General features: G+C 38.5%; 4 protein-coding genes across 4 annotated transcripts; all 4 read right to left on the reverse strand.

Annotated features, from left to right (window-relative positions):
* Positions 1-472: 472 nt before the first annotated feature.
* Positions 473-4,264, reverse strand: LOC128380682 (phospholipase A2-like). Its single transcript, XM_053340550.1, has 4 exons — positions 4,216-4,264; positions 3,990-4,119; positions 3,257-3,390; positions 473-615 (listed from the first exon to the last, which is right to left on the reverse strand). Exons 1-4 carry the CDS (start codon positions 4,262-4,264, stop codon positions 473-475), a joined length of 456 nt encoding a protein of 151 aa, XP_053196525.1.
* Positions 4,265-7,406: 3,142 nt separating this feature from the next.
* On the reverse strand, positions 7,407-8,354 carry LOC128380415 (phospholipase A2-like). Its single transcript, XM_053340228.1, has 4 exons — positions 8,306-8,354; positions 8,046-8,193; positions 7,807-7,940; positions 7,407-7,525 (listed from the first exon to the last, which is right to left on the reverse strand). Exons 1-4 carry the CDS (start codon positions 8,352-8,354, stop codon positions 7,407-7,409), a joined length of 450 nt encoding a protein of 149 aa, XP_053196203.1.
* Positions 8,355-10,950: 2,596 nt separating this feature from the next.
* prkab1a (protein kinase, AMP-activated, beta 1 non-catalytic subunit, a) lies at positions 10,951-17,662 on the reverse strand. The gene is made up of 8 exons (XM_053339708.1): positions 17,595-17,662; positions 15,616-15,798; positions 15,336-15,505; positions 14,910-15,003; positions 14,655-14,769; positions 14,193-14,326; positions 13,803-13,871; positions 10,951-12,847 (listed from the first exon to the last, which is right to left on the reverse strand). The coding sequence occupies exons 2-8, from the start codon at positions 15,763-15,765 to the stop codon at positions 12,770-12,772; spliced, it is 810 nt and encodes a 269-aa protein (XP_053195683.1). The 5' UTR covers positions 15,766-15,798; positions 17,595-17,662; the 3' UTR covers positions 10,951-12,769.
* Positions 17,663-24,593: 6,931 nt separating this feature from the next.
* Positions 24,594-39,075, reverse strand: phf24 (PHD finger protein 24). The gene is made up of 7 exons (XM_053340340.1): positions 38,650-39,075; positions 36,946-37,131; positions 31,752-31,830; positions 31,183-31,385; positions 30,725-30,891; positions 25,872-25,946; positions 24,594-24,690 (listed from the first exon to the last, which is right to left on the reverse strand). Exons 1-7 carry the CDS (start codon positions 39,073-39,075, stop codon positions 24,594-24,596), a joined length of 1,233 nt encoding a protein of 410 aa, XP_053196315.1.
* Between the last annotated feature and the right edge of the window lie 33,014 nt (positions 39,076-72,089).

Raw genomic sequence — 72,089 nt, forward strand, 5'->3', positions numbered from 1 at the left:
AGAAAAGAAATTAAACAAAATCTGAACTCTTTTCTTTTTTTATGAAATGCATTTTTATAACACAGTATATTTACATACAGGAACTTTGTCAGACAGTATTTCCCAAAGGCTGACTGACACAAAATATTAAATAGCAGAGCATATATTCTTCTGTATAAATTTCATACTACACCCAAATCAGTACAGGCATGGTGTAAGCAGCATGATTCAATGTCACAAACAAGGAAAGAAAAAAGTAGACTATAATGCCCTCTGCTGGTCTCTTCAATAAATTATCATTAACAGGCAGCTTTTGAGGTAAAATGAGGCATGCAGAACGTCTTCACAATTAACAAAACAAGAGAGATTAAGCACATAGAAGGAATTAAAGATACAGGCCATCAAAATTACAGCACAAATAATTCACTGTCCAATACAGAATCATACTGTATTTGACTGTATGGATGTTTCATGCTGAGACATAAACTGTTCATTAAGTGTAGTTTGCAGAGGTATTGGTAAAGCATCGGTCGCTGGGCAGGTGCTCATGTTCAGGGTACCAATGTGATCTGGCAAAACACTCAGCGGCCTTCCTGTCACACTCACAGATGAACATTTCACATTCTGTGTTTTTGGCTGAGAAAGAAAAAGAAGAAAACATTAACTACACTGTGATTACAATTAGGCCAGTAACCATTCTTACAAATGAAACATAATTTTACTGTAAAAATTAATTACATTTTTACCTCACTGGGGTACATGAGTTTGAGACCTCTAAGTAGTACCATTAATGCAATGTGTATGAGTCCTACTATACGGTCTAGAGGACATTCTGGGCTTTCTAGAGATGGGTGAAGAGTAACAAATTGTTTCCTCAATATGAGTCTTAACCTTCTTACTTACTCAGTTTAGAAACATACAGTTTAAAAACATACAGTAATTCTAACCATTTTAAAACACAACTTTTACTCAATGCCCTTTGTGGTGGATTACCTTACTTCCAATTTTATCCCGTTTCCATACTTCCAGGTCCTCTTTCCCTGCAACCTTCACCCTAACCTTAACCATACCACCAGGAGCTGCTATGACCTCAGTGGAGTTCTAAAGGGGACACCCTGGAGGTCCCCAGAGCCCCACAGGGCCCCAGTGGAGGCCTTCAAGACCCTGGTAGGATGTCCTGGGACACCCGAGAACCCTCAAGACCCCTGTTGGGTACCCTGGCATTCCCTAGAACCCCCTCAGGACCCTACTAGAGGCCGCCAAAACCCAGGCAGATGCACTGGGACCCAGAAACGTCCAGTTTTCCAGTCCTGGAAACCACCAGAATCCTCTAATACTGCAGTGGAGGCCTCTAGGCACACTCTGAAAGAGCACTTTACCCTGTAATTCTAACCCTGACCCTTTTTCTGGACCCGGAATTTAGAGGGCTCTCAGAGACAGGAGGTTTTCTTAGTGTATCTTTCTTTTTTTTTTTCTTGAAAGATTTATTTTATTATATTATATTATTTTATTTTCAAAGTAGGTGGCAGAGAGGCCAACAGGAAACAGGAAGAGAGAGATAGGGGAAGGACCTGCAGCAAACGTCCACTACTGGAATCGTACAAGGGATGCTGCCATTATGTGGCATGAGCGGTAACCACTCTGCTACCAAGGTGCTCCGAGGTCCATACCAATAGGTTGTCCACCTAATTAAACAAGATTGTGGATCGGACTCCGCCCTACTGTTAATGTTGGCAACCATGGCGCAGTTGTCTGTTCTCACCAACACGATGGAGAACTAAGAACACCTCCTGAAGGTTGATGTGTTGGTTTTCACTTGAAGTCCACACACCACCTATCACTCTCCCCAGGTAGATGCCCCTCCACTCCGTCGGGGGCACATCTGTGAACACCACTATGTACGGAGTAAAAGGTAAAAGCAAGATTGCCCATGAGGGACCGATATCGAAAGGACTGAGCAGACGGTGTGATCACAGAAACTGCCAGCTGCCACATCACAATATTTGATATTGACTCAATGTGTTCGTCTTCTCTGTAGTTCCCATTGAAATAACCAGAGGTTAGTGAAACAGACATGATGTCTCCTCTCCTCAGTTTGTGTGCAGGACTAGGGAATTAAGGAGGACATAATGCCACTGGCTGCACCATCATTACCCCCAGAGATGAGCTGCAAATGGCAGTCCCATGCACAATAGCGGTGAGAACATGATGAGACGGTGTTGACACTAAGGAGTCATGAAGTGTCCTCTCTCCGGCCACTATGTGGACAATACATTTTAATCCTCAGTGAGGAGATAATGCTGCTAGCCACATTGCTGTTAGCTGTAGGTAAGAGCTGTGCTAGTTGGTGCAATAGATAACAGCACTACACAGATCTTCCAAGAGACATATCTTCCAAGGGGAGCGGATCGGGATAGTCTGTTTACATGTGGCCCTGCACTTTCAAGAAAAAAAAAAAACAGTGTCACGACTGGTAAATTTTCTTGAACGTTTCGACTGACTGCCAAATGCCAAGAAGATAAGGCGAAACAAAGGCTGGTTAAGCCAGATGAGCTGGATGGGCCATGACAAGCCTTGACACAAAAACACATACGCGACCATAACCTTCAGGAAATGACTGGATACTGAATTCAGAGCTGTATTTGAAGGTCAGTAATGTTGCAGACACAGACTAGAGGATGACATAATCATCTACCGGTAAAGCCACTGGAGCTGTCTAAGCTGAGGTGTCCGTGCCAGTGCACTGGGCTCATCATCAAATGGAGTGAGACGTCACCCAGCCCAAATAATCCCACCATTGCTTATACTGAAAAGGAGAAAATCGTCAGCAAATGCAGGTGGACGCATCATGCCACTCTCTGCATGCGTTGTCCCAACTGAGGAGAAGCAGAAGAGCTGTATGGTGGCAACAACGATGAGGTCAGGGCGCAACAGGCAAGAACAAGTTTGCTGGAATGGTGATTTAATCTATGGAAAGGTCGGATTAATAAAAAACATTCGCTGTCGCTAAAGTGAGACAGATGTGAGAAGCATCGAAGCTCTGCCTTGTACACTGTGTGAGACACGTTACTAGTAGGCATGTCCTGATTAGCCAGCTACATCTTAGCAAGTTTCAGTTGCCGATTGTGTGTGTGTGGAGGAAATGATCACAGATAGAATCAAGTAGATGGCAAAGCCTGTGTGAGATAGAACAAAAGTATACAAAAAAGGTACCCCTGCAAAATTTAAAAGGACAAGAACAAATTCATTAGACTAAGTGGTGTTATGCTGAACTCACTGCTACAGGTGACCTTTTTCTTCTCCTTGTCACAGCTGAAGGTATAGTACTCGGTGTAAGGGTTGTCAAAGATGGGCCAGCAGTCAGGGTGCTGCATAGCATCATCATAACAATAGTCATGCACCTGGCAGCACCTGCAGGTAAAAAAGTTAAAGATCATAACATTTGAAACAGACTGAATGCATCTTTGTTTTATTGGGGGGGGTTTAAATGTCATCTGTGAATCAGGGTTTTTCAGTTTGCTTTTTTATTTCAGTTTAGTGATTTAGTAGTTTCAGTTTAGTTTTTATTTAGTGTTAGTCTTAGTCTTAGTTTTTCAGTTATTAAGAGAAAGCCTTGACTTGTAGAAGCTGAAAAGGATGAAAGAATGTGTGACACCAAATATGGTTTATCAAGTCCTTTTTAATTTCATTCTTTAACCACGAAGATGAACTTTCTAATTTGTGGGATTTTTCCCTTTTAATTGCATCCGACAAATGTTCTCATCAGTCCTCATCACTATACATATATATACGGGAAAACAAAACTGAATTTATTTGCAATTCAGTTTAGTTTTAGTTAGTTTTACATTGTCCATTGTAGTTTTTATTTAGTTTTCGATTTTTTTATTGTAGTTTTTATTTTAATTTTACTTTAGGTTAAGTTTACTAAATCATTTTTTCATAGTTTTAGTTTTAGTCTTAGTTTTCGTTAACTATAATAACCCTCCTGTGAATGAAGCAGAGTCATCTACCTGTCCAGTTGATCCACAGGTGTGCCCGAGCCTCCCTTTCCACAGTAACAGCCGTAGTCAGTGTAGTCAAGAAGAGGCCAGCTATTAGGCATCACACACAGGATAACCCTCCAAAACTGAAATGGATAGGCTGAAACACAACAAGCAGGCAAAATGAGATGACTACATTGCTAAAGGATGGATCTATTCACAACTATCAGGTGCATAAATTAGCAGTTTTACTCACCAACAGACACCCCCACGGCCAAGAGAAAGAGAGTATGTAGGGTGTTCATGCTGTTAATGAAAAGGTGAGTCACAGGTTTCTTCTCAGGTTCTCTTTATACATCAAGTGTGGAATCTCTGGATCTGCCCTGCTTCTCTCAGCTGTTCATGTGAAACAGGGCCACACCTCCCACAAGATTACTGTTGCTCAGCCTTGGTGTTAAGAAGCCATATATGGAGACACTAAATGCATCAGTACAGTCACAGTGTTTATTCATTGCATAGGTCTTAATCATGTAATCATCAAAAAAGGTAGATTTTTGTCCAAGATCTCACAAACATTTTAAAGAACTTTAATAAAAATATGGTGGTAAATTTGATTATAGATCAGATTAGATACGCTTTTTGTGGCAATCTGGTCAGAAGTATGTACCTGCCTATGGTTGTTTTTCATGTTTGAGCTAGGACCCTTTGTTCCAATTAAGGGAAATCTTACTATTACATAATTTTTATCATTTGACTATCTTCATTAACACGTACTTAAGATAGAGTAAGGGCTTTTATGGATGTTCTGAAATCTCCAGCGTTGGGATGGACTGAAGCCCACCAGCTCACCCACACCAACCTGATTTTTCAAATATTTTCTATATCCTTTCTTCTCTCCGCAGAAGTAAAATGTAATCAATTCACACATGCCCATTTACAAATGCAGCTTAAGGTGAACACAGCTATAATGAATATATATATATATACACACATATGTATGTATATGTATATATTCACTCATATTACTTTTTTTGACTCTGCACACCAGACAATAAGTCAACAAACTATTAGATGGTCTGCACACACAAGTTTTGCAATGTAAGGGCTTCTCTAGACACGCCCCTATCTGCTGTGAAAAGTTGAAGAACAGGATAGTGGTTTTACTTCCAGTACTGCGGTTGGTATGGCAAATATCAGGTAACCATGACTGATCCTGCATGTATTTTAGATACTGTGTGCGCCTGACTTCATAAGCAAGGGTGGAGTCAACTGTGGGAGCCACATGAGAGTCTCTCTTGATCCATTTCTTCTTAGTCACCTCTCTGTTAGACTTGTTTTATTTGTTTATTTTATTTTCAGGCCAGGGCCCTCCCGGGAACATCACCTTTGTGAATTGTTACATCTGTGTGACATCACCTGGAATGTTGTGTGTGAATGCTGTACACATGTACTGTACAAGATTCACATGCCTCATCCTCTAAATCACTTATTAGACCCAACAGTGTTGAGCTAATGTTAGGTGTTAGATCAGACAGAATTCTGTTTTTTGTTTGTTTTTCCCTGATGTCTCTCAAATTGCATTTTGTCATGTACAATAGGTGGTGTAAATTATGTTGTGGGAGTTGCACATGACAGATATCATAACCACAGTGACATTTCTGGTCATACACAGGAAGTATTAGCTCAGAGAAAGACTTTAGTCAGTGGTCAATATATATATGTTCTTCTTTCTCAAATTTGCAATTTGCTTTATTTGATCTTTGAGCTAACAGCAGCTACAGCTGCTGGTGCTTAACGCTGCTGCGTCATGTTGTCCTTACAATAGCCTCAAGACTGATCTAGCAAGCTGAAGCCACAGCTGCAATCTCAGACATTTAGCTACTGGGTGGTGTTGGTGGCTGAAACTAAGTCAATAGGCTCCAGTGACTGGATTAGTTTATTATGCTGTAAATAATCTCACAACCATCTGGTGCCTTGAGAGTTGTGGGTAATAAGAGAAAACGATTTTCAAGAAAGGAGTGATAGTAATAACCAGTGTAATCAGCAATACAATAGTAGGTGACTGTAAGAGAGGGGATGGTAGGGCTGAATTGCAGCACAAATCACCACAGCTAGAATTGCAGGAGAACAGCAGGCAACAGAGACCAGCAAGTGCAAAGGCTGAACTCATCGTTGGGGACAGAAGGCTGAGGTGTTTACTAGGTCCAAGACGAGTCGGCAACAGAAAGTCAAACCAATGGTGAATGCTGGAGAGTGTTGCATCAAGAGAAGAACAATCCAGCAATGAGTGAGTGAGCAGGAAAAGCTTGGCTAGATGACAGATAAATTGTAGCTGAGAGTCCAGGTGAGAGAGGTAAGTTGACAAGATGGGAGTGGCTGGCAGGCAGAGTGGAAGAGAGGTGTGGTTAGGAAGACAGTGGACTGTGACTATGACAACAGATAAGTGACTTAAGACTCACTGTTGTTTTGTGGCCAGCTAATGCTGTTGTTGCTTAAAGAGGCAGAATACATGTATGGTTTTACGTAACCTTTTCCACTTGCACAAAAGCCAGCAACCGACTTAGATTCCATCTATACATGAAGAAATAGGTAGTAAATTAATTAAGAGTGAACTATCATTGTGTAAGTGTGCATCACAGTTTCAGTGTTATGATGTTATGATACAAATAAATATATATATATATATTTATATATATAATGCTAACATTGCTATTATTAATTACTAATTAGTCTTAGAACATTACAGGTCATTCATAAGGTCACACTATTTTTGGTCCATGTTAAGTAAATATGAGTCAGTGGGAGTGAATATTGAAAGTTTCTTTCACATCAACATCAGGTCTGATTTTATAGTGTAAAACACTATAATCCCCATTCATACCTAATAGAAACAAAAAAGAAATGAAAGAAAATGCCAAATATGTTTTCTTTTTTTTCTAAGAAATGTATTTTTATAACATATATTACATACAGTACAATCACATACAGGACATTTGACAGACTATATCTTAAAGGCTGACAGAAGAAAATAAATAAATAGCAGAAAATATACTACACTATATATTTCATCACCTTTTACACCCAAATCAGAACAGAGGGTGGTGTAAACATAGGCAGCATGACTGAACACTACAAACACCACAAATTAGACCATTATGCCCTCTGTTGGTAACTTGAGTTAAGTTCCATGAATAAATGATCACTGGGCAGGATCTGGGGTAAAATGAGAGAGGCAGATCTAATTGTATTTAATGTCTGGATTTCATCACAATTAACAAAACCACAAGAGATTTTGAGCAAATGGAGGGAATGAAGGATACAGGTCACCAAAATTACAGCACAAGCAATTTACTGTCCCATACAAAGATCATACTGTATGTGACTGAATGGATGTTTCATGCTGAGATGAGACATACATTTTTCATTTGATACAGTTTACAGAGGTTTTTAATGGCATTGGTCGCTGGGCAGGTGCTCATGGTCAGGGTTCCAGTGTGATCTGGCAAAACACTCAGCGGCCTTCCTGTCACACTCACAGATGAACATCTCACATTCTGTGTTGTCGTCTGAATAAGAAAAAGAAGAAAGCATTAATTACACTCTGACTACCATAAGGCCAGTAACCATGCCTGTAAATGAAACATAATGTTTGTCATAAATATTGGCATTAATCTGCTCTGAAAAGTCAGTTCATTTTGAGTTATAATTTACCCCTTCTACGCTTATTGTACAATAACAAAAAAAACAAAAAAAGTATATAGTGATGGAAAATAAAAAAGGTATTCCTGTAGATTTTATGAAAACAAGAACAAAGTAATCAGACCAAGTGATCTTATGCTGTACTCACTGCCACAGGTGACCTTCTTGTTCGCCTCGTCACAGCTGTAGTCATAGAACTCGGTGTAAGGATTGTCAATGATGGGCCAGCAGTCATCGTGCTGCATAGCATCGCTGTAACACTGGTCATGCACTTGGCAGCACCTGCAGGTAAAAAACATTTGAAACGGACTGCATACGTCTGTATTTGGTTGGGTTTTTTTGTTGTTGTTTTTTAATGTCATCTGCGTATGAAACAGAGTGAATTACCTGTCCAGATCATCCACAGCTGTGCCAGAGCCTCCCTTTCCACAGTAACAGCCATAGTCAGCGTAGTCAAAAACAGGCCAGCTATCAGGCATCACACAGAGGATCATATTCCTGAACTGGTTGAGTGCCTTGTAATCGATTGACTGGGCTGAAGCACAACAAACAGAAGACATAATCATAATTGTGTTTACACTGTGCTAGATGATGGATCTAGTCACAACCACCTTGTGCATAGCTTTAAAGTCTCTAGTTGTACTCACCAGCAGAGAGCCCGATAGCCAAGAGGCAGAGAGTCTGAAGGGTATTCATCCTTTTAATCAACAGGTCAGTCACAGAGTACTGCTTGAACTGAGATCCTCTCTTTATATATCAATTGGGATCTGCCCTGTCAGCTGTTCATACGACACAGGGTTACGCCCCTCACGATGCCCAGACTCGGAGATTCAAACACATATGAACATGTGCACAAGAAGGTAGAAGCTCTCACGCTCGGTGAACTTTGAACTATTATGTTCTGTTTAGACTACCATTGCTCAGCCTTGGCAGCGAGGATCCATGTAAGTTACACTAGATCATTTATTAAATACATTTGAAATATATCATCAACTTCAAACATGTAACCATCAAAAAGGTTGTTTTCAGTCTAAGATCTCACAAACTTGTATGAAGATTTTAATCAGAACAATAAGGGGTGACAGAGAGCCAATTAGTGAGAATGAAAGAAGAAAAAAGAACATGAGGTAAGTGAGGAAAGGGAAATTGAATAATTAAAAGAAAATAGTAAATATTTACAAATACACTCAATAGTAGTAGTAGTACAATTACATGAAGTTAAGTGTATTCATCAAATAATACTCTAGGCTAAGATATTAGCCTTTTAATCATAAGAAAATTAACAAAGTCATTTTTGACACAGTGTTTATATAGTCAGGAACAACACATATGTTAATCTAGTTTACCCCCAGCTGGTGTCACGTCTGGAAAAGAAAAACACAGCAAACCGAATCTGTTGGAATTAAACTTTACCAGAAAAGGGAATATTGACTTAACAACTGCTTGAAAACATGTTGCTGTGAAAACACAACAAGCAGACAGCCTAAAACTTAAGTTCCAACAGACTGTGCATTATGTCATGTCTGTTAAAAAACAAACAAACAAAAAAAAGAGACAGAATATCAAAAGTTGACTTTTTTGGTGTGATTCAGTCAAAGTGTAGCTGCTGGGTTAGGAAATTGGAGCCCACTGTTTGAGTCTGCAAGTAGAATAATGTGCGTACCATAAACAAGTTGTGGAAGAACTTAAATGCATTACACAGAAACCTGACTGCACCTCATCAGATTTGGTATGAACTAGTACAGAGACTTTTTCACACATCAGCACTACTCTCTTGTGATATTCCCAACTCAAGAGTTTAGGCTCTTGTAACAGTCTATTATGTTCATGGCTTTTGATGAACTCAGGTGCTTAACAACATTGTTCATATATAACATTCTCTGTAATTAAAAAAATAAATGTAGTGGAATAAGCAGCCTTGTTGGGCATATGTGCTCTCTTTGTGTTTTCTAATCTTTTGTCTCCTTCTCAGCTCTTATAAACAAATTCACATTTACACTCGACACCTTTACAAGCAATATGGCCTAAGAATGGGTTCATGGGTCAGAAAAAGTTGAGAAACCCTGGATTTATTAACACTGTAACTGTGAATGACACATCATGATGTCCATGAATGTCTCACTGGTGTGGTCACAAGTGTAGCAACACTGCCCTGTATAATGGGGAGATTTACCGGTCATCAAGTTTCATTTGATGTCATCTGTTGCACACCAAACAGCAATTTATGAATTGCACCATTATTTTGTAATGGTTGTGAAGACGTGTTAATAAAGTCACTCAGACAGAAGCAGTATCTATAAGTGCAAACATTTTATATTTTTATCCATTGTGCAATATAATCAGGGAGGTGTCTGAGCAGTCCCAAATGTATTCTGCAGCTTGAAAATGACCCCAAACACACAGTCATAGTCTTAAAGAACCATCTTCAGCAACAAGAAGAACAAGGACACACAGAGACCTGCTCTTGAAGTCATCAAGTCAGTCTGGGAATACATGATTACACTGCAACAGTAGGTTCTTCAAGACGCACCGAACAACCTACCTACTGAGTACTTGGAACAACTGTGTGAAAGTGTACCAAGTTCTGTTCCCAGCACTTTATATGTGCTTTATATAGTTAAATAATAAATAAGAACTATTAATGGCATTACCTCTGAACACGTCCATGTATATTTGCATAGTACTGTTCATTTACAGTATCATTTGATTTAGTTATTGGACATACTGCATGTAAATTAGTCCTAAGACAAACTTGCAATGTTGTACAACACAGAATGGTCTCAATTTGTGTGGACTTGTTGTAACTTGTTATGTAATCACCTCATGTCCAAAAGAGAGAGACCAGAAATAACTTGCCAATTGACAGTTTCCACCATATGTATAAGGACATGGAAACTCCCAGACACAGGCAACAGTTTGGTGATAGGAGGAGAACTCAGTTGTTGGGAGCAAAGTGCTCAGTGGCAAGTAAACATTAGTTGTGGAGGAGAATGGTTAAGTTATTGTCAGCACATTTGTGAATTCATAAGTGATCCACACTTGTGTTGATTTTTTTTCCCTAGATACAATATTGGTTGAGAAATGACTTAAAATCCTTATGTATAAAAAAAAAAGAAAAAAAGTCTGTATACTCACAGGCTCAGGAATGTTGGTGTGGGATCCAACAATACATAAAGAAACACTTTTTTTTTTTTTTTATCATCACTGCACTCGAGTCAGTCATTTACTGACTTAACATGCAGCGCTGTTATTAAAAAGGAGTACAATCAAAAATGAAACAAACAGCACCCAAATTTGTAATTTGATCTTTAATAGAAACGTCTCACACTGGAAACATACACACTGGTGTCGTACAAAGGGTCAACAACATTTTTAATGATACTGCAATTTATTTGAATATGTTGCATCTTAACGTCAATAAATCATTAACATGTCTGATTTGAGAAGGCAGCAAGACATGCTCAAGCTGCAGGTTCTCCACAAACAAATGAGACCTCTACTGATGAGGGGATTGTCAGCTTCTACTGGCCTACAGCATACCAGAAAAATAATGGTCTAGTCTAATTTGTTTTATGGCAATTATACATCTGCGTCAGGATATGACAATGATGTAAATAGATGCTGCACGTGATACCTTGAACTTAAAACACAGTCGAGTGTTTCAGAGATCATGAAATACACAGACCATTAGAAGTACAGACTGAACCAGTCATTATCGTGTGCTGGTCCTTTCATCCATTTTGATGTGTTGGCCACATGACTTCCTTTTCTTCCCCTTGTTCAGGACATGCATTACATATCATCAACGTTTTGTTTCCTATGCCTTTTATCTATCAAGCATGAGCTGATCTGAAACTTCATAGAAAATAATAATCCTAAAAATTAGCAAATGCTGTCATATGGTCACAGTCTGCAGGGAACAACAATATCAGGTGTTTTTAGAATGTATTCACACTGTATGGGAAAAGGAAAATTATTATGCCAGTTGTGGATCTGAGTGATTAGATATTAATATTAGATTTTTTTAAAAGTTGCACAATATTCCACTGATACATTGTCATGCTGTGTTAAGTGTACAGAATTCACTCCATACACCTTCTGCATTAAAAATAAATGTTTATCATTGTAGTGCAAAACTATTTTTTAAAAGTTTAGATCAAACTCTCTTCACAAAAAATAATGAATTGCTGTTTTGGTCTGAACTACATCTCGTAATAAACTAATATGCTCGTACTAAGTTTTGACTGGAATGCCCTGGACATAACACTGTAAATAACTAAAGAAAGAGAGTTCTTGACGACAAAACAAACCACATCATCAACCAAAGTAAAAAATATATAATATATATTACAGAATACTTCACAAACCATAGAAAAATATCTACTGTGCGCTGTGTGATCATCACTAAATAAAACTCAACAATTTCAAGACAAACAGGCAAAACAAAAGTAACAACAGTGGAGAGCTACTGCAGTGCATATTTTTCCATCTTTGATCTTGACAATAACATTCTTCTTGATTGTACCGCTGTTGTCTTCTCAACGATGCAAAGACAACAGCAACCTTGTGTATCTGAAGTCTTTTAGTCAGATTTTCACAGCGTTACCAATCCTTGTTGTTGATTATAAACATGGTGTCCTATCTGGTTATTATTGCCTCTCTACATCTAATAAGCAAATAAGCTGTTGTTGAAAGCTACTGAGGGCAGTCAGTGATCAAATAAAGGCAGATTATGTAGGATTGGCATGAGTGACAATGAGTGACATTTATCACCCTAGACAGATGTGTTCAATAACTGGATATACAATGAGTGTACAAGATATAGCAGTAGAAATTACTGACCTGTTTTAGTTTAGAACGTTTTAGTCGTTTAGAGTTTACAGTTACAAAAAAAACATGTAAATCTTTTTTTTTTCTTAAATCCTTAATGTGTTTCCTTCATCTCATTCAGAGCTGCTTCTTCTAAGTCAAGATATGGATTTAACAGGTGAAGCCTGTGAGCAATCTGTCCCAGATTCACCAGATCTCTCTACTTAATTGAAAGAACATATGAATATTTTGTACACTCAGTGTACAGTTAACATACTGTGACTTAAGAAGACAATCTTCCATCAGATGGGCTTATATAGTAAAGTGGTGACATACTTCTTCTTGTAGCGATGCGTCGCACTGAGCACCATCACTCCATCCTGTAACAGAAAAACATAACATGGGGAAAAAATTAAAACTCAAACTTTCTAGATGTTGATTTCATTGTCTTCCCACATGCATCACACTTTGCCTTGTGTTTTCTTTAAAAAAATCCAAGCCACACTTTGGGTTTAAACTACAGTCCATCTTTTACTAAATGCTTGCTTGTATCAAAACAAATCGACATTCTGTTATGTTGATGCATGACGTAGATAACTTCTGGCAAATAGCCAAGTCCTGACAGGTACTGTATGTATCCTTCATTAGTCCTTGCAGGTATGTAGCCTTCATTTGTCCTTGCAGATACGGAGCCTTAATTCCTCGTATTTAGGAACCAGTAAGCAGAACTGAAATTTTTTTTTTTTTTATCATCATGTACCCAGTTAGTTACCCAGGAATTTTGGATTTGGTTCTAACCATTGTTGGTTCCCAACACTAGATTGCAGTTGCAAAGACCACCTGTGCTGCTTTCACGTGACAGATACACATTCTAAAAAAAACATTACAGATGAAGCCAGTTAATGAGTGGCTATCTGAGCAGCTGCCAACTGATATGGAAAATACTGCAGGTGGTTCAGATGGGAAACTATGAGCACGGTACAAGTGTGTACTCTGCCTGTGTTTTATTTTGACTTCTTTTCCCCAATTTAGTCTGACTCAGCTGTTTGTATTTACATCTTGACATGCATGTTTACTTGGTTTATCTTGTCACACTGTGAGGGGAAAAAAAGGGCAATTATCTGTCCTTCAGCTCCATTTATAGCAGCTTGTTATCATCGCTGGCATTCCAGAGATGCAATCTGCCATGTGAGCTCGCTAACAATGGCAGCAGCTCACAGTTTCTACTAAAAATGCTAGCAAAGCTGATCATTTCTCAGGTGTCACCACAGAAGGAGGTGCAAAGACAAAGATAAAATTCTTTTTTGGTGTGATTCAGTCAACGTGAGACCTTACCTTAATGGAGAGAGCGTAGAGATGGTTGAGCATGACGTGGTTGGGTTCTGGGAGCAATGCAGGGTCACACTGGACAGGAGAAGAAAGAAAAAGGATGAACCAGGTTATCTTTATAACCTGGTTTATTTTGCCTGTCTAGTGTTTTCCATTTCAACATTCCTATGATATTCTATAGCTCTTTAGATACATTGCTTCCCATCTGTTTCTGATTCAACTACTTTTTTATTGTTGTTACAGTCTATGACTCATGCATTGAAACTTTGCTTTATGCTGACTTAATCCCTGATGTTAGTCTATGACTAAAATAATATTGCTTCTTAGACAAATTTGCACAAACTTGGAAATAACTGAGTGAAATAAGACTAAATTGATTGCATCACAGCTACTTACAGAAATTCCAGTGTCTTTGTTGAGGATGACTTGCAGCAGGTGAGGTGGGAGTATGGGTGGAGACTTAAACTTCTCCTCTTGTTTGGGAATATAGGCGTCCTGATGATACGGCCCGGGAGGAGAGCTGGAGAGGTCTGATGAAGGAAAGGAGGACAGCAGAGTGAGGACCAAGAAGATTACTTTAAAACATTTCCACAGACTTGTGCCTTTTGTCATACACTACCAAAAGATATCTATTTCAAATTGTGCTTTAATATTAAGATTGAATATGAGGATCAGGGTTAATATTCAATGTAGCGTTCATTGACACTGAGTGAGTGTGACGAGAGTGACAACGTACAGAAAAAAACTAAGTACTAACTAATTATTTTTTTATTATTTTTTCTGGACCTGCCTTGACACTACACTCTGTGTCACTGATACTTGACAGAGCAGACGTAACAGCAGGTTGTCAGAACTCACCTGACATATCAGAGCACTTCTGTGAGTCCACCATCAGAGCATCAAACACCTCAAAGTCTGTTTTCTTCACCTGGATGATATTGTTGACTGTACCGAGCTGACTGGTTACAACAGGCTGTTAGGAAATATGAAACAACATGTCACAACTAAAGCTTAAAAGGTATAAACCATGATGAGTTGATCTGGAGACTTTCAAAATACGACCTTGTGGATGTATGCCTCCACCCAACAAGTCAAGTTGCGAGAATTACTGACCTCAGCTGGGTCGTGGGTCCACTGGCCGTCCACGTAAAACTTGTACTGATGCTCCCCTTCAGGTAGATCAACGATGGCCACAAAGGTGTTCTGACTTTGACAGATAACAAGAGGAAGCATTTTGGACACAGGTCAGTTGACAAAGTGCTCATTTTTTAAATCCTCAGCTTTGTCTGTGATATACATCTGCCGTTTAATGAGCTGAAATGAGAGGAGTCACCAGACTTGACCATTCTTACTTCCACACACTGAAAAGATACAGTGAAAATTTGGATATCAACCTAAACATTGTATTCAAGACACATGAGTGCTTCTAGCCTCAATGAGAAATGGTAAACATTTTGCCATTATATATATTTATCATTATAACTAATAAGTTTTGTATAACAGATACCCTCTCCCATTTAGTTTAGGAGACTCGCTCACCTTCTAATCAGAGGAATCTTGTTGGCCCAGTTGTTGAAGGATCCAGAGAGATAGACCTCCTTCCCATCTCCAATCCAGCGAAACACTGTTGGCCGGTCTAAAGTAGGCGCTTTGTCATCTGCTTCTAAATCTTGCTGCCATGCGAGGAACTCCTCTTTCTCTAAAGGAGCCTGAAATAACCATCAAACAATCACTGTTAGCAGTTTATTTACCTTATGTGTAAGAATATAGTTTGGAAGAATCTATAGGCACCACATGATGGAGAATCTGTCTTACTCACTTTCATGTCTTCACCATGGAAAATATCTGCATCCTCGGGGCTGTCCATCAGGATTTTTGGCCTCTCTCCTTCCTTGATACCCCTGCTGTCCCTCCGCTGAGCCTTCTCCCCATGGCCCATTGCAGCCCTCTCACTGCTTGTGTTCCCCATGGCTTTGTCTTCTTGTAGACTGGTCCAAGGTCACTGTGAGGAGGGTTTTAAAGCCAGTCAGCAACTCAGACAAGACTGTGCAAGATCTGACATTTTAGAAATAAGGTAATCAATCATAAAAACGCTTGCTGCTACTGGAAGTATTGGCAACAAAGACCTCATCATTCAAATGAGAAAGATGGCATTTTTACACCTAAAGGCACTTAAGTTCCTATCAAGAATGATTTACATTGAGTACAACAGCAGAATAAGCTCATTGAAATATGCATAGAGCAAATTACAAGCAGCAGCAGGTCAGAACCATGTGGAAGGCCTTGACAAACCTCAGGGGGAAATACAGAATTTTTGCTCCACCGTAATATCTGACAGCTGAACTTACCAGTTCTTTGTGCAACATGATAAATACTCTAACTGTACCATCCTAAAACAATCCCTGCAGCTGGGAACTGGATAGCAGTCAGCGAAAAAGTATTTTTCCCCCGGCACCACCCATGATGCGTGTATTGTTAAGACTTTAACCCTCTTGTCACGTTAGGCTCAACATGATCCTAACATAACATTCATTTCAGCATGACGCCTCCTCTATTCACAGAGAAGCAGTGTTTTTATGTGGTTACTCTGTTTACTACAGAACACATGTGTTACATTGCTGAAGATCCTTTTAAAAGTACAACACCTTGTTTTGTTTGTGAAGGTGTATTCTTCCTTCCAGACAGCTTTGTGTTTACATTCATTTCACCACAGTACACTTGCAGAGACAAGAAATCTTCCTGAGATAGATAATCCATCACAATTAACCCATCAGTTGTGTCAGTTGCATGAGTAAGCGTGTTGTCATAGCCTTGACAAACAACGCTAGATTCATAGTAACGGATTACCTATTTCAATCACCTATTTCAGTGACGTTGCAAACTGATTTCCATGTTGTTGTGAAATTAAATGAAACCAACAGCTGCCTGAAAAGGTAAGAATAACAACATCAGGCTGAAAAAGTTGTTTGACATTGTAAAATATACTGTAACAACAACAGGATTATTCCTTCTGCATGTTCCAGTGACATTTCTTGGTGATTCAGTTTAACATCATGTGATTATGCATTCAGTGTCTGACTCTGAGTTTGGGTGGGGGCATGTTAGGCTACAAATAGAGTCACTGAAAGAGGCAATTAATTTCAAAGAAAGGTGCTACACGTCCAATAGCTTCAACACTGAGCTATTTTGATGATACACAAAGAAATGTTAGTCTTCTATTCTATCAGTGTCTGACTATGCACAGTAATAGTCTCAGTTTTGCCTCTCATAAGCATTACAGGGGAGGCATAATTTGGGATTAAAAGATTAAAATGACTCGTTTATTACAAGCTCTATTTTTACTCTCTAAGTATTAATCCATCCATGTAAAGTAAGTACTGTTTCCACCACAAAGCATACAATTTTAACAATAATTGTGAGATTATATTTTTTTTAAATGGGTGTCACTCTATGTAAAGTAAAGCTAAGCTAACTCATGTTAAAATAGGATGTGCAATGATGTAAGGTGGATTGCTTACCCCTATGGGGTTATAACTTCATTTGCTTTTGTTGACTGAACAGGAGATACTTTCGTGTTGCCTTAGTAACGTTAGCTACGAAAGGTTTAGTTACACTGTTTACCAAAGCTAACATTGCGCAGCTAGCGGCTAACATCAGTGTGTTGTGTCGCAGGGGCTGGCTGGACGTCCTGTTAACCCAAACGGTGCAACCTAGAAATAAAACATATATATATATGTACATATATACACACATTGCACTGACTATAGTTAGAGACAGTCGTTTTGTTTTGTTTTTTACCTGAGGAGCGGTCACCGTCGTAGCTGTCAGTGTTAGCTTGTCAGATCCATTTCACCGGAGGACTAAACTAAACAAACACGCCCCTCTAGTATGCGCATGTGCAAGACGTGACAGGGAAACCCGATTGGTTGGCGCTCGATTAGACGGACCGGAGGCATTTATTTTCCTAGGATGGCAAAGTCATAACCCGCCCTACTCTGATTCTGATTGGCTTAGCTGATATTCTTACCCCCTTAGTGTAATGCAGAGTGCAGGGCTCTGACCAACCCTAAACAATCTTACTCTCCATGCCTAAACCTAACCAACCAAAGCAACAAAGGCAACGAGTACTATCCAATCAGAGGCAGAGTAGGGCGGGCCATAGCCGTCCCAGGAAAAGTAAAATTGGAGGGAAAATTTGCTACACTAGTACACCAACTTGAACCATGCAGTTTGTTTATACAGTCAATCCAATCAAGCATTTACCTACGCATCACTGCACTTATTACTAAATAAACGATTTAAATCGTAGGTAATATTAGTATTTCGTAATCAATCACATTTGGAAGTATGTAGCACTCCGTAATGATGTAGTTATGCATAGTGAACGCTAGATGGAAGCGTGGGTCAAAGTTAACCTATGATCAACATGAAAATACAGCTCCTCTGCATTTAATGGACCAGGAAAGAGGTGAGCCTGTATTTTCAATGTGTAGAATGAATTTTGATGCAGGAAAACATTTTTGGCACTATTTAGACCTATGGTAATTTATGTGACAGTGCAATATGTCACAAAAATATGAAATAAAAGGCACCAAACAGGAAAGTCAGGGGGATGGTTGTTACTACTAAACTTAGACAGTAGGCAGGAGTCAAACTAATTTGATATAGATATGATGTCTATATTATGCATATTGGTGTATAGTCTATAGACCTACATACAGCATACTGGATTATTTTTACTGAGATAAATTTTGTCTCTTGGTTTCTCTTCTGTATGTCTTTCCACTCATTACTGATTTCTGTCAGCGGAGTGTCTTCGGCTAAATTTAGGCTACCGATTGAACAATAAAACACAGCATCTTTGTGCTATTCCTGACATTTGCCTGGAGTTTGTTCAACAATACATCAGCAGTGAGTCAGTACAACCTGTCATTCACACAAAAGGTCTTCTGGTGTCCTTTGAACCATGGAATTCCAGCTGTAACAATGCATAATAAGGTTACTTTCCAAAGGGTACTTTATTCCAAACTAAGGCTGCAATGTGTTTCATGTGAGTTCTGTAATACCTCAGATATCACACTGTGTGGGGATTGCTAATCAGTGCCAAAGCTCATACAGCTGTTGCGGTCACGGTTGGCTTGATCCGTGCTGTTGTGCCAGTGCTACTATAGATGAAGCAGACTATTAATAATTATTAACATTAACAATGGCTTAGTTCTAACTTAGATGTACCACCCATACCAGTGAGCCATCCTGCAAAATAGTATGGCACACTTATTAGAAAGTAGATGCACCTGTATTGGTCCCATTTAAAATATCTGCTGCAAAACAGGCTATTGCAGATTCACAGGAAAACTTTATGTTCTCATTTTGTTTGCATTTCTTTAAAGCTGCTGCATGACTAGCTTTTTTTTTTAAAAGGTGGTTGTATATCTTTTTGCAGCAGAGACTCCCTTGGCTGCTCCGATGATAAGAGTGTGGGGTTATTTTTCTGTCCTTAATTCTTTCACTTCATGGGTTATAGATCACCTTCTGTTACAAAACCCTTTCCAATTATCTTTTTTAAAATCTTTACCACCATTCCTTAACTACACCAACTATATTTTCCACAAACACACATAGAACTAACGATGTTCAACCCAAAACACTCCAACATCATTCATCCAGACACAGGGGGCAGCAAATGTTGGAGGCTTTGGCATATAATGAGCAGCTATAAATAGGAAAAAGTGTCCAACAGAGAAGTCGGAACTGAAGGGGAGGTTAGATTTCACTGGACCATTTAAAAAACAGAAGAATTTACATTTCATAAGACCCTATTATCTAGAATGTCACAGCAGACACAGCTTCAAATTATGGGCATGGTTACAGTTGAATGCAGTGCCCAGATGTCACTCCACATAGGGTGTTTAATTAAAGAGATTACATTTTTCCCCTCACAGCCTTTATGTCTTATTATAACCAGCTTACTGTATATTGTTTTTTTCTCAGATGAGATATTATCTAAAAGAATGTGCTGTTGACAACAAGTCTGTAATTGTGTGACTCAGCTATGTTTTTGTGCCAGCAGAGTAGGAGAGAGATGTATACCTTACAACTCTTTCACCAGAACACTTGAATATATGATCGAATGAGATTTCTTTTTTTTTTTTTTAAAGAGGCAGGTATGTTAGACAACTGTCCTGGAACCAGACGGCTGTAATTGGTTCATGTCAGCTCCAGAGACTGAGTGGGCACCAAGGATGAAGTTGGCCTTGCTGTGGGATGTGATGCTTTTGCTTGCAGAGGTGGATCTAAAAATGGCTTGTGGTTGGAGAGACGGAGTAGGCTGGTATGAACATGGCATGAACAAAGAAGAAAGATTGAGATGGTAGCGGGTAAATCATAAATTAGATATGCCTATGTAGACATCTCTTCATATCTACCTTATTTGATATTTAATTGTATTTTATGATTTTTACATATTTTATCTACTTCATAAAATATACAACCTTACTGCCCACTTTGCTAATATTCTAAAACCACAAAGACTTAAGAGAAAACTCAAACTTATAGAGATGCTGTGGTCTCACTACAAACCCCCTGCTGGCTCATAAAGCTGCTGATGAAGTCCGTGATGTAACTAATGTGCTGACATTTTACCGTGGCTCCTCTCTGGCGCTGCTTCCCCAGAGCGATGACCACGCTGCCACTCTTGTTTACCATTACTCATCCCTGCTGAGTGAACCCATCTCACAGCAGCAGCCCGCTACATCACAACACCTTAGCCAACAGCTGGCTCTTATACACTCTCCGTAGGACAAGCCAGATAACCTTTATACTGCTCCTCTGGATTACTCATGGGTAGTGGGCGATGACTCACAAAGTCGCACTTGTTGCCTTGGCACTCTTAGACTCACATCTGTGGATGCAAGACACTTCACACACACTTGTATTCATGCAATGGTACCTTAATGAAACCTTTAATAAAAAACATTATAGGACAGAATTATGTAAATGTCCAGGCTTAATAGATACATCTGGTATTAATTTGCTTCTCTTTTTTTTTTTTTTTTTACTGTCCACAAATCTTATAAAAAACAAAACCAACAAAGTGTCAATCCATCTCTTAATGCTGCTTTCTGAAATCAGTATTGTGTCTGTGGCCCCAAGCTCATTGCATCTGTTCCTAAAGCTTTAAAATAAAGCACAAATATGTCATTTCATTTAAAAAAAACAATCAGTGAACATCCAGAGACAATGCATGCACTTGTTGGGGAATATTTTAAGTGGCAGATTAGTATACATGCTCTAAAGAGTATTTACAGCAGCAGAATGGTTTATGCAGACTTGAATCAAAAGTACAATGTCCATGTTCATTATAATTAAGGAACGTGTCTGCACATGCAATGTTGTGACTTGTTGGTCTTTTTGTTTTAATGGTATTTTATTGACTATATGAAACACATGGAATATTGTCAGATTCATCTGTCCTATAGGGAAATCATGACACATGTCACACTGTACAGCACAAATTTTTAAAACTTGTCAATTTAATTTGCTTCCCAGTTTTGCACTACTCGCTTGAAAGCTTGATTGGTCATTTGGCTTTGCATCTCCTTAAGATTTGTTCTGGTCTAGCAGACGTTTAAATGAAGCGGATGGTTTCACTGGCACTGTCCATCACGCTGAATCATAACACACCATTGCAGCTGAATTACAAGTCTGTGCTAAACTCTGTTGCAAAGAAAGTTAGAATTGTCTGCTCACTTGGCTCGTAATTTGGACTTTTTGTGTTCTTTTGGTTTCCAGTGTGTTCAGTCTTTTTTTTAATGTATATATATTTGGGTTTTGTAAGTGTGTTTTCTGGGTTTTCACTTTCAATTTACTCTGTGTTTTCCTACTTATGTGTTCCTTCCTCCTTTGTCCATGTGCTTCTTCACACCTGTCCTTCATCAGGTTATTTAGCCCTGCGTTGCCCTTAGTGTTATTCCACAGCCTCCACACCTGTCATGTATCAGTCTCGTCAGCTTTGCTCCGTCTCCAGTGTCCATCCAGTCAATCACTCCCAGCCTGCACTTGTTTCTTGTCACCTGTTCCCCAGTCCCTTGTTGAGTCTTGGTTTTCTGTTCAGTATTTGTTGGATGCTTTGTCTAATTTTGTCAGTTTTCATCAGTTCTTGTCTGTTTAGTTTCATTGGAATAAAGACATTCCTCTGCAGCCCTGTTTGCAGTCTCTTGTATTTTGGTCCACATGCTCTGCTTTATATGAGTCAATATTCTTGGCAAATACAAGCTTAAGTGTGAGCATGCTCTCCAAGGTTACATTTTGCTTTTTGTTAAAATATTTATCTTGAAGCCTTTACACAACACGAAAAAAGATAAAAGCGTAATTTGTGTCAGAAGTGGCAATATCTTGTAAGAAGTTAGAAGGAACAATCATGACTCGTAAGTGGATCAGAATTGGAAACAAAAATCAGATGTTTATAAAAAAGCAGAAATGAAATCCTCATAGAGCATCAATTTGTAAATAGCATTCACCTGCAGTACATCTTCCTTTAAAAAAATCTGAAACACAGAAACATGGCCCATAATAAATACACCCAGTACTTGTTTTCAACCCTTTTCAATGTTTTGTTTCAACCCTGTAAAGCCTTTGTTTGGAAATATGAGGACTTATACTTAACATTACTGATAAAGTGAATGCTATATAACAGGTTTTAAGCAATCTCTGTGTTTAGCCTAGTCATTTGGGTGGGATAACCTTGGATAAATTCAGAACTCAAGTTTCACATTTGACTCAGCCTTAAATGTAGCTATTAGCCAGATTCAATCACAGTGGTATTCACTGTGATTGAATCTGTTATAAAATAATTACATTCTGTGTTGTGTTGCCCACTGATTATGTGCTGTAGTGTTTAACCTTCTGGCCCTGCCTGAGCATTTCTGCTTGGCCTGTAGACTTGACATTGAGATAACAACTCTTTTGTTTTTGCTTGTCAAGGCTTTGGGAAAGGTTAAAACTTTTTTACATAGATTACCAATACAAATAACAATTGGCTGAGAAACAGTGCCATATGAGCTCAATACATTCATTATTCCAAAGCTCAACAGGCCTATTTAAGGTTGCTATGCTATGATAGGACAATTGCTACTGCGTGGAGGAGTTTATCTGACTTTAATATGAAACTTGAGCAATACGAGTTATACAAATTGTTAGTCGTTTCCATAACCAATTTTCTTATACATGTAAGCTCTAATGGTAAGATATTCTTGTGTTGTCTTTTTAACTTGAACATACCTTCCATCTCTATTGTCATTTTTTTTGTTGGTGTATGTGTTTTATTGTGCATTCATAATTTAAAAAAGGAGAAAAGACACAAAAATGCAAGATTCTCAAGGAGAGTAAATGCCATGCATTTATTTCAGCACAGTGACATCCCTCAGACAATCAAGACTCATGTCATAATCATACTTAACTCATTGAGAGGACCTGACATTGAACCTTCATTACATGCCATAAACACTACATGAAGTTCTATTTGTTACAGTATGTTTTCAGTGATTCTAGGGGCAGTTTCAAGTGAATTTAAACTGTTGTATAACCTGTAACATTATAGAATTCCATACCAACTTTTAAACAGTGCTTATGCATATTAACAAAGGACTAATGTTTACACCAGATCTCCCTTTGTCTTTCAGTGTTTCATTACATTGTCGGTTATGTGACAGTTATGTAACACAGTAATCCAACAACATCGCATTGCATCCCAGTGCAAATAATGACACTAGAACAGGACAGCAGATATTTCCACCTTGTCAAAGTGCAGCTTTGAGCACGACAGCAACACAATGTACTATATGGCAGTATATACATGTCACTCACTGGGTTAGCTCTCATTAGCGTTGACATCCTTTTTCACAGTTAGTACTTCAGAAGAACACAGATTCTTGGATGAAAATGGGGAAGAACAGAGGATACATCAGAGGATACAGGAATAAATACAGCTTTTTAATGCATAATAATAATTTATACTGGTATGTATAGCAGTTCTCATATAATATCATATAATATAATATAATGTACGCAGATAGCTTTCTTTCCAGTTTGGTACATGTTATGATAACGGCAGCTGTGAGGTTAATCTCCTCCCAGAAGTCTATCCACTTGTCAAACAGTACCAATAATGAATTAGCATGTGCCTCGGTGGTGGTGTGATTAACAATTGGGTGGCAAATAACCCAATCCCATTACAGTAGCATGGAACTATTATTAGGACATAATGACGCCCAAAGGAATGAATACTTGAAAGAGAAACAGCCTGTCACACATTAATGTACCCGTATGGAGAGGTGTGCTATGTAAATGGAGAGCCATAGTCAAGTACTTGTCATTTAATACAGAGTGTGAGCATCCTAGGAGCTTGTGTGCATGATCTCTACACACACAAGTTTCAGAAATATCACTGACTGACTGACTATTCATGAGTGGGTGGTTGTCTTCATCCTCCTATCTCTCACATTTGTTGGATGCCGTCAGGTTTTTGGAGTTGGGACCCGTGACAGCAACTGTCACTTGCGTCTTCAGTATGTCAGTCAGAGTGTGTGTGTTGTCAGTGTTGTGGTGTTGAGGTGATGCAAAGGATGAGAGATTTTGTTGATGGCTTGATCTGCTGTCTCTCAGTGCTTCATCCAGTTTGCGCGGTTGCCTCCTTCATGATGTCATCATGTCTATCTTCCACCTCTCATCTGTAGACTAAAGGGTACAAACTCTGCCTCTCTCCCTCTCTCTCTGCTGGGTGCAGTGGACGATTCTGGACTATAGAGGCAGACGGATGTGCATGGCAGAACTATTGGGCCGCGAAGCCAAAATGTAGATGGCACTCTCCTTTAAAAAGTCTGCCCAGGTCACCGGCCTGTTGAGAATAGAGATTTATATATATTGATTTAAAAAAATAGCTATTTTTTCAATCTATGACTATGAATAAAATTATAGTCATATTTATATGCAAGTAGTAAAAATGATTAGTTATTTTGAGTATTCTTTATCATTTCTATTTTTCTTATTGTCAAGTACCATGAAAGATGAAAACTAACATTGAACTGATCCTACTTACAGATATTGTTTATGTAGCCAAATCCCAAAAGAGCCCTTATTCCATTATTGTCCAAAAACCATTCAAAACACACAGTGAGCCTGTTACACTGGCTGACATGTTCCTGCTGGTGCCACATACCTGTATATTCACTGTAATGCACCAAATATGTATCAATCCACTGCCATGAAAATAGTCCCTAACAGATGCACTTTCTGTTTAAGTAATATTTGTTAAAACTACTTAGCCTTTTTCTCCATATATTAAAATGTTCCCTGGGTCTGAGTTCAACAGAAGGACTAATGCATTGACCTTTCATAGAATTTGATGATAATAAGAAAAATATATATGGTAATGCTAGCCATTTCTTGCTACATTCACAATGCAGCTCATGAAAGTCATACTCTGATCTGATAGTTTTGGGTCTTGTTTCACCCATAAAAAGCATGTGCAGCAGAAAAAGCACCTTGCAATACAATCTAGTGATCCTGCAGTAAAAAAATGATTTGGTAACTCATTATAGTAAGTATTTGGCCTCTGTTCCATTGCAATTTGCCTCATGCTGCTTTGAAAATTCAGTTATCAAAAGGGTCTTTGTTAGACCTCTGTCAAAGCATGTTCTGCTAATTAGTATTCAACTTAATGTGACTCTCTTGTGTAGCTCTCTTTGTTACTGCGGTTCCCTGTAATCGCTGCCTGGAGTGTTGGTGCACTAGCGGCAATTACTGCAGAATCTTGTAATGTGGCATGAAGAAAAGTCTCAAAAGTCTTGACAACATGTGCCAAAGGGGATCTGTGTATGTTATCTGACAGAAGTAGGTACAACAGGGAACATTGTAGGATCACAGCAGTCAAATTATGTAAACTGTACCAATTCTGGGATTAACTAAAGGGCAATTATTTGGCAAGGTATTTTTTATGAAACCTCACTCACACACACACACACACACACACACACACACACACACACACACACTCGCTAAAAATACAAGAGCACAAACCTGTCTTCAGTCTTGCTCCTTTCACTGCCAGAGCTTGCTGGGCTGCTCTCACATATAGGGCCAACATGACTTATACTGTACCAACGAACAAAGAAATGGAGAGAAAAGTGTGTGTTAGCCAGTAGAACAGTCAATGAAGGACAAGACCTTGCACCAAATAATACATTATTACATTTGATGTTACTCATTCCATCTGTTTGAACAACTGAGCACCCATGGTGATTGTAGAGGGATATACTTCACCTCACTTAAATGGCCACACAGTGTAGCATGAAATGAACCCACAATCAGTATTTCATTGTTACTAGGCCAAAGTCTTGATCAAGGCCATAACAACAATTATTTTTTATTGTCAATTTATCTTCTGATTAGTTTTACAATTAATTGAATAGTTGCTTAATTATTTAGTCTATAACATGTAAGATACCGTCACAATTTCTGAGATCATGTGACATCTTCACATAATTTGTGTTGTCCACCAATAGTATTAAACTAAAGATAATCATCACACAATGACAAATTCAAATTTTATTAAAACTTTATTATACATTTGAGAACCAGGAAAGAAAGAATGTTTGTTTGGCATTGACTGGCTGACTGACTTAAGTAACTAATCAGTGACTCATATTGTAGGTGATACATTTTCTGTCAATGTCATAATCACTTTAAAACTACTCTTCACTTAAGACACTTAATTCAAGATACTGGCTTTACTTTCTAAAATCAGTGAGTAACCCTAACCATCCAAAATAAATCTTAACTCAAGGTTCCCTTTATTCTTTGAGTTTGCTCAGCTTGAGATTGTAAAAAACACCTCGGGTTTGTAGATTTAGTTTTAGGGTAGATGTTCTTTTGAATGCCTTATATAATCTGGAGCAAGCCAGTATCTCAAATGCTTGTCTTCGAAACCTGAATCATGAGTTTTTGATATTTTAGAGTCAGATCAAAGCTCTTGTGATGGACTCTGTGTCTGACGGCTCCTTGAAAAACTCTATTTCACTGTCACACTGTCGCTTGTGATGGTCTGTAATCCAGCGATCAAAGGGAGCAGAGCTTTTTGACTCACTTCATATTTATTTCCCTTTTTAATGAGCATGTCTCAGGTTGTATTTTAGCATCATGTGTGGAACTGATTTGCACACACACACACTCTTTGGTCCACAGTGTCCTCTTATATTAATAAGTGAGGCTTTTAAAGTAAAGCTCTCCTAAAGAGAACAAAGGGTTTTCTTTTGATCCTTATAATTGGAGGCCAGCCTGAATCTTCACCATGCTTCCGTATAGCAAGACGTAATCATACGAAGAGCTCACATTCTGCTCATTAAACTTGATTCAGGGATACATGCGTCTTTGATTGCAGTACATTTGTAAAGAGTTCCAGTTTGGAGTGAAGAGGGCTTTAGAGTGAGGGTTAAATTACACATAAAATCTAAATTGAGGGGCTGTTTGAGCATACTTGAAGATTACAGAGAGCGTTGAAGTGAGGGGGAAAAAAGAAGACGAGTCATGCGCAGTGTTGAGTCACACTCACCCACAATTCATAGGAGAGCAGAGTCCCATGAGTCTGTGGGGAATGCCGCATGTTGAATAGGTGGGAGGGATGGAATGGTACAGCAGTGAAGATGTGACAGCACAAGCAGGATAATAAGCAGCAGGACAAGCATACGCACACACACACCTCAGTGGTGAAAGGTGCATTTATTTCAGTACAAATTTAAGGTTCTATTACTCTTGTATTTCCTTCTTATTCTTATTTTATATTTGTATTCCACACTGCATTTGTAGCTTACTTACCAGATTCTAATTTCACATAAAATAAATAACTATAACTGTAACATGCGTCAGTATACTATAACACTCTGAAAAGGATCATTGTGCATAATCAGTACTTTCACTTTTGATATTTAACTACATGTTACTGATAATGCTAATATACAATCTAATTAATGCAGGACTTGAGCACTTATAATGGAGTCCATCCACGTTTTGTTATTGCTGCTACATGTTCAAAGGATCTGAATACTTTTTGGAACATAAAAGCAGCAGTGTGCCTTCCCTGGGTGCCAGCTGATGCAGGGCAAATTACAATCATCAAAAAAGTATAGCAGCACGCACAAGAATAGCAGGATCCAGGTTGCTTCATCAGATTCACTACAACATGTGTTCACCTCTTGTTTTTTGATATAATCACTTAATAAAATAGTGTCAATCATAGTATCATGGTGTGCACTGGCATAGATTTTTGAGGACTTTTTGATGCTGCTTTATTTTACAGGTCCGTTCATTTTCTAACAAAATGTAATTTGCAGGTATTTCATGGTTAATTTGTAGGATTTTTTACAGAAAACGGCATGCCATCTTGTGAAATTTGCATATTACAGAGGGTAATTTCAGCAGAAACTACAACTCAACCAAATTAACTTTTTCAATTTTCCTATTTTTTTTGTACCAAATTTTGTACTGTTCTTTCTGTAAAATGTCCTGCAAATTAACTACTTTCAAATTATTTTTTGTATAAAATTGAAAGACCTGAATCATAACATTGTGTCTCTCCTTTAATTCAGTCTCATCAAAAAGCATCTCGAAGGTATTTGCTGAAAGGTTGATATATTGGATTGCCCTATGCTGTACACATGTTCACGTTATTGTGTCTATACCCTACTGTATAACCGTTGCAGTGGCAGAACCTTAAAATATCTCAGCCAAATAAAGCACAAACAGCTCTTTACCGAATCTGCCTGGAGTCTTCAAACGATCTGAGTTCCAAGCAAATACAACAAGCTGCTTTATCCATCTAATAAATGACAATTTATTTAAAGCAGCAATTCAGTCAAACTCAACATCAAACAGGGCAGACAGCTTAGTGCCTCCTAACGACAAATGAGTGGCAGCACAGACTACATTAATGAATAAAACACATTTCTTTGGTGCCTTTAATATAAAGGGAAGAACTGGCTATATTTACTTTTCCATTTTACTCGTTTCAACATCATTTAAATTGATTTGATAAAAGCTGAAGTACTGACAATTATAGGCTTTTTCAAGTCCTTTTGCTGTTTCTTTGTGAGTGTATTTCACTTGTGTAAGCATTAACTGTATTGCATTCCACACCTGTCAATGTACAAAAGAGAGGTAAAGTAAAAGTCCAAGTGACTGTAGCAATAGCAGTCACTTGGTTCCTGTATGACCTAGGAGGAAATTTAGTCAAAACATTCCTGAAGGGTCGTAGCTGTAGTTTTTGGTTTGGCACATTGGACAGGAGGCATGATAAATAATGAAAGCTTACACACTAGTTTAAAAAATTGAAGGAGTACAGGGTTGTTGAACTCTTGCTTTAATGTAAGATTCAAAGTCTGTGAATTAATTCCATATGAATAAGCATTTGATGCTATGCATATGATGTAATCCGTGAATAATGCAGTGGATAAAGTACGTGTGTATTGACTTTGATTTTCCTCCCTCATTTCTAAAGCCAAAATGAGTTGGCTGTTTTTTTAGACACATTTTGTTGAGAACAACTCCAACTGTAGCCCAGTGGGGTTTTGAGTTTACAGACTCACGTGGATGGCATTTACTTTAATATGGTGAAATTACAAAAGCTACTGTGTAGATCTCTTACTGCTAGATGCACATTTTCCACAGTGAACTAAAATTAGTTTAAATTAGTTTCCATCTTCAGGTTTTGATTACTAGCCTTTACTCCTAAAAGATCCATCCAGTTTCTTAACCGCTTATCCTCTAGAGGGTCGCAGGGGAGCTGGAGCCAATCTTAGCTAGCGCTGGGTGAGAGGCAGCGTACACCCCAGACAGGTCGCCAGTTAATCATCAGGTTTTCCACTTTCCCACTCACAGCTTGAACATGAATAAATTGACCCTGAGGTTAATCTCTGAGATGAAATCATTACTACACTAATTTATGGAAGCAGTGTGGCATTTTCATACACTGATTCAGATGCATTCACATAACATTTCTTAGTAAAAAGAAAATTAAACTTTAAACTTTACAATGTAACCTTTTAAAAGTTGTATGCAAATAATACCTGGGAAGAATTTCAACAAAAGACAGCAACATAACAATAAAACAGTTACATGAATTATTCATTTGTCTAATTTGAGTAGTTTTGGAAGTAGGATACAAACCCAAGTCTAAGAAAACTTTATTATAAGATTGTAATTTGATACTATTTATAAATCTCATCTCAGTTTGTATCATCCCAAAGATTGTGGGCTCTAGTAGCAAAACCATGATTAGTGTTTGATTATAGGCTAAAATTATCTCATCCTTAGATCTCATGCTGCACCAACATGGAAATGATCAAATAAGTAGTAAGAAGCAAGAGACAGTCAGTTGTTTTACATAAACAAGAATTGACTTCTAGCCTAAGTTTGATGGATTCAAGGATGTCAACACATATAATTGAAGTTAGAAGACAAGTATTGCAACACGTACTTCAAAAGAGTATCTAAATTACAATTAAGTCATGGCCAAAATGTAGAAATAAAGGCACTAACTAACATTTAAAGCAGTAGACATATCTAGAGTCATTCTGCATTTGGGTTCTTTATTCTATCATTTGGTCTTTTGTGCAAGTAAAGCTGAGTGTCATCTGTAAAGCAACAGAAAAGGACACTGTTACTTGTTTCCAGCCTTCTCCCTCACCGTCTGTATAGTATAAGCAGCTAAAGATTTTCTCTTTGTCAGTTTGCATTCAAATGAGATCCCAAAACTCCTCCCAGACTTCTGTTCTTTTTTCTCACTCTAGACACTCTAGACACTTTTCTCAAGTTATTCAAAGTTATTTAAAAAGTACCATGAACTTTTGGGCCTTTTGGGCCTCCTTTGGTGTGCTCACCTCACATTGCATGACTGCGAGTCTTTGTTGAGCTTGTGGAACCAGGACTGCTGAGCCTGGCGGTATTCCGCTCTTGTGATCGTACCGTCTTTATCCAAGTTCAGACCCAGGAACACTGACCGTGCGTTATTTCTTTCCTTGGCAGTCAAAAGGCGCACCAGTGAATTCTAGGAAGAATAAAATGTAATTTAGGGGCCTGGCAGTGTTTTTTTTAGTGCTGATTTATTTGACCTTAACCATTCTCAATCACATTAGCACTGTCTGACAATAATCTGCTGGCGCTGCTTCACCCCATGCTACCCCAGTCACACACAGACTACAAATTACAAATTTAATCTCCCAAATTGTGTGGCCATCAAGTCACAATAGAAAATATTAATTCAAGCAGGTGGGTGCAGGCCAAAACTTTGGCAGCATTTGAATATTTCAACTTGTTTTTCCCCATTCCAATAGTTTACCTCAGTACGGAACTTCCTCAGAACTGCCAGAGACTCAAAGTAGAGGAAGTCTGACCATTCAATGTGACCCTTCTTCTCAGGATCCAGGGCTGCAAACTGGGCTAGGACTTCTTCCTCTTGCTCATCAGTCAGGTCCTTATCAAACTGCTGCTTGGATACAAAGTGGTGGTACTGCAGCAGCTCATCTGACACCAGGCATGACTCTACAGCAGCAAGGAACAATTCATCTCATCAGACCTAATTAGTCACCGAGGAGTCTTCCAAGTATAATTTACTTACAATGCCCCAGTTTCTACAAAGACAAGACCACCTCCCACGGATTGCCCTCCATCCAAGCCGCAAAACAATACCACGCATTTGGACGCAGTCAAGACTGAGGGGAAATAATGTAATTTTCTTTAACTGAACAATCCAATAAAAAACAGTGATCACTGATGGATTGATTGACCAATTGACATTTCCATCGCTATTATAGACTTCCTGGTTTCCAATGCGTTTAATGGCATGGACACTGTCACTGGCACCTGCCGCAATTAATCAACATTTTTAACATTGATTCAGTGGCTCACCTGGGATGATCTTGCACTGCTTGAATGTCTCCATAAGGCTGTACAGCTCTTCCTCTGTCAGGAGTAGGTTCAGATTATCCTGCACAAAAAGGTAGAACAAAGACAGAGAATTACACTCAATTAAAAAAGAGTAATGTGATACACTTATATATTTTTTTAATAGTCAGATTACTTAAATAAGTCAAATGACTTAAATAAGTGAGTTTGCTTTAATTGGCCTCCTATAATTAGCTACAAGAAAGTTGGATTGGATTGCAACAAATCTGTTGCCCAGGTGACACACATGATGTGCTGTTCCATTTCACATCCTCTGTAATTGTGACATTATTAAATAAAGCAGGAAGGTAACAGTTCGTTCCAGCTAAGAACTTTATATGCAGACTACCACAATGCTTGATATTTCACTCAAATGTCTTCCTTTATGTCTTTCTTTAAATCCAGGTTGTACATACATTCTGCTTTAATAGTAAAGGGAAGAAAAAATCTCTGATGTAGACATCAGCAAATCCACAGACAAGAAAAATCACAGGAGACACTGATTTAAATATTTATGTTTATATATTTGTGCATTATTCATCATATAAGTGGTGTGATGAAACTTTAATGATGCCTATGGGATTATTGAGGTAAATCAATTCAAGTTTGTTTACATAATCTTTAATCACAATATGTCAGAGCTTCAGAAAAGCCACACTGAAATATAAGTATATATATATATATATATATATATATATATACTGTATATACAACCACAAACATATTTTTTTCACTGTTTTAAATATTACCCAGTTCTTCCTTCCTACGAATATCTGAGTGCTGCAAGTGGGTGGTTCCGCTTAAATTACTTATTATGAAGCTCATCTTGCATACAGAAATCTCACTAAGAAACATGAGGTCCTTTTATTCATTCATTAATTCATACACTCACTCATTCAGGATTGCCCTACAACTACCCCATTCCAAAGTCAAGGAAATCTATAAATGACACATGATAATAGACTCACGTCCTGTCTGCAACAGACTTAAAAAGTACAGGGATACCGTCTGGGACACTGTGCCCTTGTCAAAAATTTGATATATATATTATTTTGAAAGAGTGGAACTAAGTAAGAAATGCCTAAGCTGAGTGATGTGGCCACAGACCAGCCAATAGATTGTTGGTGTCACACTGAAAAACCTTTCATGTCATTTTCTACATACTTTTCTATAGGCTGCTCTTGACAGTTTTGCAGTTTTCTTACAATCGCCATTCAAAAGTCAGGCATGGTTATATTTCAGGAAAGGAAAACAATTTCAGAATAACAATATGGTACGCACACCAGAGCTGTGTAGTATTAAAACTCATCTGTAGCAGCCCATCCTTACAAGAAAAATGAAAAGTATAGAACTAAAATTCAGCCTCTAGCGGCCATAGTAATTATGACCCGGGGGACTCACACAGTTCAAATGACATTAGAGGAGGCTGTATTCATGTCGCTTTGTGTATATGTTAATAAGGATGAGACTCAATTAATTTCTTGTTTTAGAGGTATCCTGTTGTTGCTCACTTCTATACAGTACGATACAGTGTAGTGTGTTATAGATGACACTGTCTTTACATCAACTGTGTGTCACCAAGTGAATTGTGCCACACTATCATTATTGTGGGCAATAATCAGCTCTTGTGCACAGTATGTTCCATTAGGCATCATGCTTGAGATCCAGCAGATCAGCTTCAGCCACTGGCCATTGCACTAACTCCTAGTTCATCCTCCAGTGATTGTGTGAAATTGAGCATCATATTTGTCTGCAAGGCACCTCAAGTGATAGTTTAGGATTACTTACTGTACAGTATGTACACAACCTCTCATAAAACAAACACGATTTTACTTAGCCACGTAGGAGATGTTGTAAAATGCATCATCTTCAAAATATTTTCCTTTTTATTTATTCATTATCCCACTATTAAAGCTGTAAATACAGTTTATGTGACTACATAGCCTACCTTCAGATTTTTATTACATTATTATTGCTGCTTTCAGTGTGCTGCATTGTATTAAGCTCATACTTCCCCAAAGGAGTTCATAAAGTATGTATGTATGTATGTATGTATGTATGTATGTATGTATGTATGTATGTATGTATAGGAATCAACAAGAACAAAAAAAAAATCATCATGCTGTCATCAGTAAACTGCTTTCTCTGTTTGCTCTTTGCCAGATATCCTTTCTGTGCATCTCTATTCTGCAGTTTTATTATGTTCATCAAGTGATACAAATGTCTGCAAAACAATTAAACTTGCCATCTGCTGTGGATGTTATGATGGCATTGTTATGTCTGTCTAATAAAACTTTCTGACTTTCTATTTTTTTAACCTTTATTGATTAAGGGAATTACTGTATGCAAAGAGGAAGCTTCTCTTTTGCAGGGAAGCTGTCCAGTACTACCACAGTCTGATCTGCCGGCCACTGAGAAGCTCCACTGGAGCAGTCAGAGTTTAGCCTTTGAGGAGTCCCTTATAAATATATTCTACGTGAAATGAACTGCTAGCTCAGTGGTTGTAAGTGAGGGAGGGGCAAGTGCTGCTTTTACTCTTTCCCTACCCAGATTTATTCTGCTGTTCTAGAGATTGAACCGCTGACCTTCCAGTCACATGCTCGCTTCCCTGACCTTTAGGCCACCAGTGTGTCATATATATTCTATTGATTGTCACATTAATGAGAAACCTTAACATTGTCTGTGCAACATCTACTTATAGCATCTGGAAAATATGTTCTCTATCGGACAGACATAAAACAGGACCTATGTTTACTTATATTACTATCTGACATTTTTATTGTAAATGTATTCCTTTCTTTTTTATGTTACTTAGGATTACTTAATTTAGTGTGTATATCTTGACTGTTATGCACCACAACACCACAGCAAATTCCTTGTTTGTGCAAACCTACTTAGCAATAAACCTGGCTGTGGTTCTAATAATAACATTACTTCTGATCTTATTCTGACAGCTTGTATAAAAAGTCATTTGAGACCTGCTCAGAAAAATGACTGCATCGGTTGTTTATTCAAACAGCTTTAAATAACCCATCTTTAGGCCCAGTGCCAGAGTAGGAAGTCAAATATATATTCCTATTACTGAATCTAAAGTTGCACTAATAAATATTACTACATTAACAATGAATAACAACTATGAGTAATGTGTAAGTTGTCATTCATATTGATGTAACCAAAAAGAAATATTACCCAACCCCTTAAAATGTTTGTAGCTTGTTCCAGTGCCTCCCAGTGGCCAAAATAATTAAATTATTCCCTGCTATTGCCTGTAGTTTATTCTATATTGTCTAAATTGTTGAATACTAAGTGAATAAAAGGTATTCATGTTGATGAAGGAGAAGCCAGAAGCCACCCTTTAACAAGGACTACTCAACTTTGACTGAAGCATGACATTGCTTTGCTTTGACATTGGACCCTGAGGTGCTGGCAGGAAGCATCAGAAAAATAAGTCGGTGCTGTAATAATGGAGAGGCTTGTGAACATGAAGCCTTCCTCTGTCTGATTGGCTGCCATTGAGCCGTACATACAGCAGCCTGCTTTGAAGGCTCACTGTAAATCCACTGTCAAGGAAACCCAATCCATCTGCCAGCAGCAGTCTCCTGTGCCTGCGTGAAATTAAATGTCAGAAGTGGGGGATTTTGTAACAGCTGACTGTCATATGCAAACAAAATAGCTGGTTTCTTTAGCTATAAGGACACAATTTAAATAAAACATGTCTCTCTCGTTCACTCTCCCACTGAATTGTCTCCTTTAACCCCCCCATTCCTCACAAACCTCAGGGGCCAGCAAAAGGAAGTGGACCTTTCAGTATCTTTACTCTGATTGTGTGAAAACACCCCTGCCCCCCTTCTCAGAGCAAGTTTAGGAAGTGATTTTGCTTCTCAGGGTTGGCAAGAGGCAGCAAAGCCCCTACTCCACTCTGAAGGGTCCTCCTGCAAAAGCACTCTTCAGTTGTTTATGCCTCTCACGGTGTGATGATTACCATAGAGTCATCACTTTTGGTATTGGTCTTGAATTCTCAATGAGAAGCTGAGCATTTGTTTTATTGTTCAAAGGACACTGAAAAGTCCTCCAGAACGGTGCCTCACTTCATTTGAACTCTAATCGAGATAAGGTAGCAAAACGGGTTGTTTGTCAGTGCATGGGCTGAACAATTAATCTTGTGGGGGGGGGGGGGGGGGTTCGAATTGAAATCGCAATTTAAAAGAGTGCTGTCTTAATTATAACTAACATAAATAACAGTGCATTAAGCTGCAGCAAGTAAAATGTTAGGTCCGCTGTAGCTAATTAACATTAATTAGTTGGCAACTACAACTAAACAACTAAAATAAATGAATAATGTCTGCAGTACATTTAGATGTCTGAGTTGCAAGGTCCAGAAATTGTGCATGTTCAGTCACTGTTATGGCTTACTGGGGCAGATGGAACAATTGAAAACAGAGCCAACAGCAATATTAGTTCCACCAGTGCTTTTCCTGCTATGCTATACTTGTTTTTAAAGGTTTAGATGTAGCACTTCCACCTCAGTAATAACAAAGTAAGTATCTAAGTTAATAGACAGTAATTAGTAAGTACAAAATAACAGGTAATAGTTTGATATTTTAATGTATTTCATGGGTATGTCTACCAAAATATTAGAGATAATTATTTGTAACAGGGGTATTAAGGGGCCAAAAACGAATGGGTGCATTAAAAACAACAAGGCACTGATAAAAATGGTAATATGGTGACATTATTGAGGCTATAAGTGATAATAATGAGGCAATATATGTGTATGTTTTCAAAATATTGCAGGCTATTATTTCATGAAAATTCCAATTATTATGATTACAGTGCTAAAATTCATCTTCCATTTACATTCAAAACATTCCATTTTCTTTTCAGGTAATACTATAAACACTTGTTTTTTATAATAACCATGAATCAGTGAGACTCAGTAAAGCCTGTTCTCTGTAGCATAGACCCCAGGCACCTTTATCCTTTTCGTGATGCCACATACTCTCATGGAATTACTCAAAAATACAATCTATTTATGGAAAACTCAATAAGTATAACAAGTAAAGTTGTGCTGTTTACACTCCTTTTTTCCCTCATGACTATATTGCCAGCATCAAAGGTTCCCAGAAAGTGATGTTTGCAATGACTTGTGTAAGCTTACACAATAGTAGCAACTCCAGCCAGTGACAGTGTGGGCTGTATCTCTCATCTCCTGCAAGGCCTCAGCACGTAGGTAGCCCAATTCCCTCAGGCAGCCATCATGGAACACCCGAGTGCAGATCCTGCAGGGGTACAGGTCATCGGCCGTCCACACCTCACACACGTCACACATCTCATCGCTCGGTGGCTGAGGTAAAAACAGAGTGGTGTTATTTAGACTGTGACATCTGGGCTATAGCTCTGAATAACAGGGCAGGAGTGTAGTATTGTATGATGTATGAGTAGTTTGTGTTGTGCCCATGTTCTTAGATCAATAGATAATTAAGGAAGCGCCGCTTTTGACATGAAGACTGATATGTGCCCTTATCTGACATGTGTTCATTGTCAGTCTTTGTCCGACTTTTCTGTAGACTCCATTTGCAGCCAGGATGTTCTCAGCTGTCAGACCAGTGAAAATGACTGCAGGATGCTTGACTGGTTAAACACACAGACATATAAAACACTCTCTACTTCAGTGCCACATCACCGGCTGCAGGGCTGTAGACACATCACAGATGAGACCCTGTCAAATTTCCTCAGTCACCACTTATCTTACAGTTACAGCTCACCTTTTGTGACCTGATGACATCATTTTAGCAGGATTTCAAAAGCTGAAGTACTATCAAATCCATCTACTTGAGTGTAAACTGATCTGGAAATAAATGTATAATAATCTGTAGTGATATACTTACACAATGCAAATCAATTAGTAACCATGGCAGCCCATTAAAAAGTCTGTGACATGGTTAACCCACAATAATTCCCCCATTAATACTGCTACAAGAGATGCCTCTTTTTCACACTGTCTCATCTCATGAAGTTCTTTGCCGTCTAATGACACTGATAATATTGCTTACAATCTGTCATTTCTAGTCATTTTAGTCTAGTGGGACTTAGACACCTTTCTTTACCTAAGAAATAGAGTAGAACTTTATACTCAAAAGATGGAAAACCAATTTAACGCCATGGTTTTTACATTTTGTGATCATTTGTCATGAAGCACCAGCCTGATTGATAGTCCTTTTGGTCTGGTACAGCCATGGATGAAATACTTTGCAGACTATCTATTATTATTGATGGCATACACTTGTATTCCTGTATTTCCTGTTAAAGTGCAGCATCGGCAGTACAGCAAGTTGCCACACAGTGTTTACTCTTTGCAAAATAGAGAGCCTGTCAGTGTCAGCGCTCCCGTGAACTCCATTCCCTGTTAGTCAGCGTCGCCCTGGATATGGTCACCTCTCGGAGCCAGCCAATGCAGGCCGCCCACAAGATGCTCACTGTGAAGAGCCCTCGCACACAAACAACACGTCTCACAGCTAGTGTGGAAATAAATGGCCTGGCACAAAACATCCTCAAACTCATACTTTCTCACCTTCAACAAGGATGTTTAGATAAAGCTTGAGAGTCCCTTTAAAGCCTGGATGAATTGCTTTATCACAATGCTTAACTTGAAAGAGGAAAAGAGATAATTTGCTGCTGTTGCCATGGAGATTCTTTGATATCTCAGAGACATCTTTTTAATCCAGGGACTTGTGGTTTTATAATGTGCTTCGTCATCAAGTAGTTTTTTTTTTTAAATATATATTTTTGATTTAAATGACAACACATCACACCAGATCACTAACCACTTCTTTATGTGCTGCCTTAAGCAATCATTTAATACCTGCTCTTTCTTTTCAAGTTCCACTTCCAATGGCTGATCATCATCAGCTTCCCTCTTGGGCCGCACAAAAGCAGGTGGTGTGAGCTGATGGCTCTTGTCAAGGTCTTCAGGCTCCACTCCTTTCCCATCCCGTAACCTTGACCAAGCTTCCTGGTTGATCTTACACTCGTCCTTCGCTGACGTTGAGGCCTGCTGGGAGGTCGATGGGCCTGCGCTGTTGTCTGTTTCCCCTTCATCTGCGACCTCAGTGTTCTTCTCTTCAGGACTGGCAGAACTTTTAGCAGGTGCTTCGTCTTCCTCTATTTCTCCGTCTGCCTGTTTGGATGGAGCAGGGCGATCCTTAATGCCCGACTGGAAGGCTGAGACGACAGCGTTGCATTTCTGTACCTTCTCCAACTGCTGCTTCTTTGACATGAGCACTCCCATGGCTTCAGACGGAGAGATGGAAAGAGAAAGAAAAACAGAGAGTAGTTACATAAGAACCCTGCGTTTACATTTTATTAACCCTAAACCCAAACTTACAAGGGTACAGTTATTATTAACAAGTTAAGATGAACAAACCTTGTATTCAAGACCAGAGTATGCACTTCCACATCTGCAGTACATGTCAATAGTGTATATAAAAGTCCTGTATGTGTACCTCCAAATCAAAAGGATACGCAGTGGACCACATCAGATCATAAGCCAGAATTAGTTAATAATGCACAATTATTAAAAATGATTATAACTATTATTACTGCTATTACTCCTTTTATTTATTACTAATACATTGATTGATTGATGGATTGCTTGGCTGATTGGTTACTGAGAGTATTTCTGTTTTCAACAGCTCAATCCCCCAAATCCCTTTGTCTATCAGTTTCAATCTCCCCTCACCTCAGTGCTCTCCTTTGTATTACTAAACCCTGGCCATATGCTCCTGCTTTGACAGGTTTGTGTCTCACTGATAGTATTTCATACAACAGTTCAATCCACGCGACTTTTTTGTTTGCATGACCCAATTGGAAATATCAAGGTGCAACCTAAGAAAATAGGTCCCACAACTCCCTGCACACTAGAAAAATTGCAGCAGGTATGACAATTCAAATCCCAAATTAGATCTTTGGGCCCTGCAATAGTGAATGATATATAAGACAACATTAGCAAGTGTATCTATATTGCCTTCATACATACGTGTTCCTTTCAATACTGTCAAGAATAAGGGATACAGTAAATATTGATGCAAAAATCTATACTTTGTCTTAATGTGTCTGTGGCTCTCCATAACCCATCATATGAAGGATGACATGCATCTTAAATCCCAATGAATAAATGCTTGTTAATGTTCTGAGAAATCCAACACTTGTTAGTGACATAGTAATGCTAGCCTAGAGGCTAATACAAAAACCTTTACACACATACACCATAAATCGCTTCCAACATACAAATTACAGCACACAAACGTCTCCAAATTCAATTTCCCTGTGTAATATCTAACCATTAAGATAGTTCTGGTTTTATTTGTCATGGTTTTGAGATTTCTGCCTTCACCCTGATAAAATGTAGGTGAAAGGAATTTGTGATGTTCACAGCACTGACAAAGGTTCAGTAGTGTGTCCTTCCAGACATAATGTCCCAGTTACTCTCGAAAGCTCCACAGACCTTACTTTGAAGTGTTTTCATTTGAACTACTTTCTACTCAAGAAATAGTCCTTATAACAACTATTGACCACTGACAAATTTTCACAGCAGCAAAGACGACTGAGGCACTAGAAAAGATTATTTAAAGGCTAGTAATCGAACAAAGATGGAAAATATCCAACATTCAAATATTCATATTTAAGATGTGTATCATTGTCTGTCTTGTGGTAATGTGTTGCTTGCCTTATGGTAAAGTTAAAACAACCAAATTCAGTTTTTTTATAAGCATACTAATTACGAATCATAAGTTCAACTAATTGCTAATTAGCCACCGTGCTAGGCAAGAAGTTTGTACCTCTGTGTCCAGAACAAAAGTCATTGTAAACATACTGATTCATGGTAAATGTCAATGGTGTTCCTTATTTTGGGGAGTAATGTGTGCTTGGCTGTATACAGTGAGAGATAGTTTGTATTGTATATTAAACCTAGAGCACAGTACTGTTTATTATTGAGGTGGTTGTGGCTGTGGCACAGTAAGCCTGTGAGAGCTAGTTTAGAATTCTCTGCACTCACTAGCCTCGCTACCTGCTTATGTGATATTCTCTTGTTAGTTTTGAGGTGAACTTCGGGTGAAGACGGACTGCTTGTGCTCCATGGCTACAGGAGAGGAACTGACAGCTGCTGCTACGCAACATCCAGTACAACTTTTGGTATGTCATTTCCTAATTGAAGACAATTAAATGCATACATGGCATTCATTTTTTGGCATGTTGTGGAGACTAACTGAGGCACAAGGTGGGGGGTTGCTGTACTCATGTCCCACCCCTAGAACCCCCCACACTTTTAAAATTGCTGCTCCACCCCTACACACATGCATGCTTGTTTTTAGTAACGTGTCATATTCATTCAAAAGCTCTAGAGATTTGCAATTGTATCCCAAATGATGTGTATTCCATCCTATTTCCCAAGCCAATTTTTCTAAACTGGCCAGGGATTATTAGTTGTGTAGCTTTCCAGACCCAAAGGTTGCCCTTTTCAATCTATGGGACGGCAATACCCCACACCCTTAATTCTCAGGAAGTCTGATTTTGCCCAGAGTTCAGAATACAATGTGTGCTTGTTTTTGTTGCTCCCAATAGAATACTCTTACACTGCATCAATCACCACAACTTGCTGATTTCAGCCACCTTTTCTTCTATTCCATCCATCTAACGCTCAAGATAAGATAAGGTAAGATGAACTTTATTGATCCCAGAGGAGAAAATAATCTTCACTATATCTGGCTGAGCTTGATGGGTTTTGCTGGTCATTGAAGGTAATGCCTTGAGCTGAGCATTTGTCTGATATGCCAAAACAATGTGATTTTGCATTGGTTAGGAACTCTTTACCAAAAAATGTCCAAGTGTTTGCATAATTCCTAGACATATCAAGTGTAATCATAAACTCTATGTGGTACACTGTAACTCAAAAAATGTAGAAACTTACACATTTCCACTTAAACGAGACCCAACCGTAAATTCCATCATGGAAAAAGGCGCTGTCATGGACTCAAGTTGATTACATGGTACTTATGGGACATGTGTCTTTGCTCAGAAATGCAATCCCATCCATCCACGCTCCACATAAGTGCTTGTGTGAAATTCAATCGCATTTATTAGAAGTGAAATGGGAGTCATTCTCTCTCTTCCTCTCAAGCTACTCTAATAGCCTGCAGAGGCCTTATGTTCTCAGACTGCTGGTAGACTGATGCTTTATAGACTGGAGAAGATATGACACACACTTGTCACAGACTTCAGCAGAGGCTACACTCTCTCTAGTTTCATATATTTGAGCAATCCATAAAAAATGCTATAAATAAATGGTGTAAGGACATGTCATCACAGTTAAAACAAATCAACTTTAAAAACTAGTTGCAGTTTGTTTTGCCTGCTTGTAGACAAAATACAAGCAAAGTGATACTTTATTGATTCCTGGACTGAGAATCTATTTTGGTCGGCATCTCTCTTAAGTGAGGTTAGAGGTCAAACTGTCTGACGCACACCACCCCTGCATAAGGAAGTGGTTTATTAGCAGGTGTCCCATCAGACTAAATTTAACCATATTTTGAAAAAGTAGTATGTCCACACTGCAAAAATGACATCATGAAGTATACTCTAAAATGCTTACTCAAATCACTCAATTGTGTTGTTGATGGACTGTATTGTTCCACAGCTCATAATAGGCATAGAAGAGCTGCTTAGGGTTGGACACATTTTTTTTTTTTTAAACAATTGGCAGACAGTGGTGAAATGGCCTTTGTTAATGCTCAGAAAACAAAAAATACTTGAAAAATCATTGGAAAAGTGTTTTTAAAAAAAGTTTTGTGTTCCATTTTTTTTTGCTATTTCTGCTCAACTGATATCAACCTGTATAGACTTTGTATAATTTCCTCTTTGTACACAATGTTACAGCACTTTAATTGCATGTATAGTACAATAACTGCCAAGTCATGCACTGTGGAACCATCAGGACACACTGATTGTTTCCCTCAAGGACAATCACTTCATTTAAAAGGTCAGTCTTTCAAGATACAACACCCTCCTGCAGTCTAATAACTAACAGCGATATGCTGAGAATATACAATGATTTAAATACACATATTTAGGCCAATGGAATACTGGAGAGACTGTTATCCTGGCTGCAAGAATGACAATGAGCTCAGTCGGTTGTCTTTTAGCACAAATGAGCTTAGGCTGAAAGGTTTCGTTCCATTATATTAATGCAGGAGTGCTTGGGATTGGTTTTCAGATAGCAGGGGGAAAGAAAATGAAGACGTATTTCATCATAATGGCTGTTTATAATGAGTAAAGTATTTACAGTAACACAGTCTAAATGTGTCTACCTTCAGATACCTCCCTCCAAACCTTCTGATAGAACAATAACCTGCTAAAGTGTTCACTGTAGAGCACAGAACTATCACAATCTAAACCATTGGTTCATAACGTCGGGGTCATGGCCCCAGAAGGGTCACAAAATAAATCTGAAGGCATGAGATGATAAACAAGATAGGAATAAAGAATACAACACATTTCTGGTATACAAAATAAAACGTCTCTGCATTTCTCAGGCAAAGAAGCAAAGAGTTCAGACCTCTTTCAGACAGAAAACATCAATGAAGGGAGCATCATTCTGTGGTTGAATTATTCAGGTAATGAACATAGTATGCAATCTGTGACCAGCAACCAGGAGTAGCCATTGCTTGGCTATAAAGGGCCTAAAAGGTTGGGAATCAATGATGGAAAGCTTTGAGAAAATATTAGTAAGAAGAAAAACAAGTCTTGTATCAGCGGATTTTCAGATACATGCTGAGAAACCATCTGGACAGCTCATACATGCACTGCAAATGTGGTGATCACAATACAGGATGCCACAGAGATGATTATAGGGACATAATTATCTACTGAAGTGACCTTCCTATTCCGGCTCAGAGCAGCGCTGGCATCAACATTAGACAGTGACAGCCTTTAGATGCCAGAGATGCCTGCAAGGACCAGTTTGTAAACGTCCCTTTCTTTCACATGAGCACATGGGGGGGGAAAGTTTGAAATGCTTGAAGGCCAGGCTTAAAATAATGGCATGGTTGATATAATGGCGAAATGCTGTCGCCACAAACAGATTGTCAATTACTGTGCAGTGCAGATAATGGACCATGCATTTTTAAATTAGATAATCAACAATAACCAAATTGTTCTTTAATAGCCAGCAAAGTGCATAGGTTTCATAAACAGTCAGGGCAAACACATGAAACAATAACAGTGAACTAAGTGCTACTAGAAGCACCAAGGCCTTCGTGCACTCCATCAAATCAATGCCAGCAGTAATAGCATGAATATAATTTCAATAACCTTTGAAAGTCAAACCCTGAAAGAAAATCTTGAGTAATACCTCTTAGTCAAAATATCATGTCTCTTGCGTGTCAAATGAAAGCAAACTAGCATTTAGGATTATTAATGAGATCATTATTATTAAGAGCCAGTATTTGTCGTGACCTTAGTAAAATAAAAAAAAGAGAGAACAATGATGCCTATTTTCCTGCATTATTATAAATCCCATGCTCCAACTCCTTCTTCAAAACGAGTCAGTAATAGATTATCATGGAAATCTACGCTCATGTATGTACCAGGAAATCGTATGACGCCAGGAGGAAGATGAAGACAGGATGCTACAGAGGCATGTTCCTTTCACCATTTGCATTCTCCAAACAGAGCTGGAAGTGAAGCCCATGCTGATGAGGAAAATGTCTGAGCACACAGACGACCTTGTCATTTTCAGGTTAACTTATGAATTTTCAATAAGGGCCTCATGTGTTTTCTTTCCCCGGCGGGTACAAGTTGATTCTGACACAAATGGGTCATTGGCTCACTTTGATTTCGTAGTATATTAGATAGCGCTGGGTAACCTGCCACTTGGTTGCCTTGCAAGTGTTGAGATCCTAAAGCTTTTGACCACAAACCTGTCAAGCTGCTCAACCCTTTTCCCTGCATGACTGGCAGCATATTTGTGCAGCTCAACACCTGGGTCTGCTTCAAGCTCGCAAAGAGAGAGATTGGTGATATATTTGTTTTCCACCCATGACAGCATTCTATCTACAACAAAGACACAAATACTTTTTGAAGAGGACACATATATCCACATTTTCTTTGGTCTTATTTTTTCTAAGACCAACATTCCTATCCCCATAATAAATTGCATTTACTAAGTTAATTGCTAAAATCTGGGAAGGCAGATTTTAAAAAAAGCCAGACAGAGCAAGAAATGCGAGCAGCCATTTGATCAAAGAGGTTTTAAGCAGGATTGGGACTTGTTTGTGCTACTCAGCCAGTATAATGTTTTCTGTGTCTCTGGAGGAGCTTTGTTAAGTCTTGAGAAACCAACCCTGCCGATGTCATGTTGGTGTCATCAGGGTTAGCTTAGAGTGGTGACAACAAATTAGGGCAACAATTAACTATTCATTATTTTCATTACCAATTCACCTGTCAATCATTTTCTTGATTAACCATAAAGCTTCTAGGTCTGGGAAATGATGATTGACAATTCTTAACCATTTTCTGACATTTTACAAAGCTTGTTATCTTGTCCCAATCAACAGTCCTTTAAAAAACCTGAAAATATTCCCTTTTTTCCCAGGCCTGGAGGGTTTAATAAAAGACACTATTGTGTGAAATTCAGGATCCAGTGTAAGAACATATTTAGACAAAACTCCAGGTTAGCAAAACAACAAAATTAAGAAACAGTAATATTGTTATTTTAAACTGTGTGTTGTAAGCATTTATCAGTGTAAAGATGACTTCTTAATTAAACATTGACTTTTCAGGTGTCTCTAAAGTTGTTTAGATAATATGGTTAAACTACTGTTTGCAACCTGTCTGATAGTCTGACTGACCTTCGGACATCGTTATAGTGATTTTGCTGCATTCCTAGATCACAGCAATTACTTTGGTGAGCATGATGTAATCATAACTGATAAATACTGACAATGTTTGATGCCACGAAGGCTCAACAGTCTAACAAATTCAAAGCCATATTACATTTGAGGGCAATACAAGCTCAGGCAGACGGGGTAAAACCCCTTCAGGCTTGACGTTCACTTGGCTCCTGCAGGAGCAGCTGCCTCCGCTGCTCTACTCTCCTTCCCAGACCCCTCTGAATGATTTAAATGCCCCTGGATAAAAAAAGATCTGGACGAAGGGAAGAAAAACAGGGCCACTCCTTAGGGCAGAACCTGACATATATGGCTGAGGAAATGTTATTCTGTCAAGCTGCACTGCGACAGAATATCCTCAAAGTAGTGATGTATATCAGCAGTTCACTCATTTTGATGCTTTATGTTATGTGGCGAGATGACGTTTCCTTTATTCCTCCATATTCCAATGGCAAATATCATTCTTGACATATGGAAAAGTGAATCATTCCCTCTGTCTCCATATTTATTCTGATACATCTTCTACTTTTTGAGTCTGTGAAATATTTCAGGTTTAGTATGCACTCAGACTCTTGACTTGTGTAAGCAATAGACTGTGATGAGCAAAGATGAACCTCTCAGGGGTTGCTCTTGCTTTAATTAAATATTGATAATTTCAAAGGGAGGTGGCACAAAAGTGCTCTTGAAATCCTTGCGATTTTTCTGCTGTCCAGAGTTCTCCTTTTGTAGTTTCCCCACACTTACCTTGTCAATTTAACATGACCAGACACACTCACTGTCAGTTCACAACAACAACAGCATCCAACACACTGGTCTGGTGTTTGGTCATCATCACATATCTTATTTTCGCTTGAAGTCATTCTGTGGATGTTGTGCATCTTAAAAAGATAATAAAACATCACGCTGGCAGATATACTTGTGTCACTTGGATTGTTGGCAAGAGCCTATATATTGTGCTTAAACAGGAAATGTATCTTCACTTTGTATTTGAATCCATATTCTCCTGTAAGCAGCAGTGTATTAGAGGCCCCCAGGGACACCTTAAGGTCTATATTAGTATTCAGTCCTCTGCTGCCCTTGTGTCACTACAAGAAAGTTATTGAGATCTATCCTACCAGAGCTCATATAACAGCCATTTATCATTCAAAGGAAAATAGTCCACTGTATACTCAGAGATATCAGCAACACCAGACTACAGGAAATTCTTTTGCAGAAACTGATTATTTTTTGAATTATTAAGTTGAATCTGTTTTTATTAGAGGTACATTTGGCTGGCAGAGTAACACCGAGAGGATATTGCTCATAGAGGTTGTACAAGGTTGCTGTGATTATGTGACAGACTGCCATGTTCAACAATTAAATTAGAATAACTTCATCTTCCAAGATGTACCTCTTACTATCACTCCGCAGAAAACTTGACAATGTGGCAACATTCATGACAGTATTTGTCAAAACTAATTGCTTTTTTCAGTCTATTATTTCCAGTAATCCATATTACACCGAAACACTTCATACCTGCGTTTTAAAATAAAGCAATTTATGCTTCTGATCCATGTCATAGCCTTAGCATGTACATTAGTTACAGATCAGTTGTACCAAAGAATGAATTATCCTTCTCAGATGTTTTCACTGGATGTGTTTCCAGAAACCTGGAGAGGATGTATCCAGAGCCTCGAAAGAAAAAGGCAAAAGTAAGATAAAAGCCAGGAAAAAGGGATCAAACAGAATTTTTTCTTTTTTTCTGTCACTCTCATCCCCTTAACCATCATGTGACACCTCCAATTAGGTTGTGAGTTAGGAAGTGCTGCATTAAATGACAAACAAAAGAGCAATAATTCTGCCGTTTCCAATAACATTACCCCCTAGTCAACAGACCCAGTTTTTCAAGGCAAACCTGTCTGATCCACTGTTAAGTATTCATGCATTTGTCATGTCATAAAATGTTGAAAAGGTTGCTGAACTATATCTGACTTTACTCTCCTGTGGGTGTGTGTTCCTCTGACTGTATGATTCCCTTCCCAAAGCTGTTGGATGTCACTGGTATGTGCTGATTAGAATCCCAACCAGCCCTCCTTTTCATTCCTTGTTTCAGAAAGGAGGGGAGAGGAGAGAGAGGGGGGATATTTTTTGAATGGAAGCACCACACAGCACGCCTTTTCATGGGAATGAGTCCCCCCCCCCAGCCGAAGATCTCACCCACGGACCAGGGAAGCAAAGATCTGGAACTAATCACACTAACGAGTTCACCCAGAGCCTTGTAACAGCTAGTGAGTGGAATCATTAACAAGCATTTAAAACACGCAAATGTACGTGCACTGGAACAAAAAGTGCTAAATGAATAAAAATCAAATACTTACTGCCTGTTTGCTTACTTACTGCCTGTGTCCTGCACTGATAACATTCCTCATTGCCTCTGGAACAAACACACTGCTATGTGCATGAAACAATAACTCTCTCCCTCTGACATTTCACCCATCCCTGTGCTTGTGCTGAACAACACTCCCCACAAAAATGCACAACAAGCTCAAATGTATGTAGAGCTTTGAAAATCAGCCTGCGAGCTGACAAAAAATAGACGAGGAGGTATTTAAATCTCAATGCATCCTTAGACTGGAGACATCACGTTGGCATTCAGGCGCTGCCAGGCAGAGAGCTTGTGCCAGCCAAACGCTCTGAGAGAGTCTGACAATAAGCACCGAGCAGGCAGCAGTGAAGCAGCTCAGGCTGCAGGGATCTGTCACACACTAAGGAGCAGGACTCACCCCAAGGTTAACACTGGAATTGGCTTGTTTGGCGAACTGTATGGGCTAGATGATAACAACAAAACAAAGACTGATGGGGAGCTTAATGGACAACAGCACTCCCCTATGGGACAGGGCTGGGAAAAGTGGACAGAGCAGCTAGAGAATGAGCAAACTACAGCACGGCTGCTGCAGTCAGGAGAAGAATCACCCAGTGGTGCCATTAGTTGCAGAAAGGCTCACTGATACAACTTATAGGTCATAGAAAAAGACAGCAGCCTGGTGCTTATCCCCCCTAGTGACGCACATGCACCAACTAGTCCAAAGAACTCCCCTTATTTTAGCTGAATACTCTCATTTCTGCAATTTTTTCGCACAAGTGCACGGTTATAAAAAAGAGAGAGGGACACAAAAACAACTAAAAGCCACTCGACATATGAAAAGGAAACTCCTGTAGTTTGATAACAAACACAAGCAAGCGCGCATCCACACCCATGTGGATGCTGACCTAAATATGCTTTTCATGCAAGCATCTGTAATGAGTCTTCCCGGCAAAATCCACCTATGCGAGAGTCTCATTCACAGCCCGTATTTGCATCATCAACACAAACCACTCAACATACACCTGCATATGGCAGTTTTCAGTTTGTTATGTAACATGTTTGAAGAGCAGTATAGAAAAGCCGAGCAGATATAGTGTGGACTCACCGTTAAAGGGTAAAGGCTGCTGTTCACCTCGACTTATTGGGACTTTATCGTTCCTGTCTCACACCCGGCCCTCCAGCATGGCAGGACTTTGCTCAAATGAAGTATGTGCGCCGTTACTCGCCCGCCTGTAGCCCCGCAGAGAGATGAATGGCACAGCAGTTTATTATTCCGTCCGCCTCAGAGTCCCACAGAGGAAAATTTACAGTCGGAAGCTTCTTTCCCTTTAAGCGGCAATAGAGACTTCTCCAGGAGTCGCGGACAGCTCCGGTGCTGAAATCTCTTCTTCTTTTTTTCCTTTTCCCCCACCTTTTCTTCCTTTTTTAAACCCTTCCTCTGCTACTGCCTCAGCATCTGAGCACACAAGCAGCTTGCAGGTTGGCAGTTGTGTCTGAAGGAGACCTTGGTGCAGACTCACAGGCGGCCACTGAAGTTAAATCAGGGATTTATGACCATCATATTTTCACAACATCCCCCTCCCCCTTCTCTCCCCCTTCGACTTAATCGTGATCATTCAGGTTAATAACTTGTGAGCTCCTCCTTAATGTTGAACCTGGAGCGTGTTGATTGGCCAGGACCCCCACGGTTCCCAAAAAAATAATGACGTTAGAGAGAGACGCTGTGTGTAGGTTTGAATCCTATTTGACTCACTTTTTCTTTTTTTTTTGCATAAGAGGATGTGTGACGTTGAGACATCTTGGGCATGCAGAGCTGCATCTGCACATTTCACATAACATTCAGTGATGTGATGCTGACACTTGTTTTGGCTCATGGTCCCCACTACCACATATCTCCATTACATGGGTTTAATAATTATGAAGTATGTCTTTTAAATTGCAACAATCTCAAAACAATATCCCCTTTAGGAACAGGAAATATCCACTTGGTTGAATATCATCCCCCTATTATATGATTAAAAAATTACCAGTGAAGTTGCTTTTGGCTCAGGCCCTGCAATCAATATTTATGCTAATGGTAGCTATTTTATGCCTAATGGACCGTATTTAGCTTTGAATGTGCCAGCACTTCCTTTTACCATAATGAAGGCAGATTGGATGTAGTTCAGTAGCTTACAGAAGTATTTTTAATGCCAATCTACATTATTGTGACTTTTATTTGACTAATCATTTCAATGCAATGGGCAAAAAATGTAGATCCACAACTCATACTGTAATATTTCTCATATATAAAGGGCTACACCTAAAGATTATGTTCACTACCAATTATATCTGTCAAATATCTTTTCATCGGATTTTTAATTAATCTTCAAATTGCTTGCCATGTCCAACCAAACCTCAAAGACATTTCATTTGCACTCAAATGCACAAAAAAACATCAGATCCTCACATTTCAGAAGCTGGAAGCAGCAAATATTTGTCATTTTTTTGCACAATAAATGCTTTGAACATCAAAATGGTTGATTCATTTTGGGCTTTAATCTTATTGTTTCAACACTATATGTATGTCTCAAATACTGCTCATCCAAAAATAATGTTTCCCTTTGAAATATCCCATCTTAAATGACATTGTGACTCCCTTTACAACTTGCATTAAAATGTGTTTTGGGTGATCGGACTACAAGTGGACAGTGCTAGACGACATGAAAGTACAGGTGTAAATGTGTCCAGTACACTTTGAGGACATATTGGGAACCTATTAGTGTAAATCAACATGTAAAGGCAACTACGTTTTCAATCCATCTACTACATGAGGGAAAACAAGTAATCACACACAACTGTTCCACACCAAATACACTCGTGAATGGATTCTTCCCCTGCTTCAAAAAGCAAGCAAGAGTCCATAGAATGGTGCATCTGCATGGCTGGCTACTGTCTTTGATCCAATGTGACGTTTGGTTGTTTGAGCTTTATCTTAATGTGGACAATGTAGGCACATATTTATATTAGGTGCAAATGTTAGCAGGTCCAATCATTTCTAGATACAGTCTAGACAGATCTAGAAGGTGTAAAGGGACTAACTGTCTGAATTATCAACATACTGATTTCCACAATCAGATTTTAATTATGATGACAAAATACTAACCTTTTTTACAATTCATTAAAACAAAACCATTGAAATAGACTTAAACATATTTCAACAGTTTGACCACAGATATCTCAACAGTATCAAGGATATTAGCAGAGTAAACCTGGAAATCCATCTATAGTATGTCAGCATGTGTTTGTATGCTATCATAACCTAAAAAGAGGAAGATAGCATAGGTACACAAAGATAAATTACATGTATATGTGATATGACATCTCACAAGAGTAAAAGCTGAGTCAGTATCATTTCAGTAATCTTCAGTAAGCCTGCTGTGGCTAGGCAGGTTCTCCAGTGCCTAGCCACAGCAGGCTGTATGGTTAATGTATGAACAATTGTATGCACCATGTCCTACTGTGTTGTTCCACAGCTTGGTGGTTCAAATGGAAGGCCATGCATTATTAATGACAACGTAAGTGCACACTGACCTACGGGTCTCGAGGTGCTTGGCCTCCTTTCTCAGCAGGAGAGGAGAGGAAGAAATGGTCAGCTATGGTATGTCACAGGGGGAAACCTGACCCCTTGCTCACCTGATGGTGACATATTTTTGTTGTAGTCACCTCTGCATTTTACACCACCAATATTGATTTCTGCCTTGTTTGATAGATTAGGTTTCATTAAGACTTCTTGCTTACTGATTAAAATACACTAAAAGAAACTTGTATCCTTGAACAAATGCCTTAGATATTTTAATGATGTATTTTACATTTTATGACTGAAGTACTCCTATACTGAAGGTGCATTTTTAGTTTTATTGTGGTGGCCCGTCTGTAACTCTGAATTTTTCCTCTGTAGTTATATTAAAATACAACAATTTTTGCAATATCAGGTGAACATGGATGAGTCAAAGATTCATTCCTGAAATCTTTGTTTAGTTTTTCTTTGTAGAAATGGGCTCTAAATGAAGACATTAAAGCAAACTTGGAATGTTTCTAAAGGAAGTAGGCTGGGAAACCAAACAGCAGCAACCTTACTTCTTCTTTCAGAATGGTTGTTATGGTCTCAGTGGAGCAGCTTGTCACCATTAACAGTCCATCCACAGTCTGGTGCAAGCTTAATAGTATTCCCATGGATTCAGAGTTGGATTTTGGAGCACTGCAATCATTGCCTTTTCAGCACTGAATTGCTTTCCCTGTGGAATGAGAACAAAGAAACTGATGACACCTGATTGGCCTGTTCAAGTGAGCAGTAATTGTACCTTTATATTCTGTCGCTAGCTCTGTTTCTGTGGAGAAGGAATTTCGCAGCAGGAGTGCGAGTAGTAGGAAATGACCCCTTATTCAGGAACTGTCCTCTTACTAATCTCCCCACTAATCACATCTTGGTTCAATATGGTGGGAGGAATTGGAAAACAGACTGCATTTATACAGCACCTTTCTAGTCTTATCGGCCACTCAAAGCACTTTTAAAATACACGCCAACATTCACCCCTTCACACACACATTCATACACTGAGAGCATCATCAGAGGCAATGTAGTGCTTCCTATCCAAAGCACTCCATAATGTTTCTATGCTCACCCATTCATATGCACTCAGATACCGAGCAATTTGGGGTTAAGTATCTTGCCCAAGGACACTTTGACATGCCATGGTGGACTTGATGAGCCAGGGATCAACCCACCTTCTGATTAGTGGATGAAGTGCTCTGCCTCCTGAGCCACAGCCGCACCTGTAGAGTGGTAGACAATAAGTATATCGGTATAAGCTGTATTGCAAACATAGAATGTACACAAATCATTGGTGTGTACAGTGAAAATACTATTGGTTTCTCCATTGAAGCAGTCAGTGCCAAGAGCTTAATACATCATTAGATTATGTATAGTTTAAAACAAGAACTATTATATTAATACTGATGAAAAGTCTTTAGAGTAATATATATAAATCCATTAGCTCTAGACACTCTAGATAAACTGTCATCTGAAAGGTCAGCAGAATAGAACACAGTGGCAAGATGTAACTGAAAATGGAGCACAACAAAGTCACAATGTCACTGTGCATTACTCTCTTCACAACAGAGGAAGGAGCACAAGGCAATATTTCTGGTGATGCAAGCAGACTTCTTGGAGCCAAGAGACACACATTAGATCCGGATGAATGGTGTTTGGTTTGTGTTGAAGTTTCTCTTGCTTGGCTGGAAACACCAAAGCCATGACATACAATGTGCTACTTTCTTGTGAAAGTTTGTCTGGAAGACTGAGGTACAGGAAACTAACCGAAACCGTCGTGATTTGATCATTTTGGTGCAGATAGGTGTTTGCTGTTATTTGCTGACTTGCCTGAGATTTAGATGAGAAGATTGATGCAACTATCATGTCTTAAATATGAAGCTACTTCCAGGAGATACTTAGCTTAAGACTGAGCCTAAGACTGGAAAAACAACTACCATAGATCTAAAGAGACTTTACTGACATTTAGATAGGCACAGCAAGGATGGGCACAGGGTGCTTAGGCTTTAAAAGAAATCCGCATGCCATCACCTAATTAAAACATTTTACATCTTCCATCATGAAGTCAGTGCACTCAGCAAATAACACCCATAAAACCACAATATGTCCTTGTTATACTTTGATTAAACAACAAGATATAGCATGTGAATTAGTGATTATGTAGCAGTTTCACCTTGTTTCCAGTCATTATGCTAAGTTAAGCTATCTCGTATCTCCAGTTTCGCATGTACTGGACTGCTCTCGGCAAGTAAGTGACTGTCCCAAAATGACAAACTATTCCTTAAACCTTAGCAACAATGCTTATGTTGGTCTAGATTTGTACTGAAATAATTGAAGCAGTTCAAACCAACAAACTGAATTTATTATGTAACTAAAGAAGTCAGAATCAGCACCATAACATCAAGGCTTTGTCATGGAAAGCAGAGCAGATGGACCCAATTGCAGAGACCAAAGCCAAAAACAGGGCTGACGAAAACAGTCTTTATTCCAGAACTGACGATAACAGACGAAGGATCTAACAAAGAATGAACAGAAAACCAAGACTTATGATTGGCTAGGTAGGACACAAGGAGCAGGGCTAACAAGGAAGATGCAGGGCAGGTGCGAAGGGTGGGGGACAACACTGAGGGCAAGGCAGGGCTGACGAAGCATATGCAGGGAAACCGCAAATTGAAAATCAAAACTCAGAAAACACACTGTTACACAACCTAAATATATATAAGCAAAACCAAATGAATCACACTGGAAACAAGAGAACACAAAGTCCACAAATATGAGGTCATGACAGGCTTACTGATGCATTTGCTTAGCTTACAGGAAGAGCTACAAACCTGGAGTGACTGCGAATAGTTAAATTAAATAAAACGATCAGCAAAGTGAGAACAAGTTCCCAGGAACAGAGCTGTGTTGTGCTCTATTTTTGGCCAATGTTGGATTAAAATTTAGAATTTTAATTGCGTTTTCCCCTCAGCTTTACATATTTTCTGTTATCATGTTTCACTTGATATGTCTCATGTATCGTTCAGTATCCTCAGGTTTCATTCTGTATGCTCAGTAGAGGTTTGTATACACAGTTCTCATATTTCATTCCAAACATACCTATATCATCCTGTGTTTTCATTCATTATTCATGAAATGCTTCGGGCTTGTGTACATACAGCATGTACACTTCCTGTATTGTCACTGTATTTCCTCACAGCATTACTGGTGTCATACAGTGTTCACGATGTCTTTCAGACATATGAAAAACCTTCATTTAATCATGAAACTTGTCCCTGATCCCATGACCTCAGTCATTGTACCAGATGATATTGTCTACACAATGTGTTGCTCGGTCATCAAGTGTCCTCTTGAAACATGTTGCTTTCATATGAAAGAGTCTGAATATGTTACTGAACACTAAAGGGACAAACACCATTTTATTCTTTTCAGTCAGACACTTAAAGAGAGTAAGGGAAGTGCTCCAAATCCTTTTCATGTGGTTCTGGACACAATATGATAAAAAAACAAAGATTGCATTGATGTAGTCCAAACACTGAATGTGTTTGCATGAATATCCTGAGAATATTGAAGTGTTTTATTAAAGTCTTTACAATAACAATATGTCATTTTAAGGCAGCTAGAAGAAGTACATATCCTACTTTAACCAAAGCAAATATCAAATAAGGGGGGAAAGTAGATTTAATATCCATAAACATATCAATGAAACAGTTATACATTTTTAGAGTTGCAAAGTTTTGAATATCAATGTAGTGATCTAATGGGTTTATGTTATGGTGACCAGTTTTAATTATTTGAGCATATAGTTTCTGACAAGCCATGATTTGTTCATCCATTTGGCATGGCTCTAACTACTACAATACCTATGAGCCATGGCCACCGTTGCTATGGAGAAGAAGCGAATCAGAGCGGTACTGAGTTCTGAACACCACTAAATCCAAAAGCAAATTGATTTAAGCAGCAGGCTGTATTGTCTGTTTACTGATCAGCATACCAGTCAAAGGTTTGGATACACTTTCCCATTCATTTGAATAAGAAAATGTCTCCAAACTTCTTACTGGTACTGTGTGTTTGAGCTTTCATCTGCTGTTAGTGACACACATTACAAAAAAAAGGTAAGCCCTGTTTTGGCTGTTTCTTGCTGAGTATAGTCTCTCTAATTCTGAGGATTTAAACTCCCTTGAAGTTTATACACAAAGGCTTGTACCTATGACTTTTAATAATAGAACTAGATATTCTATGATGCTGTTGTTAATCTTACTGATTACCATACTGATAATTTAACTGGGAGACTTTTATGCTGATCCAGACAGTAGAAATGTTCTTTGAGTCAAATAACATTGTCTACAGGAAACATGAGTGGGAGTTTTACCCAGAGGAGCTTGCATAACTGAACAAGACACTAAAAACACAGAATGACAATGCTCTTTTCCCAAAGGCACTGACAGTTGTGAATGCAAAATAATTAAGTCGAAGTTGCTTGGCTCAGGGGAATGATAAGGAATCTTTTAAGTCACTTTATCTAAACATTTATTCAATATTTTATGGAATGATCCTGACTGGAAGGGTTTAGGATCAACCAGAGTGAAGACTGTGGATAAAACTCAGCTTTGTGTCTGTTCCAGTGTTATCAGATTAACTGGGAGATGACTCAGCCTTGCATCTGAACACAATGTGGATTAGGAAGGAATGATGGAAAGATTGTTTTAGACCTGCACTCATCATAAATGAGAAACATAATTCCAAATTTGTTTAAAACAATTATATTTTTGCTCTGTGTTGTGTGGAAAATGGAAAACTGTTGCTTATTCCATTAATCATATTTGGCCTGTATCATTTTATTATAACATCATGATACTATGAAATACGTATTTTTCAGTTGGAAATCCATGTTTTATAGATTTTATAGGTTTTCTATGCATGACTTAAAACGCTGAAGGCTGGAAAGTCCTGTTGATGCCAATGCAAAAATTGTTGCCAGGCAACTGATACGTCTTGCAACTGTTTTCGATTCATTCCTGTTCAGCCAATTTTCTGATCCAAAGTTAGAGTGCAAGTTTTTTTCATTTTTAGAAGCTGCTCAATCAGTCAATTCAGACACCAACTTACAAAGCACTGCTTTTTTAGAACAATGACTGTGCTCACAATTTAATTAAACCTCCATTTTTTTATGTATGATTTTATATTATCACCAAAAAACTTTCTCCGAATTCACATCACGTAAATCTAAAACACTTTGAGGAAGTGGGTAAAAATATTAAGGTTGATTTTCTCAGCCTTTAATAGATTGGGTAATCAGGCTTAATTACTATTGGCCACAAACTATATTCATAAGAGTTCATGCAAACCTTTTGAGTTTGGGGTGTCATTAAAATGTTGGTGTTCGAGAATTTTAATTACCAGTTGCAAGCACACATACAGTAATCTCATATTCCAACCTGTCAAGAATCCAATTATGTTCATTTGTTTGTGTTTGTGTTAATATCTCAGTTTTGTTTCCATGGTTCTGACTCACAAGTCATTTCTGGTGGGAATTAATATAAATGTTACCAGCTCCTACCAGCATCTTACCACAAAGATCCAGTATGCAAATGTTTTATTCATTGCACATTTGTACATGATCAAACTCTCAGCACCATCTTGACAATGGTGGGTGGTAGTAAGAAAAGAAAGCATCATGAAGCCTACAGACATGTTTATTAAACACTTCAAACCACAATCCACGTCAAAGTAGACAGCTTGTTTATATGAGCAATAAGCATCAGTGCAGGTGCTCAAATCTCTGAGGGGGTGGAAGTTGTGAATATTATACACTGCGTGGTTCAAGGTGAAACATTTAAAGTACTATGTGTGCATACCTGATAGCTCATGTCCTCGAAGCTACAGATCAAGGATATACGTTAATTTGATGTAGCAGATTGAAGGCTTATGGCCTCCTTTAGTTTATCTAAAATGATGCTGTATACACTTTATCTACTGGTGACAGCTGCACTAACTTCCATTACTTTTTAGGCATGTTTGCATAGAGGTTGTCATTAAAACACTCCAGCTGGGACTTTCTGACTCTATCATCTGACTGGAGTCAATGGTATGGTTATGACACCACATTATATACAATATATGGAATTTCAATAGAAATCTGAAAATTGAGTGTGCCACAAGATTTTCCTGAAGAAATAAAAGCCAGAAAGTCCTAAATAATTAGAGGCTCAGGAGGTAGAGCGGTCGTCCTCCAATTGGAAGATTGGCGGTTCGATTCCCGGCTCCTCCAGTCCACATGTCGATGTGTCCTTGGGCAAAACACTTAACACCAAATTGCTCCCGTTGCTGCGCCAACGCTGTATAAATGCGAATGAATGGTTAAATTCCCCCTGATGAGCAGGTTGGCACCCTGCGTGGTAACTCCTGCCATGAGTGTATGAATGTGTGTGAATGGGTGAATGACATGTAATGTAAAGTGCTTTGAGTGGTCACAAAGACTACTCTCTGACCCATTTAATTTAGTTTTTATTTCATTTTATTGCTGGTTTATGTCATAAATGAGGATGCTATGTATTACTGAATTATGTGCTCAATCCCGAAATTTAAAAGAGCCCCCCTTTCATGTTCTTAACCTGTGTCTCTGTGTTACAATTTTTGTTGTATCTTGATCTTGTATATGTCAGTAGGCTATGTCAAAAACATTTTACACCTGTTAATGTTTTTGATGGTTCATCCTGCACTCAGGTGATAACATGTATTTGATCCAATCAACTATAATTTGGGAAGACCAGAAAACCACTCCTATCCTATAAAATTAAACACAATCTCAGTAGAGGATCAGTGTCATAGGTCAAGGTGTTTGGTTGCAGATCTGCAATAGCACTGTGGTTGTGGTTTAAGCAGATGGAATTTATTCATAAGGTTAACCTGTAAAATATACAGTATACCTCCACCATAGTGGGGGTTATATTTTTTGGTTTCACGATGACGTCCCCTATCATTGCCAACAATTTTCAGTGGAAATACCTAAAGCCTGCAAGACTGCTTAAAGTCACTAGATGTTGCTAGATTAAATTGTACAATAATTTAACGTATCTGTAACATCAATAACATTTGTGACATTGCATTACTATTTACATTCTGTAAATACAAAAGTTATGATTTGTAACTGCGCTATTTTTTGAAAAAAAAAAGTTATCAAAGGGATCCTAAAAGTCACCAAATCTAGCAAGAAAATGTCAAAGCTCTAAGTTGCATTTTAATAATTAACTGCCATATACTGTCTTTACATAAAGCCATAATCCAGATCACACCCAAATAAAATCATCCCTGAAAAGTGAAGGTCCAGATAATTGGGATGTTTCAAAGACAATATTAATATTTTAGTGTAAAAATGACAGTATGTTGTAGCTTTAAATTGAGCGTTTGTGCCCTTTAAGCCTTATCCTAATATCTCTCCTCTAGAGTATCTTATCCCACACTCACACACCCCTGTATGATATAATAGAAGGAAGTGGTAATTGGATTTCCATCCTTGCGCTGAAATCCGATATACTGCTGCCAAATGCTAATCTCTTATCTACCTGTCCATCACTGTAGAACATCATGACAAAGCAGAGATGATCAACACTGTGTAATCTGGAAGCAGTGCTTCTTCTGGAGGACAGCTGCTCTTTGTCACATTGTGAAGCTTGTTTGGTGACATGTGGCTTACCTCCTTACTAAGCACAGTTGGTGTGATGTTATCCAGATGCTGCTTGCCAACTGATGTTGCTCTAGCTTTCTCATCAAATCAAGGCTTTATCAAAACACTGTCCTTTCTCGTCCTCATCAAACTGGATCAGAGGATTGGTTCTGACAGACTGAGCATTATCTACCTTTTGGTTTAGCAAATTGCCCGTCACATTTTCATACACAATCTTGGCATTTTCCTAAATTGGATTTAAAGTGGGTATGTACATGGTCATTTCATCAGTCCTCGAGATTGATTAAAGACTTGGAGGTCTGCTTTTCTCTCAGACAATTTGACATGTTCGTCTAGTGATGTAGATTTATTAGCAGATCTGACAACGCCCATTATTTAGCATCACTCTCAAGAGCTGACACTGGGGATCTGGCACCAAGGCATTATGGACCACGAGCATCCATTAGGACCATTGCAAGAGAGGGCCAAATACAATGTCTGACAGCTTGATCTTTTGATTTTAATTAAATGTGTCACAGGTTTCTGCCTATTTATGGCCTGGATGCAGTAACAGTGACAGGCTGTATCTCCTGTGAGCACAGCAAGAAAATGCACCTCATTTATCTCCCACTGTGAACAAAGAGCTACATATTTTCAAAAAGTGGCAACTTGGGAGATGTAGCTTTAACAGCATGCCAGACTTGTGAAATAAATAGTTACAGAAAAGATAAGAGTGAAAACACATCAGATAAAAACATATTTTGCAGGATGAGTACTGACTGACAACTGCTAATATTGTAATCCTTACAAGAATTTAATTTAAATTTAGGGATTTAATTAAGACATGACGATAAAGCTGCTCAAAATAGACAATAAAAAGGGAGATTTTATGGATTCATATTAGATTTGTCGGAGCATTTTTAATGAAATGAACTTTGGCAGTAATAATCAATCCATGCTGGAGGAAAGTACACATTATCCCAGCAGACACTGGGTCATTCTAGCTTTTGTCTCTGATAAAAATTGATCTGTCCTAAGGCATACAGGCTGAATAATGAATTGTAGGACTGATATCATTCAAGTCTTGCTTTTGTATTATGCAATGCATTCAGTACTGTAATTAGATAGTGGAACATGGTGCTTTGTCTATTTTTGTTACATTCTACTGAAGATCAAAGTTGAGACATAAGTAGATAAAAGTTTCCCTTGGGCCATCAAATGTCAGAAACAATTACGCTCATGTATAAATAGCGATGAATAAATTAAAGAGACTGAATTTAGGGCAGAATCTATGCCTGGACCTACTAAAAACCAGATTCACGCACTATCCCTCGCTTCAAATCTTAAGGCAAGGAAAAACATATCCATTCCACTTGAGGCTTTCAGCAGCGCAATATAATGTTTTAAAGTGTTTGTGGAAACTCTTCTATGCCATAAGTGAATGCTGAATATTTCATTTTAAAACCACAGGCATTATTATGCAAACATAACAGCCACCACTCTTCCAGTAAGGCTTCTCCTGAGGAACTTAAAGCAAGACTATGTAACATCTGCTGAGCAGCTGCAATAGCAGCCTCTGCTGCCACATGTGGTAATTACAGGACACTGGTGCATTTAATTCTGTTGATTACTGGGCAACCAAAATCATTTCTCTCCTGTGTTCCCCTTTGTACTTTCAGATATGAGTCTTAATTGCTGTTTCCTGATCACTTTCAGTTGTATAGTAGCCTTGTTAAGTTACTGCTGATGAAAACATATGAGTTTGTGCAGGTTAACGCAACAGATAATAAGCAACAGCTGATTCATCTGATGAGCCCTTGGGTGAATTATAACCAATTATCTTGCCAATATGGTCAATCCATGGTCTTTGAAGCTGGTGTGAATTGTAATGTAAGTTTGTCAGTATAACGCTAGCTGTTAGTCACTACATTTTAGCTCACAGCTGCTGTGAGGTATTGATGTTGATGATCACGGAAATAAGCACAGTGAGGGATGTCACAACAGTCAGTGTTAAAGTCTGTTCCCTGTCAAATAGTGTAACAATAGTGCAGTACCCCCACGGCAAGTTACATCAAGTTACCAGTTGGAGATGTGCTGTTTGATGCACAAAGAGTCTGTTGTCTGCAGGTCTCATCAAATATCATCATCACTGTGGGCGTTTCTGCTTGTACTGTTCCTCCCTGCATTATTTCTCAATGTTCCACTAAACAGACAGCTCCAAGTATTGCCAAATCTTGCTGTGTCGAAATTTCAAAATATTAGTTGTCAGTGGAAAGCTTTCAATACAAAACATTAACAGCAGGGATTGGAGTCACATCCAGGTAACTACCAGCTCAACCCAAGTTACATAGTGTAAGAACAGGTGTTTGGAGTGTGGATTGGGAAGGAAAGAGGCGCTATTCAAGTTTTTTATCTGGTGTCAGGTTTGGAATTGGAACTATGCTGGCTGGATAAATGCATAAATTCAGACTTCTGCCAACCAAGCCAGCTAACTTTCACTTAGTTCTCTGCTAACTTGAATGGGGATAAAATGGTTAAATTGTGCAGTTCTTCTAGACTTTCCAACTGTTACTGGATGAAATTATGATAGTGAAATGAATCATTTGGCGGGGGTTGTGTGATGTGGAGTCTATAATGTAAGAATGTGTTGATTGTGTTTTTGTGATAAGTCCCACTGCCAGAAGGAGACAAAAGTCCTGCACTCCAGCTTTAAAGCCCCCTTCCAGTTCACTCATTAACACTTTTATCTCGTTAGTTTCATTGAAAATTAAAAAAAGACAAGTTGTGAATTCATGGTGAGTTGCATGCTCGAACAATTCCTTGAAATGAATATATAACGCTTCCATTAACTAGAAGTAAGTAGCCTGACCCAAACTATGAAACATAGCCTCAGATCAAACATACACATTTGGATTGAGGTGTCCACATACATTTGACCATATATTTCATTAAAAATATTATTTACTGTGACATTATTAAGACGTCATAAAATTATGTAATATGTTAAGACACTGAGCCAATGGTAGGAGTGGTTTTCTTACAGTTTACAGTAGCACCAAACACACTTTGAACATTTCAACCCCTGAAGGCTTGGCAGATAAACATTTGTGCTTAGTCATTATCCTTTCATGTCCTAAATCTAGTAAGCCTGAATTTGTAGAGACAGCCCAAATCTGAAGGCTGTTGTATACTCTTTCTATTTGCTTAAAGTTGCGCAAAATCAAAAGCTTCATGTAACTGTCACTAATCTGATGTAAGAATAGAAACAGCAGCTTTAAGTGGAAACATTAAGGCATCTAATTGAGGTAATAGTTTCTAAGATGATTTGCATTTGTAAAGATGATAGTATGCGTATGATCACCGCACTGAAAGCACAGATAAGGAAGTTAAAGTGAATATGTGCATTTAATAAAAAAATAGCCTAAACAGGATAGCAGCTACCAATTATCCCTTTTAGCAGAGATAAAGGTTGACTATAAATATATCTGTGAAGACAAGCTGTTCATCTGCTCTATCATTACAATAGAGTACTTTAAGCTCACACCAGCATACAAAGACATGTAGTGTGATCATTGGCTACCAAGGTAACCCGCTTCTATGGCTGGGCGCTGTGAAAGGACCTGACAGGGTTAATTAATTAGACATGAGGTGACAGCAACATAAGCAACATTTGAGACCCCCGGAGACTATAGGTAGAGTCAGGTTCAGCCTCCCAACTATGACTAGAACCTCAAACTTTCAGAAAGGCTTGTTCCTTTTTCTTTTTTTTTTAGACAAACTACAAGAATCACTTCCACACCTGACACCCTCATCTTTGAAAATATGGAGCTTAATTTCAGTGCACTCAGAGGAAGACCAGTAATGAAAGGAAAAGCCATTAGCTGTGTTTATAAGAACTGCCTCCCTGCCTCTTTGTGAGCAGACAATCATCCAGAAAACAGAAGTAGGTAATGTTTAGAGAACAAATGACAGTCCATATTTCCATGGCAGCAGCCCAGCACAGCATTTTAGCGCAATTTAATATTTGATAGGACCCCTTCCTGTAATGGAAACCTTGTGTTTGAGATTAACCTAATGGGAAAAGATCAGAGCAGTTATGCATTCTATGTATTATATTTCTCATTTATTATATTTTTATTTTTATTATGAAGTGGGTTTTCAACATGTTTTTATGTCCATGTTATGCCTATTTTCATGTGAAGCACTTAGTGCACTTTGAGCTGTATGTTATTATTTTATTATTAACAGAAAGGATATGGTCAACAGGCTGGATGTCAGCTACAAAAGCAGAAAACAAAGTCCACTAACAATGTGTAGTGTGCTTGTAGATGACCTTCAGCTTTCTGTGGTAATCAAATAAGCAAAATATGTATCAGTTATTTTAAAGCACAACACACCAAGACAAAATCATCACATACATCTGTTCTCTCCTTAATCTGAATGCAATTGTATTTATACAAGCCAAAAGTAGCCTGTGGACATTGTGTAAAATCCCTTGTTACAACCAATGCATATTAAACATCCATCACTCAATGCTCAGTGAATGATCACACACAAATAAAAATGTTATTCAACTTATGGACAAATGAAGAAGGAGGCATCTGACAAACCCAGTTAGAAAAGTTGATGAAAAACAGACAGCTGCAGGCAAAACACAGCGTCACAATGATCTAATTACTTTCTTCCGCACATCCTCCACAATTACAGTACAGCTGCCTCCCCAAATCACTGGGTATGCTAATAAGTAAAATATCTCATGCTACAACTCTATTACGCTGAAACAAACAGCAAAGTCACTGACTGAGCATGCAGGCTGGCTGATAGGAGCTGTGAAGTCTTTTGGGTGTTTATTACAATCTGTTGGGAATTTAGTGTTGAAATATGTGTTGTTGTATTTCATTTAATGACTTATGGAGTGGATTCTGTTATACTGTAGGAGTATATGGTTGGTCTTTTTGTTTGGTTTACCCATCCAGACACATTTTGAGATGTATATAAAATATTTTACTCTTAATCATAAATTGTGTCTGATGTGTGTATGTGTGTGTTTGAAATTCAATTTTTGAATTTACAGATAGGGTGTCATCCCTTCAAAATTATGACAAAGTGAATATTATGGGTTGTTCCAAATTGAGGTGAATTTACATGGTGATGCTGTGTTATGGAGTTGTGGCAATAAGCATAATAATAATCACAATAATCACAATAAACTTCATTTATACAGCACTTTTGCAGACAGAAAACATTTCAAATAAAAAGAAAGATGAGACAATTAAGTGAATATGATCAAATAAATCAATTAAATAAGCTATAAGCTATTGAATTAGTGTGTCTGAGTACAGTAGGTAAAGTGTTCCATAGTGTGGGATCTGTAAGAGCAAAAGCCAGACCACCCTTAGTCACCAAGAGGCACATACAAGGTCAACTAGTCAGAGATGTATGTAGGTGGAAGGCTGTTTAAAGGCCATAAAAATGAGCAGTGAGATTTTTAAATCAATGCAAAATTCAACAGGGAGCCAATAGCGAGGCAAGCACTGGGGTAATGTGAGCATGCCTCATTGTTCCAGTAATAAGTCGAGCAGCAGCATTTTGTACCAATTGAGGACAGTCAAGGGAGCCATGGCTGATACTTGAGAAATACAGTGTGTAATAATCAAGCCAAGACTGATGTTTTTTGGAAGTTTTTTATTGTTGTTGAGGAAAAAATAGTAGCTCTCTGATGGACACTTCATTGTTGCAAGGGAGAGTGGTAAGAAAGAAACTTGGTTTAACTGCTCTTCAATGGTTTCAAGGATAGTTGTTAAATTGTGGTGAAACACGTCTGAAGGATTGGAGGATATATCAATTCCCGGATACGGAATGTTACCAGTTGAGATATTGAAAGGTAATTTTGGGGTTGAAGCCTTTCACTGGTGTTGATTGAGTGGGAGTAGCTGGATTTTGACCAATTAATGGAATAGTCAGAGACAGAGGGGTATCTTTCCATGAGTTTGAACACTGCAGGTAATGATATTGATGTTTTTTTAATACATTAATAAATCGTCAGCATATAAACTGACTTTATTGTTTGTGATGGTGGTTTTGATTCCAGTGATTTGTGTGTCTTGGCAATGGTGGCTGCTAGGGGTTCTATAAATAGTGCAAATAACAATGGAGAGAGAGGACTTTCTCGCCTATAGTGCTGTAGTTTAGTGTGAAAAGTTGTTTAGATTACTGATGCTGTGGGTGAGTAGTAAAAACAAAAACATCCATTTAATAAATGGTTCTCATTCCAGGTTATATACCTAATCAGTTCCATTGATAGGTTTAAGGGAAATTATCACTGGTAGGAGTTGTTAAAAAAAATACAATAATAAATATGAGCAGACGTACCCCCCACACCCAAAGACATTTTTGAGTATAGGGGATATTTCTATATAATATTTATGACTAAATAAGCAACAGTCAATGAGCTCAGAATAATTTATCCTTGTATAATGAAGAATCTAATCTACTTCATTAAGACTGTGTGGGTGCAGTTTAATCAGTTTAATTAGTTCTGACTGACAGTGGTTGACAGTGGCTTGGCAGCATCAGAAAACAGCCTCACAACTGTTGTCCAAGTGTGATTCAAAACTGCTGGATCTTCATTGGTGCATGGATGTACTGTATGTGACATCACATTTTTTCAACTCAGCCCTGCCTACTTTAAACTAGTGAAAACAGGACAGACAATCTCTCATGTAAAATGACCAAAATGACTATCACTCATTGTAAGAAGCTGGTTGAAAAAACTGTTTCGTGGGGCCTTTAAAAATCATCATTAATGTGATCAGATAATGTTATATTTAGCTTACAAATCTTTGTAGCATGCTTTTCAATGTTAATGATCATGACATTTATGTATGTGGGTTCACTTTTTATTTCTTTGGTTTGCAGGTTGGTGTAGAGCTACATCTCTGCCAAAATATTAGATGACTAACCCGATTACTAAGTTTCATCATGAAATGTATTACGTAAGTGTTGAAGGTCTGGTTACAAGCAGTGGTGAAATAAAGGATGAGGACAATACACTGTCATTGTACCCAAACACCTTGGAGCCAATTCACAATATCAGCCACGATGCTTTCATGTACTTGAGGAAGAAAGGCGTGCTTAGCCTGCATGCATAATTGATTGAGTCACTGGGTTAGATGAAAGATGGATTTGCTGTTGTGTACAATGACAGGCGGAAAGAAACATTTCCCTTTGGCCGGGCCCTAATGCAAAAGGAAATGGACTGCCACTTATCGCAGATGCACTGTTATGGATGTGTTGTTTCTTGGGTGAAGCTGCCCTGGCTGTTGCCAAAATGGTCAAACACAATTGTCAAAAGGTTAAGATGAAGGATTTATAAATAGGACTGCATATCAAGTCATATACAGAAGATTTAATGGCACTTATTTTATTAAGAAGAGTGTTTGGCTCCGTGAGTCATGCCAATATAAGGTCTTGAATTTGAATTTTAGTTGCATGGATCACCAAGGCAACAATGAAATCTGATTGCAGATTGCTTCAATTCTGCTGGCAGGATTTCAGGATAATGAATCTGACAGCTTCCCAACAGTGAAACTAAAATATCTCAATCACCCCCTGATGGCTGGCTATAGTATAGGTCATAAGTCCCACCCCTTCCATGTTAAACAAAAACTAAAGTACATGTTTTACACAATTTTTCCCATGTCTGTCATCTTAGGTAGGTCTTATCATGCTGATGATTGTCCAAATGCTAATTTTTAGTTATTTGATGATATAAAAAGGGGTGTGACATCATAGTTGACAGCTGTGACAGCCGTTCTCAAACCTCAGGCAGCACCATGTCTGATGGGGCATGTCTCTGGGGTCGTCATCCCACTGCCCGACTCCACTGTGCAGACCATGGCTTACATACAATTAACATGGCAGCTCCTGAAAAAGAAGATATTTTGGCTTCACTTTTGTTTAGTGTTAGGAAGTGGAGACGCATCATCCACCTTTATATACAGGCAATGAGTTGATGTTTCACAGGTCGAATGATAAACTGTTAAGTGTTCTGTAGTAACAGTTTAAATAACAAAAATGATTACAACTAGACTTTTAAGATCCAACACTTGTTGAGCTTGTTTGTCTCTTCTTCAGGACAGATGCTACAATGTAAATGTACATACAGATGCTTGTATTAAATGCTTACCCAGTGCCATTAGTGAATACAGTATACCTGTTCTTACATACTTATTTTTAAGGCTTTTAGTCTGACTGGCATTCAAGTGAGCACCATGCCTCAGTGTATGACTGCACTTTTCCCAGTGTGAGTTTGAAGTGGAGAGTACCCAAATAAACAGATCTCTCAGAGAGAGTCTAGTTCCTTTTCTTTCGCAACAAAAGCCCAAGGCCAGCAATGGGGTTTGGAATCAATTGTTCTTTTCCAATAAATTGACACCCACGCCTTTTCTATTATTATTTTTCATTCTTTTACTTTTGGTGAAGATGATGTAGCAACTCTCAGTGCAAGGAAATATGGATATCATGGATCTCCTTGTAGCACAACATGAGCACAACCTTTCCAGTGAAAGCTCCAGGTATGAATTTACTCAGATGTGATAACAGCATTCAACTGTCCAGTCCCAGGAGACTCATGATCTGGAGCAGACATGGCTACAGAATTCTGCTGGTGGGTAGCCTGTTCATCCTAGGAATAACTCAACATGCCAGAGCATTGACACGTTGCCATAGACAGCTTTCCTCACTTCTAGTATTTGGTTTAGAGCTGCTAAACAACATGATGTCCCAATTCTACTTTGCAATGTTATGGCTGTCAGAGACAAAATCTGACAATTGTGAGAGAAACCTATTGAAATCCATGTCAATCCAAAATAATGGTTCTAAATCGCATTGAGAGACATGTCCAGCAATGGCTTCAGAGCTTTGGTGACCGATGATCATGGCACACACAAGCCAGAACAATGGTGGTGAAATGTGTGACTTTGATGCATTTTCAATCATATGAGTGGCACAGATGGATGACACAAACTGATGTTTCTGCTTTCATATAGTTTTTATTTACATTGTAGTGCATTCCTCATATAACCTGACATGCCTTAAATTGATATTGTGCAGTCTGGCACAGATTGGGATCAAGATTTTATTAGACCCGTCTCACACTGCATGACAGACAATAAACTTACATGATTGTTGCTGTCACACAGCCTAAAGACAATTCAGTTACTCACAAGCCAACTATGGAGTGAGCTTGACAGGCAGTTTACTTAAAACTATGGTGTTTGGAGTCTGCATAGGGTAAGGCAGTCACATAAAACTAAGACCGAGGAAAGAAATAACAGGAAGACAAAAGGTTATTGAGAGATCAACAACACATAAACAAGGAAGCAGGTAACTGTAATGGGTAATGGGTAATTGTGCAGGAACACAGGATAGTCTTAAACAAGAAAAAAGCAAGTGCGGACTATACGCTATGACAGGATCCAGGATGTTAATCATAAATAAGGAGATTATACAGGGGCCACAGTGACATTTAATAATGTGTACTTCATGAATGTATACTTCGTTCTGAATGATCCATAAGGCATGGAGATTACACTTAATGGTAGAGAACAAAACTGGATGATTTGATATTCTTTCAGCTCGAAATCACTTCTCACTGTCTGTGCTGTATTCCATTTATTTTACAGCAGAAATGAAAAATGCAGATTTTTTCCAGATTGTTTTTTTTAATCATTTTTGGTAGGAAAGAATTACAAGAGGAACAACAACCAAAAAAATAGCCTTTTTTCTCTTTCAACAAGGACTTTTTGGACGTTTTTGTGATTAACTTGTTTATATATTAATAAAAATGAAAGTTAAGAATAACATGTTAGTGATCACTCATTTTTAAGATAACTTTAATTTATCATATTCACACATACAAATAGCTTGGAACCTGTTGATGAAATAATATATACTTAATCTAGTGATAATTTATGTGTGGAGTTGAACACCTTAATAAGCATGAAGTGCCTGCAGTTGGAGTTAAAAAGTTCTCAAATGTATTTTGAAACACCAGACCTAATTTTTCAAAGTCCCTGACACTAAAAGCATCAAACAATTATACTTGTTAAGTGTTTTGGTGCACTCAGTAACACCATTAACATGGTATTAACATCCACCTTGGTTGTAACCAGAAAGCACTTTACCGAGACGTGTAAATGCACTCGAGACACATTGAGAATGAGACTGATCTAACCACCCGAACCACCTCCGGAGTTGGTCAGGGAGACATTCAACCTAGTTAATAACATTTGTTGTTTGGCTGTTTCTCCTGCCTGTATAGAGCAAGAGGGCTGCTCATCAGTAAAGGTAAACATATTTGTCAGGATATTGCTGAATGGAGGTGAAGGAAACAACAAGACACATAATAAGTTTGTTTGTGCTTTTCACATCCTCCAGATGGAAAGAGAAATAAAATGTCATAGTATGTCATACCAGAGACAGTCCATCCACAGTCCGTCTACGAAATGCATGTTCGGTTCACGAGGGGACTATTGTTTGGAATTTGGTCATTGTTGGCAGATGAAGAGGCAACTGTCTCCTGCACCTCATGATATATATTACTCTCATGTAAGTACACTCTCATGTACGATGCTAGTGTCCGTAAGTATAGAATCCACTCTGAGTTTCAGTATAGTGACCAAATGTATTTTTTATACCTCACTTTGAGAGATACAAATGTGTAGTGGATGTAGTGGAGAGAGTAATAGTAAAACACTGTAACCTGGATTTGTTCAAGAGTTTTGAATGATAACAGTATTATGAAGGAAATGGAGTCTATTACCACAGACAGTGATATTGTAATGGACTCCGGTGACCATGGAAGTTAGGTACAAATTAGTAAACAGTGCATGTGTTACTAATGCTGTGAGAACAACACCAGGTACATATAAATAAGTATTAAACATACATGAATAAGACTTACATTTTACTGACTAAAAGTTGCCTATAACCTATAAAGAGCACTATAAAATACAAAAATACAATACCAGTCACAAGTATGGACACATTTCCCTATTCCCAAGAATGAAAAAGTGTGTCCAAACCTTTGACTGGTACTGTAAGTATAAGAAGATTCACTTTATCTCTCACAGTTCCTACTTCTTTCAATGAATCCCTCTTGATTAAACTGAATATTCTCTTGGCTGAAATCACTACTAACTATTTTTTTAAAGTTACGGCTAGAAAATATAAACAACAAAAAAATTGTAGTAGCAGTAGTAGCTGTCATCACAAGATCAAATAAAGGAGTGAAAAGCTTTCCCTGTCTCAGAAAAGGGATTTTAATGGCTTTTACAGCTTTAGGGATGTTTGTTACAGAGTAGAAACAAGAATGACTGGAAGAAGAAAAAAAAACACTCAAAACAGTCCTCTTCTTGTGTAAATGATCTTTCCCTCTTCACTGTAGTAAATCTCCCTAACAGTATTGATTTTCCTCCCATCTAGAAATAAGTGGCTGAGGTGAGAGAGCCTCCACAATGTTGTTTTGCTCTCACATCTGTCTGTGTTGTCTGTTGGCTGACTTTAGCTGCAGCAACAATATGAATGTGATAGATATTCGCTTCTGGCTATGTTGGCCTCATTCCCTAAGGCATGGACTTTATTATGATTATAGTCCCCAGCGGGCATATGGGGCTATGATCAGCTGTGCCAATACCCATGTCACGACTCCTCAAGTGCACTTAAAGAAGATAGGAGGAAATAAGTGACTGAGTAAGTACCCATTTTCCTCTCAACCCAGAACTGTAATTTACTGACCAATAATAAGATAAAGAATTTCCGAAGGTCTACTGCTCCCATAACCTTTGACTTTTAAGTGTGAGGCATTCATTAGTTCTTAGACCAACATCTCTCTAAAAGTCAACATGTCTGACTGCTCACAACAAGCCAACTGAATAAGGAAAGTGCACTTGGAAGTTTGTCAAAAGAGACTGAAGCCAATAATCGATCTGGTGAACAAAGTCAGCCTTTCCTAATGATTCTGTCTAACTCTGATTATTCACATCAGACGTTTTGGATATACAGTATATGCACCCTGCCTATCATCACTAAAATCTGATGAGCATTATCATCAATTCAGAATGCTGCTTCACGATGTCAGTGTGGATGTTTTCCTTTCTGCATCCGCTGTCCAATCAGGTTAGCACAAAACAGGGGCTGTTGCAGGAAGTAAGAGGCTGCCATAAAATTGGCTCAACACAGAACTCACATCAAAGTCTGGCCGTAAAAATGTTGTTTGGCTTCCATGAACCCACAATTCTCTTTCATGGTTTAATCAGTGGGTTTCAAGGGAAACAGTTGAAGGAATGTATTTGTTGCACAACCTGCTGTCAAGCCCACCTTGAATCAAGGTGAATCTGCCTTCCCTCTGGGTATGTCACCAAAACTCACCATATCAATAATTCTGCTCGGTTTACAGAATCCCATAAGACCTCTGCTGTCACACATCAGCTCTAAAATAACGTGATGTGTCATGATGCAGTCTTTGTCCTTGTCTCCACTGACAGAGAGGGTTTTCTGTCCCCTATCCTTAAACCATAGACTTTTGAGATTTATTTGAGGAAAGTCTATCTTTTGAATTGTCAATTACTCACTGCTTGTTGGTTTGAAAGGTGGCTCTGAAAAGTAGATTGCTCCCTCACTTCACAGAGTGTGTTGGTGTGTTTTTTTTTATTTTTCCACTTTGCAGTGTGTCGCAATGTAATCCCATAACCTT

This window comes from Scomber japonicus, chromosome 19, assembly GCF_027409825.1.
Source record: "Scomber japonicus isolate fScoJap1 chromosome 19, fScoJap1.pri, whole genome shotgun sequence".
Taxonomy (NCBI): domain Eukaryota; kingdom Metazoa; phylum Chordata; class Actinopteri; order Scombriformes; family Scombridae; genus Scomber; species Scomber japonicus.

What these genes read in the sequence shown, in the direction of transcription:
- LOC128380682 (XM_053340550.1), bottom strand. Translation starts at nt 4,264, where the DNA reads ATGAACACCCTACATACTCTCTTTCTCTTGGCCGTGGGGGTGTCTGTT. An exon ending in GGCCGTGGGGGTGTCTGTTG is followed by an intron (nt 4,120 to 4,215) that starts GTGAGTAAAACT and finishes GTTGTGTTTCAG; the next exon opens with CCTATCCATTTCAGTTTTGG. An exon ending in CCTGTGGATCAACTGGACAG is followed by an intron (nt 3,391 to 3,989) that starts GTAGATGACTCT and finishes TTTTACCTGCAG; the next exon opens with GTGCTGCCAGGTGCATGACT.
- LOC128380415 (XM_053340228.1), bottom strand. Translation starts at nt 8,354, where the DNA reads ATGAATACCCTTCAGACTCTCTGCCTCTTGGCTATCGGGCTCTCTGCT. An exon ending in GGCTATCGGGCTCTCTGCTG is followed by an intron (nt 8,194 to 8,305) that starts GTGAGTACAACT and finishes GTTGTGCTTCAG; the next exon opens with CCCAGTCAATCGATTACAAG. An exon ending in GCTGTGGATGATCTGGACAG is followed by an intron (nt 7,941 to 8,045) that starts GTAATTCACTCT and finishes TTTTACCTGCAG; the next exon opens with GTGCTGCCAAGTGCATGACC.
- prkab1a (XM_053339708.1), bottom strand. Translation starts at nt 15,765, where the DNA reads ATGGGGAACACAAGCAGTGAGAGGGCTGCAATGGGCCATGGGGAGAAG. An exon ending in AAGATTCCTCTGATTAGAAG is followed by an intron (nt 15,004 to 15,335) that starts GTGAGCGAGTCT and finishes TATCTGTCAAAG; the next exon opens with TCAGAACACCTTTGTGGCCA. An exon ending in TCTACGCTCTCTCCATTAAG is followed by an intron (nt 12,848 to 13,802) that starts GTAAGGTCTCAC and finishes TTTCTGTTACAG; the next exon opens with GATGGAGTGATGGTGCTCAG.
- phf24 (XM_053340340.1), bottom strand. Translation starts at nt 39,075, where the DNA reads ATGGGAGTGCTCATGTCAAAGAAGCAGCAGTTGGAGAAGGTACAGAAA. An exon ending in AACTTGAAAAGAAAGAGCAG is followed by an intron (nt 37,132 to 38,649) that starts GTATTAAATGAT and finishes TTTTTACCTCAG; the next exon opens with CCACCGAGCGATGAGATGTG. An exon ending in AGGAGCAAGACTGAAGACAG is followed by an intron (nt 24,691 to 25,871) that starts GTTTGTGCTCTT and finishes TATTCTCAACAG; the next exon opens with GCCGGTGACCTGGGCAGACT.